The 72,089-nt window shown below is 43.6% G+C and overlaps 1 protein-coding gene across 1 annotated transcript; it reads right to left on the bottom strand.

The window, feature by feature from the left end:
• Window positions 1–20,249: 20,249 nt before the first annotated feature.
• On the bottom strand, window positions 20,250–50,042 carry LOC138801806 (uromodulin-like). The gene is made up of 14 exons (XM_069984904.1): window positions 49,895–50,042; window positions 47,429–47,667; window positions 45,662–45,784; window positions 44,639–44,816; window positions 44,423–44,560; window positions 43,662–43,676; window positions 42,775–43,566; window positions 39,207–39,308; window positions 36,578–36,786; window positions 34,556–34,713; window positions 33,455–33,700; window positions 28,834–28,996; window positions 28,645–28,723; window positions 20,250–20,317 (listed from the first exon to the last, which is right to left on the bottom strand). The coding sequence occupies exons 1-14, from the start codon at window positions 50,007–50,009 to the stop codon at window positions 20,250–20,252; spliced, it is 2,625 nt and encodes an 874-aa protein (XP_069841005.1). The 5' UTR covers window positions 50,010–50,042.
• Between the last annotated feature and the right edge of the window lie 22,047 nt (window positions 50,043–72,089).

Here is a 72,089-nt window from a genome sequence, read left to right as displayed (position 1 = left end):
TGAGAAAGTTTCTAAAGATACAAGAGGGGGAGACTGGCAGCGTAAGCTACTTAATAGAGAGGCATTTTGGATCCTTAATTTGGGCTCTCGTTTCCCCAAGGGGTTAAATTATAAGACGGATTTGATGTACTTGTATTGATTTCCCCACTATGTATTATTCCTCCGAACCACTAGATGGAGTTGTTACTCACCAGTCATGTGTCTAGCTGAATACCTGTGATTCCTCCCATTGTTGGTTGTAGATTCTCTCTATGATGTTTGCTAGACACTAACACAGGTTAGCTACTTGTTGTGTTTTATGTTAATTGTTTTGAGCACTATTTATATGTTTCATACACACCATGTATCTATGCAATGATTAAGACGTTTATGTCGAAACATGTCGCATTGTCCATCTGTTGGACTTTTTATCTTTGTCTGAATTAAATAAAAGTGGATTTTATTAAGGACGGCTGTCTCGCTGGATCACTTTTGGACATTTCATTTGACCAGCCCTGTGAGTTCCTGGGCACTAGCGACGCCTCCTACACTTTCCACCTTATCTATCTAGGAGAAGGTTCACACCCAATGTTACAGGCATGCATATGGTTGCAGCATTTTTTTTGCTTTTTATATATGAAATTAATGCTTTGTATTAACAAATAAAAAGCTTATAAATCTGGAGACCCAGATAATAGTGATGTCGCATTAATGCTAGAGATAAAGCTAAACAAACTGCAGAACCAGCTAAGGTTTTTAGAGGACATGTGAAATCATGAGACATTAAATAGAAATATCCATGTAACAGTATTCCTAAACATTGTCAGACTTGTCAAGCAATCCGACCTCACAACAGTAACAAAACCAAAAGAGTTGGACAGAGGGGGAAGGGCGCAGGAAGCTCCAGCTTACTGCATACAGATCATTGGATTCTGCTGCAGTCTCACAAAGCCCAATTTCGTGGTACAGTCTCGGAGCAGACAATTTATCATATATTCCTCCAAAACACACCCAAAAAAAGCCTTGATCACGGATTAGCGTTGTGGCAGAAGATGCTTGGAAAAGCATCACACTATGCCATCATGAACACACATCCATCAACTACACTATGCGCCAAGCCAAACAATCATCAGCATAAAAATCGACTAACAAATGTGACGTCTCTAACAAAATGTGAAAATATCCTTCATGTATAATTGTAAAGGGTTTAGGCATGTCCATATTGCAAATGGCCACTTTATTGCATAGCCAACATTGAGTCTGGTCTAGTTTTCTTGTGCGTTGAGGAAATGCACTACATTCCACAACCCAATAGAGAGAGAATAACGCTGATGTGTGTTGAAGAATGTGAATGTTTCCGAACTCAAAGACAATGTATCTGTGTTTTTTAGCCAAAAAAGATACAAGCGATTTTCTTCTGGATTATGAATGTAGTTATGATGTGCTGAAAAATATAAGTGATATAGAAAATTAGTTACAATAAATATATCATGTTCTCCATCAAATCACAGCTGCAAGGGATTACAGTAGAGACTCCACACAAATTATGGCCCTTTTACACACAAAGATTATAAGACAGATTATGTGTCAAAGATCTGAATCCAAACCCAGGAATGGATTAGAAACATCAAAGAGACATCTCAGGCTTTCATTTATGACCTGATCTCAGTTTAGAGTCCATTCCAGGCCTTGGCGTAAAAGCTTTGTCAGATAAAGTTTCAGTGCAAAAGGTCCCTTACACACAAGAAACACCCGCCCTGGAGATATTACAAGCCAATATTTAGGATTGTACATCTTTCTAACTTTGTTTGTAAAATGAGGATCTTAGCAAACTGATGAAACAGAGTATACCATGTCACCACGGTAAGGTGTCCTCAGGGACATGGACCCTACTCTAACACTTATAAAATAAAATGACCTCTCTGGGCCTGAAGAAGCCGACAACTTGGCTTCAAAATGTTTTGCAAAATAAAAAATTAAATGAAGGATAAAATAAAATAAGATGATGTATTGCCTCATACATCACGACAAGAAATCATAAACGTCGTAGGTGACCTGAAGCCCGAGAGCGCCGTCCACGCCGTGGCTGGCGCCTAGGCACGGCCCTAGTAGCCTCAGATGGAGGTGGCATGGCACCAGGTGGCTCAGGGTTGTATGGGAACTGGTGTATATCGTCCGGGATATGTGGCCTCGGAAAATGGACCCCATACACAGTCTGAATGATGTGAGCCACGTAGGAAGGGTCGGGGAGAGTATCAGGCTCAGCCCTCTCGTGGCACATTATCACGAAGTCAATGACGACCCGTGCACTCCGTGCCTGAATGTGAGGCACATCCCGTAAGCGTGCTCCCAGATAGTGTGCAAAAAAATCATTCTGAGTGATCAACCTCAGACAAGGCGGACTGAGGATCATCATCTTGTCGGCGCCGGCTGGTGGTGGTGGTGGACCGCGTCAGTGGCTGACGTGGCCTAGCTGCCGGGGGAACAGCACTGGGAGCTGCAGCCGATGTGGACGGTGCTGATGCTTCTGCCTCCTCCTCTTCGGGCATGTCACTGGAGCCAGAAGGTCCTGGCAGCTGCTCTGAGCCCTCGGAATGAGTCGGGCTGCCTGGCTCCTGTGATGGCGGTGGCGTGGCACTCTCCTCCTCCTGCTGGGGTGCTTCAACTTCAGCACCACCGGCATCCTCTGTGCCAGCTGGCTCAGAATAATTGCCACTGGTTCTGTGGACAGACAGAAAGGTTAGAGAATCTCTACACATTCACAAAGTCACATTTGTAAGTAATTTTTGTGTTTCATTACTTTTCAAACATACAGTATGGTTATATTTCCAGATTTTTAACAGGAATACATTATGTTGTGCTATCAGCATCCTAGGGCAGGACATAAAACTGTTTATTCCTAGTCTTTCAGATTAGTGTGTTTGAATATAAACTAAGACACATTTTGAGGGAATATTTGCCCCTTTCTCACCATGGCATGTTGTGGCCATGGAAGCATTTTTGTGACCACAGAATAACAAGTGTATTCTCATGTCGGCCATCATGGAGAGGGGAGTCAGTTAGTCATGTCAGCAGATACACAACAATCCAGTAACAGGGCTCTGTACTTGTCATTGATCCCCGCAGGGCACACTGACAGTGACAGAGCAGGAGGCCGCACAGCATTGAGTATTCAGGAAGTGACTAGTGTGGCCCGACCAACAGCTCTCTGACTGGTTTTGACAGTAGGAGACATAAGATTTACCATTATCCGCTGGATGGAAAACAAAATTTCATTCACCATGCTTACTGGCTCTGCCACCCACAGCACACGCTGAACAACTGAGGGAGTGACCGTGATCTGAGAAATTCACAATAATTGTATATTTTCTTGTAGCTCCATGACAGCAAGTCATATATTTTTAATTCATTAGAGGATGCTGAAGCATGAGTGAGAGTGGTGTGTAAGCATTTGGTTGACTGTGTGAGCAAAGGGGCCAATTGGGATTGATCAGCATAGATGAACCCTCTCAGGACAGTCACATACACCATCATGAAGGCTAAACATTACACAACTAGGGCCTTTGAAATAATGGAAATTGTGTATGTTTCGAAAAAAAATATACATTTCTGATATAGTATTGTCATTAATAAAAAATCTAAACATAAAAAAGAATGTGATGGTGAGTGGCCACACAGAGTATGGAGCAGGCTCAGCTCAAGATCCAAAGCCATACTTTGTAGAGGATAGGGACATCAAAGCTTTACAATCATCAATGAGATATTGGAGACTATATGATACTATATACATTAGCAAATAAGCCAAATATCCTTACTGCCGTTGACTCCGGCTAGGGAGAAACTCCAGCAGCGGCGCATAGCGCATAGAGGGAGCCTCCTCACCCCTCTCATGCACGCGCACCGCCCGGTGGTACTGGTCCCGGACGCTTTGCCAGCGGGTCTCCACTGCTCGAACTGAAAAAGGAGAACAAAAAGGACAAGGTTAAACACAAAAAATAATTAATAAAAATTCTAAGGCTTATTCTGAATATCGTGCATTCTTCAAAATAATTTCATTCATACATGATGTCACAATAAGACATACCCATTCTCATCTGCTCAGCGTCCGTCACCTCTCCCCACTGTGGGACTACAAGGGCCGCGATTTGGTCCCACGTCTCTCGGCGCAGAATGCGGTTTTGGTAGCCATGCACAGTCAAATCCCACATATGGGGACGGGAACGCACCTGAAATAAAAATATATCAACACATTAATCAGTACACATCTCCATCTGACTTCACCTTTCTATGTGTCTAGATCTATTTGAAGAATAACAACACAAAAGACATTATTTCCATAATGAAAATACATAGAGTGGTGTTGGGATTCGAACAGACGACCTGTGTAATCTAATGCACACAGCCTAACCACTGAGCCAAGACGCACAACCCAGAGGAATGCTGGAACTCTTGCATCACACTTTGTAAAAGATCCTAACATTTGTCATTAATTATTTCATTTAGGAATGGATTGTTGTCTTAACTCGCACTAATTTGGAGTCCACAATACCAGCTCAATTAGAGCATTTCATTGAGACCTAATGACAAAGAAAATCTACATTCCTTGTAAAACGCTTCAACATATGTGCAAACCAGTCAAGCTAACAATGACACTACTGTGGTTGTTGTTCTGGGGGGTGTGGTGTGTTGCCAACAGTAGTGTGCCAAACTAACATTGCCCAACGGCTATGGTGACACACATTGCAATTTGGTCCGAAGTATGGTCCAGATTGATAAATAAAAAATAAAAATAAAAAAATGTCTGGCCCAAAAAAGACAGAGAAGGTTATGTATTGTATTATCTAAAGATTCAATGAGGGACAGACACTAACAGTCCACAACGTGGAACCTAAAGCTACATGAAAAACGCATCTAAAACGCAACATTTTTAACAAAACATGAAAAACGCATCAAAACCAAAACATTTATAACACAACATGAAAAACACATCTAAAACGCTACCTTTATAAGACAACATGAAAAACGCATCAGAAAACATACATTTATAAGATAACATGAAAAACGCATCTAAAACGCAACATTTTTAACAAAACATGAAAAACGCATCGAAAACACAACATTTATAACAAAACATGAAAAACGCATAAAATACGCAAATTTATTAAATTTACAACAACACTACAAGAAAAAGGGAACAAGAACAACGCTACTATAACAACGCATCAAAAATTTAACAAAAATAACAATAAAATATAACATTAACCCTTTGAGGACCAGGCCCAAAATGACCCAGTGGACCGCGCAAATTTTGATCTTAATGTTTCCGTTTTTCCCTCCCCTCCCTTCTAAGAGCTCTAGCACTCTCAGTTTTCTATCTACAAGCCATGTAAGTGCTTGTTTGTTACAGGAATAGTTGTACTTTGTAATGGCGTCATTCATTTTACCATAACATGTATGATGGAATTCCAAATATATTATTTATGAAGATATAAATAGGTGAAATCGCAAAAAAGAATGCAATATGGTAACGTTTGGGGGGTTCCTGTGTCTACATAATGCACTATATGGTAACAGCGACATGATACTATTATTCTTTAGGTCAGCCCGAACACAACTATATGCAGGTTACACAGATTCTCTAATGTTATATATTTTTTTTAAATGAAATCCTTTTTTTTGGCAATTAATTATAAATAAAATGGGCCTATTGTGACGCTTATAACGGTTTTATTTTTTCACCTACGGGGCTGTATGGGGTGTCATTTTTTCCGCCATGATCTCTAGTTTTTATTAATACCATATGTGTGAAGATCGGACGTTTTGATCACTTTTTATTAATTTTTTTTAATATATAATGTAACATAAAATCGGTAATCCGCGCACTTTTTTCCCTCTTTTCGTGTACGCCGTTTACCGTTCGCAATGACGCTTGTTATATTTTCATAGATCGGACAATTACGCACGCTACGGTATATTATATGTTTATTTGTTTATTTATTTTTATATGTTTTATTTATATAATGGGAAAGGGGGGTGATTTCAACTTTTATTGGGGGAGGGGTTTTGGGGTAGTGTGTTAGTGTTTATGACTTTTTTTTTTTTTACACATTTGAAGTCCCTTTGGACTAAGGCTATGTTCACACTACGTATCTGTGCGGCTGTATTGTGTCTGCAAATAATCGGCCGTATTTTTGCGGTTCATGCGTATGCTTGGAAGTATACGATATGCGGCTGCACAGTGCACACTACGTATGAGGCTACGGCCTGATTGGATACTGCGCCGTAAAAAAATGAACCAGACCATCATTTCCAGCCCGAAATGGTCCAACTCCAGCCGTACGATCTCCAATTGTTTACAGACGGAACCCTGATTACAGCCGGATCAAAGCGGATTCTGATTACAATAATTGAATGCGTAACGCCCCATGAGTGTTAAAAGTGGCGAGTTAATGGGCTTCAATGGCACACGTCCTTGGATGTACCGATCCAGAGCAATGTCACGGTGAGGAGCGGAGCGTGGTGGTGCCCATCGTGGCAAATGTAGGTCCTGGCAGAGGGACATTGATGTCCCAAGGCTGATAGCAGAGGTAAAAAAAAAATTTTTTGTTATTTTTTTATCTACCTATATATATGTTAAAATAAAATGTCTTACAAGTAATTACAAACCTGATTTCTTACTCTTAAAACAATCATGATATTCTTGCCTTATGTTTTTCCTTATATACTATTGTATTTTATTATTAAAAATGTTTATTGCTTGGGTCACAAACGCTATACTTACATCTATTATGTTTAGCTTCACACGTACCTTATCGCAGCAGTAATAACACAGCATAAAAAACGCAGCAACTACGCTGCCGATCTGCAGCATATTTAATGCAGCATATTTGATGCAGCATATTTGATGCTGTGTCCATTTACTTCGATGTAATTTTTTTTTTTGTCTGTTTAATTTTTACTGCAGCGTTTAATTTTTAATAATTTTTGACTAGCCTTTTATTGTGGTTGCGTATTTGTCGGGTTTTGTGTGCTGCGTATGTGTATTGTTCTATTTATTTCATTTTCATGTAAATTTCCATTTTATTGTGAGCGTTATTTTTTTTATTTGTGTTTAGCGTTTTAGCATTGTAAGAATTTATAATGTTATATTTTTTTTTATTAGTTTTTCATTTTCGATGCGTTGTTATAGTAGCGTTGTTATTGTTGCCTTTTTATTGTAGCATTGTTGATTATTTTCTATGTTTGCGTTTTTAATATAGCGCTTTTGATGCGTTTTTCATGTTGTGTTTTGAATGTAGCGTTTTTGATGCGTTTTTCATGTTGTGTTTTGAATGTTGCGTTTTTTATGTGTTTTTCATGTAGCTTTAGGTTCCACGCTGTGGACTGTTAGTGTCTGTCCCTCATTAAATCTTTAGATAATACAATACATAACCTTGTCTGTCTTTCTTTTTTTGGCCAGACAGTATGTTGGTTTTTTTTTATCAATCTGGAGCATACTTCGGACCAAATCGAACTGTGTGTGAACATAGCCGTTGGGCAATGTTAGTTTGGCACACTACTGGTGTCAACACACCACACCCCCCAGAACAACACCCGCAGTAGTGTCATTGTTAGCGTGACTGGTTTGCACATGTGTTGACGCGTTTTCAAAGAAATGTAGAATTTCTTTGTCATTAGGTCTCAACAAAATGTTATAATTTGGCTGGTATTGTGGACTCCAAATGAGTGCGAGTTAACACAACAATCCATTCCTAAATGAAATAATGAATCACAAATGTTAGGATCTTTTCCTAAGTCTCTTCCAAGAGTTCCAGCATTCCTTTGTGTTGTGCGTCTTGGCTCAGTGGTTAGGCTGTGTGCATTAGATTACACAGGTCGTCTGTTCGAATCCCAACACCACTCTATGTATTTTCATTATGGAAATAATGTCTTTTGTGTTGTTATTCTTCAAATAGATCTAGACACATAGAAAGGTGAAGTCAGATGGAGATGTGTACTGATTAATGTGTTGATATATTTTTATTTCAGGTGCGTTCCCGTCCCCATATGTGGGATTTGACTGTGCATGGCTACCAAGACCGCATTCTGCGCAGAGAGACGTGGGACCAAATCGCGGGCCTGGTAGTCCCACAGTGGGGAGAGGTGACGGACGCTGAGCAGATGAGAATGGGTATGTCTTATTGTGACATCATGTATGAATTAAATTATTTCGAAGAATGCACGATATTCAGAATAAGCCTTATATATATTTTATTTTTTTTTACTTTGTGTTTAACCTTGTCCTTTTTTTTCTCTTTTGTCAGTCCGAGCAGTGGAGACCCGCTGGCAAAGCGTCAGGGACCAGTACCACCGGGCGGTGCGCCTGCAGGAGAGGGGTGAGGAGGCTCCCTCTATGCGCTATGCGCCGCTGCTGGAGTTTCTCCCTAGCCGGAGTCAACGGGAGTAAGGATATTTGGCTTATTTGCTAATGTATATAGTATCATATAGTCTCCAAAATCTCCTTGATGATTGAAAACCTTTGATGTCCCTATTCTCGACAAAGAATGGCTTGGTATCTTGAGCTGAGCCTGCTCCATACAATTACAATTAATTATACAATTGCATAATATTCATATGTGACCACACACCAGCGTCCAGGCACCGCACACACACTGAGATCTTACCCCCGTCCGGCGCACAAGCCCGACGCACGTTTCGCTCTCTTCATCAGGAGCTACATCACTGCCTGTACTTTATTATTAGTGACCACCAGATGGCAGCGTTGTAATTGGCACATATTACGCTATAGCACTTTAGCATAGATTATATATATATAATATATATATATATATATATATATATATATATATATATATATATATATATATATATTCGGTTGGTTTACCGCACTGAGATATTTCCCCCCCTCTGGCCTTAGTGTTATCTGTGTCATTCCCCATGATAATTTTGAGTTTTTAATATTATGTATATGATGTATATGAAAATAAAGGATTTGTTATACTTCTAGATTATTTGTGCAATTTCTTTAGATGTGTACATTTATGGAATACTTTGGGGAGCAAGGACACTTGCTCGCCAAAGTATTCCATAAATGTATTCAATCAAAAACACTGTATACTGTATTACATGTACATACACATCCATTGTAATTTCAATGGAGTGTCCAGCAGGGGCGCACTATATATAGAAGTCAATGGTACTCATTGACTTCTATATATAGTGCGCCCCTGCTGGCGATCCATTGTAATTACACCCCCGGTTCGTGACATCATCTCTTTTTAGAGAATCTGAAGTCTCCCTGATCTACTAAATTAAGGGAAATAGCCATATATGTGCATTTCCCATAATTAATGTACATTAGAAATTTGTCTAACTTTCCGTAAGTAATAACATATTAAAAAATAGTTTTGGCAGGACTTCTCCTTTAACCGCTAGACGACCCTGGACGTAGGGTTACGTCATGGAAGTCTGTCCCCAGACGACCCATGACGTAACTGTACGTCCTGGGTGTTTCTCCCGCTATGAAGCGCACTCCGGAGCGAAGCGAGCTTCATAGGAGGTGGGGGCCAGCTACAGTGAGCAGCCGGGACCTCACCGGTAATGACACGCTGCAGCGATCGCGCTGCCGAGTGTCCTTAACCCCTTAAACGCCGCGAACGCGGCGCGACTGCGGCATTTAAGTGTAAGTGACAGGGGGAGTCCCCTGTCACTTACCGATCGGGAGCCCCGCAGTGTGACTGCGGGGGTCCCGATCGTTGAAACGGACCGCCGGAGGTCTCTCACCTGCCTCCGTGCGGTCCGATCGGCGATCTGCTGCACTAAGCCTGCACAGGCAGGCTCAATGAGCAGATCAGCGATAACACTGATCAATGCTATGCCTATGGCATAGCATTCATCAGTGTAGAAATCCAAGTAGTGTATGTAAAAGTCCCCCAAAGAGACTTCAAGTGTGTAAAAAAAAAAAAAGTTCAAAACAGTATTACACTACCCCAAAACCCCTCCCCCAATAAAAGTTGAAATCACCCCCCTTTCCCATTATATAATTAAAACATATAAAAATAAATAAATAGATAAACATATAATATACCGTAGCGTGCGTAATTGTCCGATCTATTAAAATATAACAAGCGTCATTGTGATCGGTGAACGGCGTACACGAAAAGAGGGAAAAAAAGTGAGCGGATTACCGATTTTATGTTACATTATATATTAAAAAAAATCAATAAAAAGTGATCAAAACGTCCGATCTTCACAAATATAGTGTTTATAAAAACTAGAGATCATGGCGGAAAATGACACCCCACACAGCCCCGTAGGTGAAAAAATAAAACCGTTATAAGCGTCACAATAGGCCTATTTTATTAATATTTAATTGCCAAAAAAAAGCATTTCATAAAAAAAATATATATTGTGGGAGGATTTGCTCAGTAGAGTGCAGGATTGCAGTGTGAACAGCAGTCAACAGGCTGAAACGAATGAAGTCCAAGTACAGGCTTTGCCTGCGTTTATTCTCCAATACAAGAAAACAAATAAACAGCCTTGGCTTTAGGCATAACACAAAATAAACTCTGCTTGTCCAGCACTAACTAAACAGAAGACGGCCCTGTCTATACGCTACGACTAGCTGCAGTCGCACGAACATAACATTGTATACAGTCCAATGTTTTACCTTGGTCAGGTATATGGCTTCTCCTGAGGCTGCAGCCTTCCAGCACACTCAGCACACTCAGCTGCACCCAGCCTCACTCTGTCCATGGCTCTGCAACACTTTATGAAGCTGCTGATGATCCAGCCTCAGCACCTGTGGCGTCTGACACCAAAACAATATCTGGAGTGGAGGAAGTGGAATGGACAGCCCCACTACCAAGCCTGCCATTCATTCCTAAAAACCAGGCCCAAACACACTTTATCAATACATCCCCAGCAACTACCTTTGCTGGAGATCACATCACATCCCTGGTTTTTCCATGTCTCAGATAGTGAGACATGAACTTCCCTCAGTCCTAGTAGGTGTAATAGCTGAACACAGGCGAAACATAGCGACCATCCAGGATTAACCCCTTCAGTGTCTCACAATATATAACATTAGAGAATCTGTGTAACCTGCATATGGTTGTGTTCGGTCTGACCTATAGAATAATAGTGGGGGCGTGGCGAGCCGTCCATGAGAGCAGACGTGCACTAACTGAGCTCCCGCTCCTCACAGCTCCATAAGCGGCCCCAGCTACATTAGCACACCCTATCGATGGGCATACGACCCAGGAGAACCACCCGATCTACCCCTCAACACCCCGGACCCGGTACCCGCCCGCGGACGCTCCTCCGGTACCTTACAAGGAGCTGTGATCCCGCTGCGGTACGACCTCCCATCCGGCAGCCCGGGACCGGGACCGGCCCATCCCTCGGTGCGGGGAACGACCTTCCGGACACCCCGCTGTGCCCTGTGCCTCAGTCCTCCTCCCGTCACCTGCTGCCTGCGCTCCTCGGCGGATCGGGTGAGTCGCGGCCTTTCGCCCGGACGCCACGTGGTGAGGCGCCATCTTGCCTCCCTCACACAGAGCAGCCACAGGCAGGAACAGCGGCCAGTCCGGCACCCGGAGTGGGCGAGCACCTTCTTCAACCCACGCTGTGCCCCGAGTTTCGCTCTTCCTCCCAGCACCTCTCTTCAGTGCCCTCGGACGGACCGGGTAAGCCGCAGTCCCCTGCACAGACATCACGTGACGAGGTACCATCTTGCCTCCCTGACACGGCACAGCCACTAGCAGGGAGAACGGCAGCTGAACAATTAACCCCTCGGTCTCTGGCCTACACTGTTACTCCTGCCCCATCCTCACTTCACCATACCTTGATTGCTGACTGTCCCCTGGGAAACGCACCCTCTGCAGTGGGGACAGATATTGCAACCTCAACGGGTGTCTTAAAGGGCCAGAGTCTGTACAGTATGGCGTCCTCCACAAAATCTCGCCGCGCTAACAAAGCCCTCATGGCTACGCATACCATGGACCCAGATTGTGCTAGGGCAGTTCCTGCCTCTGCCCGGCAGTCCCTTCACAGAGACAAAACATTGCTGCACCATGTTGACTCAGACTCTGATACTTCTTGTGCGGGCCTCCGCTCCCAAAATGATGTCCGGGACCTGATCTCTCAGCTTCCCACTAAACGAGACTTCCAATCCCTGATATCGGAGGTCAAAGAGGCCTTCCGAAAAGAGCTATCGGAGGTCAGGAAAGACATTCGCCATGTTTCAACATGAGTGGAGTCCCTGGAAGACGAGCATGATTCCACCCGCGACTACATCTGCCATCTACAATCTACCATTTGCTCCCAGACTGCCGTCTTAGACAATATGCAGAGGCACCTGGAAGATTTGAATAACAGGGGCAGGAGATGTAACATAAGAGTAAGGGGTTTGCCGGAGGCCAGACAGGACGATGATCTGGCTTCGACACTAGAGGGCTTATTTAACACCATCCTGGGGGAACCACCGTCCCATAAAATCAAGCTGGACAGAGCTCACCGGGCCCTTAGGCCGAAGCCTGCTTCAGGACCCCCCAGAGACGTCATCTGCTGCTTGCACGATTACTCGGTGAAGGAGCGCATCATGACTAAAGCCCGTATGCTTCGCAATTTTGATTTTGATGGGGCCCCCATTCAACTTTTTCCTGATTTGTCCTGGGTCACCCTGCAAAAAAGGCGTCTCCTGCGCCCCTTGCTAACTGCCATGAAGGATCACGATGTACTGTATCGCTGGAATTTCCCCTTTGCCCTGTCAGCTAGGAAGAACGGACGCTCTGCAGTCCTACGTGATCTGTCGGACCTCCCTGGCTTCTGTGACACCCTAGGAATCCCGGTCCCTCAGATTTCAGACTGGACTGTTGCCCCCCCACCTCCACCACCTCCACCGGTGTGGCAAACGGTCCGTCAGAAGAGGAGACGTAGACACTCAGAGGGATCTCCACCACTACCCAACATGGAGGGTAGTCGCCCTGCCTGAGATGCCGCTTTGCAGCAAGTGGGGTCCCCATGATGATTCCCCCTCCTGGTTTCTAATGTCCTTTCAGTAGTTTCTGATCTGCTATCTGGGCCTTCCAAGTTATTAATGTAGTTAATTCACATAGCTGTGGGAAATAGGGTAGCACTTGTGCTGTTTCCCTGCCGTCATGCTCTGGTGGAGTCTCCTTCCCCCCGCATGGAGCTTTCTTTATGCAACCCCACCTCTAAGTTTACATTCCCTCATTGGGGAGTATCCCTCCCATAGTTGCTTTTGCTCCTGTCCGAGTACTGTTACTCAGGATGTTGGGCCGTGTGCCCTGTCCCATCTTAGGATGCTGTTCTGTGTTAATTTTGTTTACGTCTCGTATCTGTCTTCTCCCCTGTCCTCCCTTTTGTGTGTTCCCCGGTGTTTTCTCCCTAGGTCGAGGGGTACTGACTTTATCCTGGACTCAATTGGATCCTCCTTCAAGGGTTCCTGGCCTGGCTATCGGGGTGCGGTGAGTTTCATTACACTTTGGTCCACCCTCTCTCTCTGTCCCAATGATTAATTGTGTATCTTTGAATGTAAAGGGCCTCAATTCCAACTTTAAGAGGCGCTTAGCTCTGAGGGAACTACGTAATTTACAGGCTGATGTGGCTTTTTTGCAGGAGACCCACTTTGATAATACAGCCAATTTTCGCTTTGCCAGGCACTCCTATCCAACGGTGGTGTCGGCCTCTAAAGGTAACAAAACAGCTGGGGTTGCTGTCCTGTTCTCCCGCTCTTGTCCCATTCAGATCTCCTCATCCTACTCTGACCCTGGCGGGAGATTTGTAATAGTAGAGGGCATACTGCAGGGTAAAAGTATCCTTTTCTGTAACATCTATGCCCCTAATAGATCTCAGATACCCTTCCTCCGTAGGGTCCTCTCCCGCCTTTCCAAGTATCCTCCTGGTCCCAGGATCGTGGGAGGTGACTTTAATCTCTCCTTTTCCGAGACCATGGACAGACATTTGGTTTCAGGCCGGCCTATACCGATCGAACAAGCAAAACTCTCCCTAGAGTTCCGCAAACTGATTCGTAGGCACCAATTTTATGACCTTTGGCGACTAGACCACCCTACGGAGCGAACCTATACATTCTTTTCCTCCCCTCACAACACCCACTCACGTATCGATTACTTTTTTGGCAACGTCCCTACAGTCCGCCTACTGCGTGGTGCCCATATTGAGCCTATTTCTTGGTCGGATCATGGCCCAGTTATGCTTAAGTTAGCCTCCTTTCTTGCCCCGACTCGCCACTGCCACTGGAGGCTAAATGAGAGCCTCTTAAAGAACCAAATCACCAGAGACTCTATCAAGGCCGCCATCATTGACTATTTTCGCACTAATGACGGCTCTGTGTCCTCGGAAGCCATCCTCTGGGAAGCCCATAAGGCAGTGGTTCGGGGTCACTGCATAGCCCTAAGCTCGCGCCAAAAAAAAGACACCCGTGCACTTATGGACACCACCAAAGCGGAAATACAGACCTTGGAACGCCTTCTTAACCAACGCCCCTCCCTTGGGGTCCTGCGACGGTTGACGGCAACCCGAGCTAAATTGAAAGACCTTTCCCTTCATAAGGTCGAGAGGCTTCTCCTTTACTCTAAACAAAGATTTTACGAAAAAGGAAACAAAGCCCATACCCTCCTCGCTCGTATGCTCAATAATCGCTCTGCTGCTCAGTCCCCGCAGGTCCTCAGGAACGGACAAGGTAATCTTACTTATAACCCAAAGGAAATTTCTAATATCTTCTCTGACTTCTATTCTAAATTGTACTCCTTGCCCTCCACTCTACCCTCAGACCCGGGTTTGCGCTCCCAACGCATTAAGGAATTCCTAGCAGGTTGTAATTTACCTTCTCTTTCGAGTGAGGCTCTGGAGGAGCTGAATGCTCCGGTTACGACAGAGGAACTCGCAGAAATTCTTAAATCCCTTCCGTCGGGGCGCTCCCCGGGGCCTGATGGCTTCACATATCTCTACTATAAGACTTTTCCCGCTGAACTAACACCATGCCTTCTTACTCTCTTTAACTCTTTTCTACAAGGATCCTCTATACCCTCCTCTATGTCCCACTCTTATATTACTCTTATCCCTAAACCTGGAAAAGATCCCCTAGATTGTGCTAACTATAGACCCATCTCCCTCTTGAACTCCGACTTTAAGCTATTTACCAAACTGCTGGCCACCCGTTTGGGTAATTGGCTGCCTTCCCTGATACATGCAGATCGGGTGGGATTTGTCCCTGGTCGACAGGGAGGGGACAACACTAGGCGTGTGATTGATGTCATAGATGCAGTGAACCAGCAATCCAGTGAGGCCCTTATTTTAAGTCTGGACGCAGAAAAGGCGTTTGATCGCCTGGGCTGGCCCTTTTTGTTCGAGACACTTGGCTGTTTTGGCTTCACCGGACCCTTCTTAACGGCAGTGCGTGGTCTTTATTCACGCCCCACTGCAGCCCTTAAATTCCCTCATATGGTGTCCAACTCATTTCCACTTTCGAATGGCACCCGGCAGGGCTGTCCTTTATCACCCCTACTTTTCGTTCTATGTATTGAGCCCCTGGCGGCTGCCATTCGGAACTGCCCGGACATCAGGGGAGCCTCCATTAGAGGTAAAGAATTCAAAATCATGCTGTTTGCTGACGATGTTCTCCTCTCCCTGTCTGACCCTGTGACTACGCTGCCTAACCTCCATGCTCTGCTGACTAAATATGGCACATTATCGGGATACAAAGTGAATACCTCTAAATCAGAGGCTATGCCACTTAACATACCTGAAATGAAAAGAAGGGAGACAGGGGGCGCTTCCTCGTGTAGTGAAGAATGACCAGGTGGATGGACAAAAGATCTGACAGGGATCCACTCACCTGGGTAGGTTGTGCGAATATTAGGCACAACTCTAAATGCAGCATGTAAGGGTGTACTCCGCAGCTGTACTGGGGGACATCACCACCGACGGTGGGAACGACAAATGTAGATATGTAGTCAACCGACTACAGGACCAAAGACCAAATCCACACCAGAATACGAAGAGCGCTGGAGTATACGCAATTTGCACACACCGGTGCAACCAGAAGTATCCAAAAGTAGATGGCGTAGTAAATCAATGTTCCTTTATTGCAACGCGTTTTCGGCCCTATATTTTTTATTTTCAGAACTTTTAACTTTTACTTTTATCTCCTCTTTAATTCCACACTCAGCCACTTAGTAGCAAGCCACCTACTAGGTGGCTTGCTACTAAGTGGCTGAGTGTGGAATTAAAGAGGAGATAAAAGTAAAAGTTAAAAGTTCTGAAAATAAAAAATATAGGGCCGAAAACGCGTTGCAATAAAGGAACATTGATTTACTACGCCATCTACTTTTGGATACTTCTGGTTGCACCGGTGTGTGCAAATTGCGTATACTCCAGCGCTCTTCGTATTCTGGTGTGGATTTGGTCTTTGGTCCTGTAGTCGGTTGACTACATATCTACACTTAACATACCTAGCTCTATAGTCTCTCTTCTGTCCTCTACCTTCCACTTCCGCTGGACCTCCTCCTCTATTAAATATCTCGGGATCCGCCTGACACCCACATATTCCTCCCTATATTCAGCTAATTTTCCCGGTTTGTTTAAGGACATTAGATCCCTACTTGCCAAATGGTCCTCACATTACATCTCCCTTCTGGGGAGAATTTCGGCAGTCAAAATGACCATCCTTCCTAAGGATCTCTACTATTTTGAGACCTTGCCGGTACGTGTCCCTCTCCAGGAGCTCAGAAAGTTACAGAAGGACTTACTTAAATTTATTTGGGCCTCTAGGAGGCATCGTATACCTAAGTCTGTAATGTTGCGAAGTAAATCGCTTGGGGGACTTGGAGTCCCGGATCTTGTCCTGTACTACTGGGCGTCCCACCTGAGACATGTGCCGGCGTGGTCCTCCTGTTTGGCATTTAGGAAGTGGGTTGAGATTGAGAAGATTTGGTTGGCCCCGTCCCACCCCAACTCCTTCCTTTGGCACGTCTCCCCCCCCTAGCTCGTCCCACCTTCTCCTACTTGGCCCTATTAGATTCACGATGCACATTTGGAATACCTGTGCTACTAAATTTGGCCTCTTCTCTCGCTCCTCCCCGCTTGTTTCCTTCCTACTATTTCCAGCCTTTTCTTCAGGTTTACAATCTCAAACTGTTCGAACCTGGGGTTCATTACGACTTTTTCAGTTTGCAGACGTTGTTGACCCTCTCACTCGCACCATACTGCTCTTTGAAAAGCTAGTGGACAGGTTCCATCTTCCCGGCATCCGAACATTTCACTTACCTTAAACTGAGACATTTTATGCCCTCCCACCTAGGATCTCTTACAGTATCTAAACCCACAGCCTTTGAACAACTGGCTAGATCTGGCACATCTACCAAGGGATTGATATCTGATATCTACCGTATTCTAATGTCCCCGGTGGGCGATGAACAGGGTAGACATACCTATATGGATAGGTGGGAGACTATCCTTCAGAGACAATTACCTCCGGAGTCCTGGAGTGTGGTTTGGAGCAGGGCAGCAACCTCATCTATATGTACAACGTATAAAGAAGTGCATTACAAAGTACTTATGTTCTGGTACCACACACCGGAGCTACTCCATAAAATACATAGTAGTATTTCCCCACAATGTTGGAGATGCCTGGGAGCTGTCGGTACTCAGTTTCATATTTTTTGGGACTGCCCCCTGATTCGGGGATTCTGGGGAGAGGTTTGTGCTCTCTCTACTACGGTTCTGCAGGCGGAAGTACCTAAAGACCCAGCGGTGTGTCTTCTCAATCTTTTCCCTAAGAGACTGGGTAAGAGATCTGCCAAATTGTTATTGACGATCCTCACCGCGGCAAAAACCCTGATTGCCAGGAACTGGAAACGCACCTCCCCTCCCTCTATGGATTGCCTACACGCTAAAATCAAGGAATTGAGATCCTTAGAGAAGTTGACTGCAATGATCAATAATAACATCTCAAAATTTGAATCTATATGGTCTCCATGGGACTCCTACTGTGGCCCAGACCCTACTTGACGTAATCCTCGGTTCACCCCCCATCCCCCCCCCCCCTTTTTTTTTTTTTTTTTTTTTTCACACCTATTAGTTTTTTCTGTTGTGTCCGTTGTCTTCCCTCCCTGTTATTGTGTTCATTGTTTCATGTTATGTGTCGCATTATAATCAGTTGGGATAATGTCCCGTTTCTCTCTTCATTTTATACATAGTTATTCAATGTATATTACATTATTTTACGACTAGATTCCACTGTTATCCTGGGATACTCTGTTTCTGGCTTCTTTTTGTTTCTGTGTATTACTTTTGGTGTACAAATGTAAAATCTCAATAAAAATACAGTTAAAAAAAAAAAAGAATAATAGTATCATGTCGCTGTTACCATATAGTGTATTACGTAGACACAGGAACCCCCCAAACGTTACCATATTGCATTCTTTTTTCACCTATTTATAGCTTCATAAATAATGTATTTGGAATTCCATCATACATGTTATGGTAAAATGAATGACGCCATTACACAGTACAACTATTCCTGTAAAAAACAAGCACTTACATGGCCTGTAGATAGAAAACTGAGAGTGCTAGAGCTCTTAGAAGGGGAGGAGGGAAAAACGAAAACACTAAGATCAAAATTTGCGCGGTCCACTGGGTCATTTTGGGCCTGGTCCTCAAAGGGTTAACTGTTTTAAATGAAATTCGTTTATATGTAATTCTCAAATTCGTACAAATATTCGCAAACTTCGCAAAACAAATTTCCGAGTGATTCGTTCATCTCTTAAATAAACCCATGAGTATATTGCTTTAGTGGTGAGTGGTCCCAGGGATATTCGGGTTCGCCTGAACTGAACTGAACAAGACCCCAACTCCAAATTGGGACCGTATTGAAATCAATTGGGACCCAGATTTTTATGCCCAAAAAGTTACATTCTGGCAGCCTGTGCTTTTGGGTAGACTTACATCCCTGGGCATCTTCTTTCTTTAAAACCCAAAGCACACAGCACTTTCTTAAATCTCCACTGAGCGGAGATTACAGGAGAAGCTGGCCCGGCACAAATGTGCGTGGCATCTAAAGAAAGGCGACCAGCAATGTAAGTATAACACCGTTCCTACCATCCTAAAAAGTGCACTGAAGCTAGGTTCATATTCACCACCATCCGACGTCTTCTTTTTTCATCATAACCAGCACATTGAACTTTTTGTGTGCTGCATTGGCCCTCTTGCAGCCAATCAGTGGCAGAGACAGTGTCCTTGACACTTCAGGAGCCAGAGATTGAGCCTAGGCCGAAGAAAGAAGACATTGTATAGCGAGTATGGATATTACAAAAAAGGTAACATACATATACAGTACTTTTGATAAGTGATTGTATGACCCGTTATCCAAGGGCTATTCCTTTAGGAGCCTTTCCCTTGCACATGTTATTGCTGTTTTCTTTTTCTCTTTCTTTTAGTTTGCTTAGTAATGCAAGAGTAGTCTATTAATGGTATTTACTGGTTCCCTTGTGATAGGGCTCTTATGGATTTCTGTCCTACTGTTATGGCTACTCCACCTAATCTCTGGCCATGGCGTAACATTAGGATTGCATCTCTTAATGTTAAGGAATTTAACATTCCAGAGAAGAGATCGCAGATTTTATACAACCTGCACAAAGCACCCAGATCGTCCACCTCTATTTCAGAGTGGGTTTTTTGCTGAAATACCCCTTTAAGCTGCTGTATGTTCACACAACATCTTTTTTTTGGCCAGACATCATTTTGGTGCCAAAGCGCAGCCGTGTTATCCAAATTACGGCCGTCATTTGAATTAATCTGATGTGTTTTGGCGCCAAAATGACAGCTGTCAAAAAAAAAATTTGTCATAAAAAGACCAAAAAAAGATGTTGTGTGAACATAGCCTCAGATTGTATTCACACATGACGGTTCTGAACATAACCTTAGCAGCTGTAACAAATTGCTAAACATTCTGATCATTGTTTTGTTATTTTGCTCAAAAAAGAATGACACTTCAACAAAACCCACATCATAACAGTCACATAAATTCATTTTTCAGGCTAAAATTTATTGACATTTTGAAAATGACAACATAACATGAACCCAATCAGAACCCAACAATTTCCTGCACAGCTATTATTTCTATTAACAAGATAGGATTAAAAGTAGTAGACACCACAGTCACTGATTCAGAATATCCGAGTATTTGTAACATACATATTCACATGAGAATATCCGTAATGATCAGTCTAAAGAAACATAACTTGGGTCATTAGAAGAAGAACAAAGCCAAGGAAGACAAATGATGGACCTGTGCCTGAAAAAGAAGATACATCTTGTAAGAAGAATTTCCAAATTTTCTTATTTAAAGAAGACACAACTTCCTGCAGGACATACAGCAGCTGATAAGTACTGGAAGACTTGAGTTTTTGTAAACCAAAGCAATTAGCAAATCTGTATAATTTTCTGCCTCTGCCATCAGTTGATTTGAAAACATCTTACCACTCTGTGTATACAGCTCCTATTCTGATCTGCAGTACATGTCTCCATGGTTACAGACTGCAAACAAACCAGGTATGTAGTCTTCCATCTGGGCTTCTTCCTCATATTTTAACCCCTAGACGACCAAGGATGTACCTGTACTCCCTGAAAGTCTGTCCCCAGACGACCCTGGGCGTGCAGGTACGTCCTGAGCCATGAAGCACGCTCCGGAGCGGAGCGCACTGCATTGGAGGTGGGGGCCGGCTGCAGTGAGCAGCCCGGCCCTCACCGTTAAAGACAGGCTGCATTAACTGCATTAACCAATCATGGCCGAAATTTAAAATTTTTTTTTTTTTATAATTAGCTGTAAATTAATATTTTATTAATATTTGTAATTGGAATTATTTAATTTTACGGCCGCGTTTTTAAAATATACACATTCTCTTTTCCTGTCTCGCGTTGGCTCTTTTGAAAAGAGCCGGCGCGAGACAGGAAGCTCCTGGCATGCCGAGCGGCGGGAAGGGCTCCCATGAGCCTTTGCCGCCGCTCTGTAAATACACAGTGATCCCGTGCTATACAGTGCGAGATCGCTGTGTATGTCTATTCTAACTGGGCCTTATAGTCTGTCCCTGAAGATACAGACTGCCTGTGCAGTCTGCATCTTATGCGTTTACCTAATCCTGTATAGCGGAGCGGTAAGGGCGGGGGGCGGCCATCTTGATGATGTCACTGGTATGTTCCAGCGCTGGAACGTAAGGGACGTAATCAAGATGGCGCCCGGCTTTACTGCACCGCTACAGAGGACTGGGTAAAGTATAAGATACAGACTGCACAGGCAGTCTGTATCTTCAGAAATAAACTTCATGAAGATACAGACTGCCTTTTCAGTCTGTATCTTATACTTTACCCAGTCCTCTGTAGCGGTGCAGAAAAGCCGGGCGCCATCTTGATTACGTCCCTTGCGTTCCAGCGCCGGAACGCACCACTGTGACGTCATCAAGATGGCCGCCCCCGCCCTTATTGCTCCGCTATACAGGATTAGGTAAAAGCATAAGATACAGACTGCACAGGCAGTCTGTATCTTCAGGAATAGATTTAGGGAGAGATAATCTTTTATTATAGGGACAGTTAATTTGAGGTGATTGGTTCTCTTTAAGTATAAGTGACAGGGGCAGTCCTCTGTCACTTACCGATCGGGACCCCCGCAGTGTGCATTTTAACGGACCGCCGGAGGTCTCTTACCTTCCTCAGTGTGGTCAGATCGACACTCTGCTGGTTTAGTCTGCCACAGGCAGGCTTAATCAGCAGAGCGCCTATCACACTGATCAATGCGATGCCTATGTACAATCTAATAATTGTATGTGAAAGTCCCCCAAGGGGACTTAAAATGTGTAAAGTAAAAAAGTAAAAAATAATAATTTTGGGGTTCCATCATACATGTTATGGTAGAATAAAAGATGCCATTACAAAGTACAACTACTCCTGTAAAAAACTTTTAAATGCAGGATCAGATTTTAAAACAGTGTGGTTTACACAAAATTTTTACAAATGATTGAAGGGCGTGACATCTGTGACGGCTAATTAACAATTGAAATGCTGCTGTCAAAATTGAGAGTGTCATTTAAATGCTGCTAAAAAACCTTCTGTGGTAGTATAGTGGGGAGAACAGCTTTTAAGTTCAATTCAACATAGCCTATAAGTTCAAGTACAAATGGTATAGAAAAAACTAAGACCCGACCCCATAAGGGACTGAAGGTGACTTTTAAAGCGTAACTGTCATTTCAGGGTCATTTTTCTGAAAACATTAAATATCAACAGTACAAGCGAGTTTAAGAAACTGTAATAGGTTTTATGTACTAAAAAAGTTTCCTTCTGTACTGAAAAAGCAATCTCTCAGCCTCCCCCCCACACATCAAAGGAAGCAGGATTTCTGTCTCCATTATGTGGCTATGGAGAGGGGAGGGGCTGTTAGGAGTGACTGAGCACGGCGCAGTCCTGCACAGCACAACACCCTGCAATCTTCTCTCAGTAAGTTCATAGATAAGCACTGACCTTTCTGACCCCAGAATCCTGCGTTTTAGGTGCCCAGAGAGTCTACAAACAGCTGACCTTCATGTCACCTCTTCCTGCTCCCTCATCTCCCTCAGCCCCTCCCCCCTTCATAGGCTTACAATGGAGAGAGCAGAACCCACTGTCTTCACTGGCTTCTTTGTAATGAAGACGTGTTTGCCTGATAATGCACAGATAAGAAGTCGGGGGGGGAGGCTGGGAGATTGCTTCTTGAGTACAGAAGGAGGCTTTTTTGGCTGATAAAACCTATTACAGAGTTTCTTAAAATCGCTTATACTACTGATTTCTGCAATAACAAAAAACATGACAGTTACGCTTTAAACACGAGGAGGAAAAAATAGAAGTGCAAAAAACGAAAATTGGCTCAGTCCTTATGGGGTTAAATGGCATACAGTACTTACCAATACAGCCTGAAGATGGAGTTACTGTATCTGTGAAAAAATACATATGCGGATTACACTGAGCAAAAAAGTTACCACACAGATGACAAAAATTGCCTTCTGACTACCAGAGCAAAACATTTCTCATCTGGTCTATGATTTCAGAAACCTTTGTATCTAAAAAGACTAATCTTCGGAGCAGGACGGCTAGTCTATGAAGACCCTTTTTTAATCACTAACATAATTTACCATAGCAAACTATTTACCTGTTTCTAACAGCGCACTTTTTCTAATTCCATGTGAATTCCCTATCTGGACACATCTATAAGGCACGCCTACTTAAAAGCTATTAACTTTGGCCCTGGTGCCCAATGGGAGCCTAAAGGCCCTTTGTCACATAAGAAGACACCAGTATATCACTACGAGACATATATAATATTCTAAAACAACACACCCAAACGAATATTAAGCTCAAACTTTTTAAATCATGGGAAGCTGATTTTTCTATCGCTCATTTACAAAGCAAACTCTTAAAGCGTAACTATAATTTCAGTAGCCAAAAAATGAAATTACCCTTTAAAAAGAGCCCTAAACTGCGTTGATAGCGTGTGCGCTCGCTGAGATATCCCCAGTTGTTTGGCTCAGAGGAATAAATGAATTTTTCTTCTGGCTGAGAGAAAGTGGGTGTGGCCTATCCCTCATCTCCCTGGCTGGGTCCCTCCATTCACTGACCAGCACCTTAGCAGATGTATCACACATAGCAGGATCAGATACAGCCCCAGCATACAGTATCACAATGTAAGATTAGATACAGAGCTCCAGCAGATGGTATCACACAGAGTGGGATTAGATACAGTCATCTGCTCCCATAACACTGTAGGACAATGTCAGCCATGGAGGTGTGGGCACCTGCTGGACATCTGATAGTGAGTGTTATATGTACTATGGAAGGACTACAGCTGTGTTGTGCTGGGACTTGTAGTCCTCCCCTCAGTGACTCACCCACTCTCCCTCATGCAGTACATTTGAGTCATGGTAGCATGTGCCTCCTGGGTGAAGCACTGAGTACTTGTCCCTCCATCCAGCTCCTCCCCTGCGCTGCTCCTCACACACAACACCCTCAGCTCTGCTTAGTCACCTCTGTGAGGGGAGGGGGGAGAACGTGCTGCTAGGAGGGGGGGAGGAGGTTTTGTTTCTCTCTGTGTCAGGGCTGTTAACTGATTCTCCTGTCAGAGTCCGTACACTCAGGACGGATCTCCAGGGAGGGGGCGTGTCCAGCAGGAATGCAGAAATAAGTCAGAGCCAGAGAGGGCTGTAAGGGCATAGTCAGCCTTATGTATTTAAAAAACTGTTCATTTTAGGTTATTAATGTTTATTGCAAAAATTCTTATCATGACCTAAGCTAACTAATACTGAATGGTCAAAATATTTTATAGTTACGCTTTAAGTGGTCTGAAAGCGGTTAGAACATCTATGATAAACGAACAGTAGACAGAAATGCATTTGAAAATCCTTCATAAAGCCACTTATGCATTTAATATCATGTGGAAAAATGCTGCCGAATATTTATGGAAACAATGCCCTAAATGTAACCTCCACAAGGCTGATCTCCTTCACGGGCTTTGGCATAGCCCTAAACTACATAAATATTGGAACGAGATCAGGGAATTAATAGACTCCATTTGGAATATTGCACTGCCGGATGATCCAATTCCATGTAAATTTCACTATTACTCTACGGATTCCAATGACATGAATACCCGCATATATTTGCCACATAGGTGCTTATGTCATTTTACTAGTTGCGGTCAAGTGTATTTTACGCCACTGGATAGTGGAATCTCTCTGAAGTCAAAGACACGGTTCTGCATTTACTACGCATGGAGAAAATCAATGCATTAAACTGTCCGAACTCATCTTTGAATAGTTTTTTTCAATAAATGGAGACTGATTATTACAGAGTTAATGTCTTTATCTGAAATCCAATCCTTTATGCACTGTTTCAGGAACACGACTTGGTATCTAAAGGCAGATGCAGCTAACACTCTGGGTCCACTTAAATTTTCTGAGATCAATACTTAATTATTTCTAGGTTTCTGAGCTCTAATGCAGTCAATGTGTGTAGCCGGCTCAGCACCTAGAGACTTGCTGCTCCGCACGAGCCCCCACTCCAACAGCGTGTAGAGATCAATAGAAGTGAATCACCTGGGCTCAGAGATGCAGTGCTCAATATTAGCTTTATTCAGTGATCCTTGAAAAACAACGGAGACAATACATCGGCTCTCACAGTCTCACGCCAACATGTTTCTGGTACGTCACATACCCTTAATCATGGCTAAGGTTAAGACCATACAGGTGAGTATAAATAGGTGACTCCGCCCAGAAGCGTGATGGCGTCAGGACTTTACATATGCACACACCCATAATAAACAAAGTACAGACTAAAACCAATTTTGCAATTTTTCATGAGTTGTCTCATTTGCTCCTATTCATGCATATTCATTGTGTTTTGACTAACTTTGCCACAGTTCACACTCTGCAACATGAATGCAAAATTGGTTTTAGTCTGTACTTTGTTTATTATGGGTGTGTGCATATGTAAAGTCCTGACGCCATCACGCTTCTGGGCGGAGTCGGATCACCTTTTTATACTCACCTGTATGGCCTTAACCTTAGCCATGATTAAGGGTATGTGATGTACCAGAAACATGTTGGCGTGAGACTGTGAGAGACGATGTATTGTCTCCGTTGTTTTTCAAGGATCACTGAATAAAGCTAACATTGAGCACTGCATCGCTGAGCCCAGGTGATTCACTCCTCTGAGCTCTAATATCCGACTTCAGTTGGGAGTGGCGGGATGGTCGCGTGTTATTTGTTCCGTGTCGCGTTATGTTATATGCTCTATGTATTTTTCTCTTTTTATTTCTCTTGGTTTTTATTTGTTTTTTTTTATTTCATTAGTATAGTTTTTTTTGTTTGTTTTTTTTAATTTTTTTTTTTTATTATATCCACTGTTATATATAGGTTATTGATCTATTATATACTATGATTTGCTCAACATCATTACGGCATATTATCCTCACATCTTCGATGTTTTAACAGTATTCCCTGTATGCGGATACTATTCGGTCATTTACCACCATCTACGACTTTCTCTCAGGGGACATATGCTATAACCATTATGTCATATTTTTTGACTACTCTATCTTACTGTTAATATCCCATGTCATTCCTGGCTTGGGCCAGCTTATTGTTTAATGTACCACTGTGTAAGATGTCTTATTGACCAAATTTTTTGTCAATATGCCGAAATTTCAATAAAATATTTTGAAAGAAAAAAAAAAAAAGAAGACACCAGTATTACTAATGGCATATAGTAGGTGATGGCTTGCTTCAAAATATGCAAAAAGAAAGCCTCTTTTACATGTATAAGGGGAAATATATACACTGCAGCTTTGCTTCTATGGGACGTTCAGAGAATTGGTTGAGCTGGTAAGTATTTTTAGTAAGTATGCTTTATCACTTTGTTTGGCAGTGTCATATCTCTATTGGAAGCAGACCAGGTGGCTGCAATGGGGACAAACAGCCTCACCCCTTTCCCAATAATTTCTCTTGGTCAACACTGTTTCTAACTGTATCTATGTCCTCAAGGAGCAGATCTAGTTGAAAAGTGTGCGCTATTGGCTCTCTGCCCTGTCACTTGCACCTGTAGGCCTCTGCTTTCCCTAGGCCTGTGGCCTTCACGAGGTTAGAAACAGCTTAGACTATTGTACATTTCTTAGCGCAAAAAGTTTAAAGCAGTGTTGCTACATGTGGCGCTGGTCCCAGAAGTTGCTGCAGGTGCCCAGCTACCAATTTTGCATCTGCGCCCATTTCATCCAAAGATAGAAATGAATGTCCATCAATAGGAATGCACCGCAAAAAATGGAAGTAAAGTTAAAACCCTGGTCCTGAATGGATTAAGGCACAGGAGGCACTAATAAAATGAGATAGGTGCCTAATTACTGTGTGGGGGACATGGAAAGGGGTCTAACTATTCTTTGGGGGCAAAACTTAGAACAAGTATGGGGGCGCAACTGGAGGATATGAATGGGAGCACAAATGGGCCTCGATATTGTGTGGAGAGCACAAAGAGGGCCTATCTTGTGTGGGTCACAACTGGGAGGACATGTTTATTTATCTGGGAACAAAAAAGAGCATTTTTACTATGTAAGGGGAAAAAGCAGGCCATATTACTGTATGGGGCTCACAAGGGGACATATTTACTTTGTCGGGTGTAACAGGGGTCACTATTATTGTTCAAAGACTGTAACTGTGTGGAAAACAGTCAGCACAGTCTCATTTAAAGGTCTCGAACATGGGACTTTGAGTTAGACTCCCTAGGTTTTCACTGTGTTGAGCACTTTTACTAGCAGCCTACAGTGTTTTCCTTAGCTGGTGTATCAGAGATCAGTTATTGCTTTGCTGCAGTGGTCTACTAGGTATTGTTCCCATATAGCCAAAATCAGACTCTATGCTGATGAGGGCAACATCCCAAACCAGCTGTCTGTGGATACCTGTCTTTGGTATTTTCCTTGTTCTATTCTATTAGACTTTTAGGCTGGGTTCACACTACATATATTTCAGTCAGTATTGTGGTCCTCATATTGCAACCAAAACCAGGAGTGGATTAAAAACACAGAAAGGCTCTGTCCACACAATGTTGAAATTGAGTGGATGGCCGCCATATAACAGTAAATAATGGCCATTATTTCAATACAACAGCCGTTGTTTTAAAATAACAGCAAATACTTGCCATTAGATGCCGGCCATCCACTCAATTACAACATTGTGTGAACAGAGCCTTTCTGTGTTTTTAATCCACTCCTGGTTTTGGTTGCAATATGAGGACCACAATACTGACTGAAATATATGTAGTGTGAACCCAGCCTAAATTAAGTTGGATACTGACTGAAAGGGCCATTTATAATTATGTTTTTGATGGTCTCTGGTGGAGGGATATCTAGCTAGTCCCATGATTCGAGACTCATAAATGGGACTCCGTGGACTCTTTTGCATATTTGTATTTCCAAAGGGGCAGTGCACCTAGATTTTCACATGTTAATCTCTTTAACTAGCAGCATACAGTGTCCTTCTCATTGTGTCATTTTCTATGTTTTGCACAACTTTATATAAGGCCTTATAAGGCACTTGCAAAGAAGTATAGTATGGTGGATGTGTGCAAGGGAAATATGACACGGGCTCATAGCTTGCCCCACATGCAGCAGATGCCGACTCTTGCAGCATATTCTTTCCATTCCATCACATCATAAACCTTTCAAAATCTTCTCAATACATTAAATTGTTACATTTAATGGTATCATTAAAAGGTATATGTCATGATGTTGCCTCACCCAATCAGCATGTAGTCGATTCTGCCACCAAAAATTCAGGTATCTATGGACCATGCTGGGTTGGATCCATGCACAAGCCTTATTGGATAGAATAAGGCTTGTGTACACCAATCAAGTAAGGAAACACTGTATCCATTAAAATACAAGTCATACTGCAATGTCAACAGTAAAAAAATCCTCTTGTTGGTTTCTACCATGTTTGGTTTCATATATTTTCGTAAACCCCATATTTGGGGTTTTTTAGTAGTATTGTGCTATTAATTGTTACCTAGAACTAAAAATACTCCCGACTTATATATCATCACTGTTAGGATACTCACCTTGACGAATGATTGGACCCACTTTTAGCTGATAACTTTGCTCAGCTGCTGCACTTCGGGACCCAATTCCAGAACATGACTGCAATGATGGAATATAATGTCATTATATGGGGATTGTACAAGTTCAGGCAAAATGCACGCTGTGCTAAGAAACAAAATGATGCAGATTATTGCACAGTTTATACTTACAGGGGAGCATGATCCAGCAGTGACGTCACACAGACTAATAGCACAGTGAATGTAGACAGAGCTATAGTTTCCAACAAACTTAAACACTTGCAGTGACATTCGGCCTTGTCTTGAGACGGCATTTTCCAATACGCTAATGGTTGTGTCCTGCTTATTAGGACAACTAAAGGGAAATATAATACAAACACCAGTAACAATAATATAGTTTATACCTCTACAAAGGTCTGTGTGATTTAAGAGAAGGGACCTGAATACCAAACCTAAAATGGGTTACCCATTATGGGGCCCTGTTTTGGCACCCAGCCCATAATGGTTGTTGTGGTTGACAATCCCAACCCCTACCAGTATGACCTTTGTCCTACACCAAATGGTCATTTTATTAGAGCTTTTTGATCTCTCACAACTGCAGCTTCCCTGTATGAAAATTAGACCTGACCCTGGAGTGCAGCATAATATGAAGTAAGCACGTTTTCTGTGGATCAGTTTCTGGGACTATCCACAATAGTATGGGAAAATCCAGTGATCCGAGCAACTTCCAATGAGGGCTGCTGTTTGGTGCTGTGAGGGAAAACATTAGGTGAAAAGGTATGGAAACAACTTATCGACAATACAGGTCAGAGGTGAATGTGAAGACTCATTCTAAAGAAAAAAAAAACATATTGCCTGGTCAGATCAACTGATTTCCGTTGCACTGATGGAAGGATCAGAATTCAGCACAAGCAGCATATATCAATAAATAGAGATAAGTGAGTAGTACTCAATGGAGTAGCTATTTGATGGAATACTACACTATTCGATACTCGTTCGATCGAGCTTACGAACAGAAACACAGTAAAAATTTGTTTCTCCTCCCACCTTGGTCACATGAGTAAGCCAGCCAATAAATGTAGACCCTGTTCTCGCGATGCCAGCGGGCTCCTGGAGCCTGTCACACCCTCCTGCATAGTTATTGGCTAGAAAAAGGCACCAAGTATGGTGGGAGGAAAAACAAATTTTTACTGCGTTTCCGGTCGTATGCTCGATCAAAAACGAGTATCGAAAAGTGTAGTATTTGATCAAATAGCTACTCAAGTACTACTCACTTATCTCTATCAATTAACCCTTTATAATAGTGTGAGGAATGTTTTCTTAGCACACTCTGGGTCTTCTGTGGATGTGGATGTTATCTAAATGTGGTTGACCAAGGAGGAGACCCCTAAAAGCACAGTGCACTATTCCAAAAGAGTTTTATATGCATAAACCAATTCCATGAAACATGACAGTAAGTTTCCCTTGCTTTCCTGGCTTAACATCCCCAATATCTTAAAGGGAAACTAACAGCAGGTTAGAAGTCTACCCTGCTGTTATGTCCCTATTGTGCACAGGGACATTCTCCTAGCTTGATATTCAGCTCAGTTTCTGGTAAATGTCTAGTTTATTTCCTATGCAAATTAGGTGGTTTGGTGCACTGGGGGTGGGATCTGCAGTGATAAGCACTGAAGAAGCACTTGAATACTGTAAGACTCTTCCTCCTCCTTCATTAGAAGTAGCAGGTCATCCGGGGCAGATCAGGTCTGTAGCCAAGGGCACAAACTGCCTCATTTGCATAGGAAATAAGGTAGAAATTTTCCAAACACTGCACTGAGGACCAAGGTGGGAAAAATATCTTCACCCACAGCACCCTGTGCACTATAGGGACAGCAGGGTAAATGCTTCTAACCTGCTGTTAGTTTCTCTTTAATACTACAAAGCATTCTATTCAGAGGATGTCAGTACCTCCTTGTAATGTACAGTGACCATAAGAACCTATCCTGTCTGCATGGGGCAAAGTTCCTGCAGAGCAAATTCAACAGCTAGTGAAAGCTATGCCACAATGAACTGCTATGAAAGCAGATGCAGGAGGTCCAATACACTACAAGATGGATCTCTCTAAAAATGCGGCCATGATATCCATAGATTTGTATTACTGTTGAAGAATTCTATCACAACTCAAAAACATGTTATTTTTTATACAAATATCCTTGCAGATCATTGTTGATGTGACAGATGCCCACTGACGGGCCTATTCTCAGCACAGATGCACATTGTTTTCAATGTATGTAAAGGATGTCAATAAACATCCCAGTAAGGACTGATGGTAGAAGCTCCTGTGTGCGTATAGAATTGAAAACTCCTCAGCTGCCACACTGAAGCTCAACACTGATAGTAGAGTGAGAGAGCAGCAATCTCTTTATTCTTATATTCCTTCTTTAGAGAAATCCTGTACATGACACCTTCTTCTCTTTTTATAAGTGACTGGTTGATTTTTTCAATAGGACTTGGCTTCATTCCCTTGTAGTAGGGCAGCAAAGGGGTTTTGGACACTTGAAGACAACAGCTGATCATTGGGGCCTCACCTACAATCAGTTCATATTCTTCTAACAAAAAGAGATCTTCCAAAGCGTAGAATACCTTAAAATCTGTATGCAAAAATTTTTACTGATCTATACCAGAATCATAAAAAAAGTAACCCAATAGCCCAAAAGCCTCTTTGCCTCATAAGAGAAGAACAGTATTATAAATAGCACATGGTAGGTCAAGGCCCTGATCCAGATTTTGTACAAGACAACGAGCTTCATGTTACACCTCTGTGTTCACTATTAGGTTGGGTTCACACAACGTATTTTTTTAATTAATAACAGTCATTGTTGCAGATTGCTAATTGGTGAAAAAATACATTGCACTGTTTTCTATGGAATCCTGGCGGGAGTGTTTACACTTTGTATACACTCCGGCTGGGATACCATGTGGCCGCACAGAAAACTGACATGTCAATTTTGTGCAGAAAGTGCAGACAATGTAAAGTGCAGCTACGGCCACACTTTACATTGTCTGCAATGGCTAATTGGAACGCAGACACACCCGTATGTGCCCGTATTCCAATTCAAAAGAAATTAGGTTCATCTGGCCAGTAATGCAGTACCCGCTGGGTTGAACTTCACAGACAGCAGCTGGCCGCTGTCATACATTGTGTGACTCTGTACCCACAAGCTGCTTTTGATCCAAGATCTGTCCTGGGGTCCGTTTGCAGTTATTGTCCTAGAAAAAAACAACTTTTAAACTTGCAGCTCTGTGTCAAATTGGCATGGCCTAGAGTGTCTATGCCCTAGGCTTGTGACTGCCATCCGTCTCTCCTCCCCATCCTCCTCAGCATTAGTAAAAAGAAAAATCCAAAAAAATGATATCATTAACAGCGCTGTCACTGCCAGAAAATCCAATTCACCAGGCGAATGAAGAAAAACTTGTTTATTTGGTTGCACAACATTGACATGTTTCGGGAGAGTATCCTCCCTTCCTCAGAACCAAAGTGCATAGTCTTTGCACTTTGGTTCTGAGGAAGGGAGGATACTCTCCCGAAACATGTTAACGTTGTGCAACCAAATAAACAAGTTTTTCTTCATTCGCCTGGTGAATTGGATTTTCTGGCAGTGACAGCGCTGGTAATGATACCATTTTTTTGGATTTTTCTTTTTACTCTTGTTTGGGAGCATCCCGTTTAGAGGTACCACCAGCTTTTGCAGCCCTGTGAATCCATCTAGCAAGCGAGAGACCCCGGCTTGGATATATACCCTAATTAGGGTGATACGCTACTAGCCCAAGTAGCTTTAAGGTGAGCACAATACCACCCCTATACTCTCCACGTTTACCTCTGGTATCACACGAGGCGCCTGTGCCTCTTTTTGTCTTTATCTTCACTCCTCAGCATTAGGAATGCCCCCGGCAGGATTTCTCCTACTGCACATACTGCACATGTACCTTAAAGTGTCATTGTTGTTAAAACTTTCAAAACCTAAATCAACAGTAGATGTTATATAAAGCAAGTTTGCAATTTACATTTTTTTTTTCTTTTTTTTTTTTTAGTTATCATGGAGATCACGGAACTTTCTGTTTTCTGACTCTTTTTTTCATAAAAATCAGAAAGCAGTCAGAAAACAGGAGTCCCTGTGTATTCCAGGCCATGTAAGTGCTCACATAAAGAAGGCAGTCATGTGACTCATGTGACTGATGGACACAGTGAGCCATGACTCTCTGTATTGGCCAGAATTCCTGTGTTTAGTCTGTTTTTTTTTTCAGCCAGCACAAGTCAGAAAATCTGCCCTCAGGAGACTGGACCTGGATGTTTGGTAAGTTCAGCTTTGTTCTACAGCATAACAAAAAAAAAAAAAAATGAATGTATATTGCAAACTTGCTTTATTTCACATCTACTGTGGATTTAGATTTTAAAAGTTATATCGACAGTGACACTTTAACAATGCAGCACATGTGCAGTTTTCAGACAAGTGATGATGTGGAGAAATCCTGCCTGGTGCATTCCTAATGGTGAAGAGGGCAGGTAGGAAGGACAGAGAGGCGTTGCATGCCTAGGACACAAACACTCGAGGCCACGCCAATTTGACACAGGGCTGCAAGTTTAAAGGTAGTTTTTTTTGGCAATAACTGTGTCACCTGCCGAATGGACTTCTGGACAGATCTTGCATTAAAAGCAGCTATCTGACGGTACAAGTGATTTGGAAGGGGGTTCACATTATGGGTAAAGAGTCGCTTTAAGTAGTCATTTGCTTGTCTTGAAACAACCAGTAACTGAGAGACTATTAGTCTGTACCTGTCTTTTATGATGTAATACTTCACAGCATCGTCTGAGTTGTTTGTAGGCGTTGCATAGCAGTTCTTCATTACTAAAACATACTGGGAAGTGTCTCCTCCCCGAACGTAGACACCAGCATACAGCATAGACTTCGTTGTGAGCATAACTGCTGATCCCCCATAGGGAGTTGTATAACTGCTGTCTTGATAAAGAGCCATGTATGCTGTGAACTGTCCAGTTCCACCAACACTGATATTTGTGTAGCTGTAGACATGAAAGGGTTAATACATAAGCCACATTCTACAATATATTAGTGCTATACAGCAGAAAATACCAAAAACTATAAATAAAGAGTGTTTTTTTCCCTATGTTTTTTGTGTGTTTCTATTCTCTAAAGGTCTGCACTGTCCATACAAAGAAAATTAAGGCTTCCCTCTGATCTCTGCAGCAACAATTGCAGTGCTTAGTGTAACTCCTTCCTTGCCTTGCTGCTTACACAACACTTGTACAACCAGTGCTTTAGTAACCTTCTCTCCCAGGTGCCATTTATAGCTGTATGCCATGTAAATCATAAACACAGCACCCTATTTAGTCGATAGCATGGCAGAGTGGAATATGTGCTGTGCTATGAATTGACCAACAACTAAGGGAGGAACTATCTGCATATAAACTACAGCTCAGCAATGGTGCCAATCGCCCAGAATGGAGGGAATGAGAAATGAGCTCTGCACCATGGAGGAGCTCTGAGAGGAGAGCAATAAAATCACCTTCTAAACCAAATTGTTAATGTAACCAAGCCAGGCAGGTTTTAAAAAATTCTTCCTAAAGCTTCTACAGCTGGCTATACAGATCTGACAAAAGTCTTTTCCCAATTGTGGTATAAGGGGGCTATAACACTGTACCCAGAACCCAAGAAAGATTGGGCATAATGAATTTTGAGATGCTGGGTATAATTTAATATTAATGTCCTTCTGCCAGAGAGGCCTAAAGTGGCTTTACCAATTGAAGTAAATAGAACTCTGAAGGGTGAGGGATGGGACTGGTTCCCTTTTGGATGTACAATCGCTCATGCAGACTACACCTAAGGTATAAAGGTCAAGGTGTGAATAAATGGATTACCTCAGTATTGGATTGACAGCTGTATCCAGACTGACCATCATGTCCAGGGGGTATGCACAAGACATTGTGACAGCCAGTTCATCTTCCCTTGTGATTACCCCAGTAGATGCCAGGGCCAGATTGAGGGTGTTTTTATAAATTGCATGTGTTCCATTGTTCTAAATAGGTAGAAGATATAAACACTTATATAACAACCATTGTTTTAAAATAACTGTAATTATTTGCCAATATTATGCCGATTATATTTAAATGGCGGCTATCCACTAAAGCAGTGTGTGAACATAGCCTAAGGGTGATATCCGGAGAGCAGAAAGAGTCTTACCTTCCTCCCTTTCTCTGGCTTCCTCAGATGATAACTTCCAGGATGAGATGGGCATGTTGTGTATGTTTAATAGCTGCCCGATGTTACCAATGTTACATTGACAATGGCCATCTAATGGACATTGTGTGTGGGCATGGTTTCACCTTCACACAATGTTTGCAACTCAATCCTGTCCCCTAAGACAGTCAGAGATTGCCAGGGTGTAAGCAGCGCCGGAGAGCAGTCAGAACTAGAAATGAGCGAAGCGCTCATCTAAGCGAAGCAAATCGCTTTGCTGGATTGGTGCTCTGCTGATCACGCCACAGGGTTTCCCGCACTGCTCCGCTCCCTGCCGCGCCACTCCGGGTGCCAGGAAAATGCCGGATCCATTCCTGGGAAACTGGGAGAAGTTTCCCAGGATTGAATCCTGCTTTTTCCAGCATCCTGGGAAGTGTGGCACGGAGCGGAGCAGTACGTGAAGCCCGGCGGCGTGATCAGCAGAGCACAGATCAAATGAAGCGATTTGCTTCGGTGAGCACTGCGGCTCATCTGTAGTCAGAACCTTTTCTGCTTTTCAGATAACCCCTTTTACCTACATGTAACCAAAAGCATTCCTTGAAAGTTAAACACATACGGGGACATTTATTAAGAGCCGCGTACTCGTATTCTGGTCTTAATTTAGGCCCCACCCCCATTCACCTGCTGGGTTTACTAAGAAGCGGTAAATCCAACGGGCACAGAAATCTACACCTGATTAGTAAGGACCCAGGCACCATAAAGGAAGGAAAAGTATAACTTAATATTATCAAACATCCAGTAAAAGAGTTAGCACCAATGCATATACGAATCAGACAAAGACTCCTGAGCTAGGACAGTCTTTATGAGGGTAATTCGGCTTACAGAGAGCAGCTGAGCACAGTCATTCCAATAATAAACAGTAGGGTTAGCTTCACTCGTACTGGGTTCGCAGCGGATTTCACACTGCGAGTTTGTAGCGAAATCCGCTGCAAATCCTGGTAGTATAAAGTTTTATGGGGTTACATATCCGCAGCTGTGTGTGAGGCTCCCGACTCCCCTCAGTCCCCATCAGTCAGTGCACAGCAGCACTGATTGGCTGATGTGGAGCGAGGGAGCCTCACTGCAGCCGCGACGCTGTGCAGGTAATGTATGCTCTGGGCTGGGAGCAGCGAGATGCTAAAGGGGCCAGGCTACATATCCGCAGTGGAAGGGAAGTTCTGCTGCGGATATGTAACCGATTGACCTTTACACTACATGGATTCGCAGCCGATTTTGCTGCAAACTTGCAGCGTTAAATCCGCTGCGAATCTGGTAAGTGTGAAGGTACCCTAAAGAAAAAGAGCTTGCATTCACCAAAATTGCTGCAACTCAAGTCCGTTTATTGAAAATCACATCAGCTTGTGTGGAGAAGGGAGAAGAGCGCAAGTGCGGCCTAGGCTAGGACGCACCTGTGCTCACCTCCCTTCCCCACACAAGCTGATGTGATTTTCAATAAACGGACTTGAGTTGCAGCAATATCGGTGAGTGCAAGCTCTTTTTCCTTACTGTTTATAACTTATTATACTGCTGTCTCTTTTACACAAGATGGGAACAATAGGGAATTTAAGCTGGATTTACATTTGACATACAGAAAAACACCAAAAGTACCATCATTGCCATAGGGCATTTTTTCATACAAAAAAGCCAGAAAGATTAACACCTACAGTTATCTGAAGTCCACATCTTCCTGCTTGAAGGGGCGCTCTTATAGTAAATGTGTTTGTGCTCGGATCTTGATACAATGTAAAGCAGCTGGTGTCCTCCAGAGCAACAGTATCGGCGTTGAAATTCACACTCTTCAGCTGGCACTTATGAAAAGTAGCTTTCATGTCTATTTCATTGCAGGTCAGCTCGGGCCGTATGTCTGTGACAGCTGCAATAGGAAATACAGAACTGATAATTACTTTCAGTTCAGCCATGAAAAAAATTCTAGTCAAGGCCACAATGCATTTTGGAAAGGTTTTTAGAGTAAACCTTGATATGTTTTATCTTTTCTTTGTGTTGGCGCAGAAAAAAAGTACTTGTATGCACTCTAATGCCTCCTTCACGTGTCATCTGTGAGCCACCTGCCATCACAGACCGTGCACATGTGAAAGAGGGCAAAAGCCTATGAGCTTGGAGCACAATCTGAACCATATAAGTGCATGTCCTTATACAGTATTTTTGGTCTGTGCTTTGGGCAAATGCAGATGTGGACTTGTGGATAGTAAACAGACTGTATTCTATGGCTGTGTGGAGAAGGTCCTATGAAGTCATGATTTTGCAGACCATAAGGGCCAGTTCACACTGAGTAAAAATAGCGGAATTCCACGGTGGAACTCTCGGCTGCGGAATCCCGCCAACCTTTGTGTTATACAGGCAGTCTATGGGAGGGCTAATGCGCCTCCTCTCTCCGCGCTTCTCTGCTCGGAAGAAATTCACTTAAATTCTTCCGTGTGGAGAGAGGAGGCGCAAGTCCTCCCATAGACTGTCTGTATAACACGGAGGCTGGCGGGATTCCTCGGCGAAGAAAAAATCCATATAGAAATATTTCCATAAGAACATACAACAGGGATGGACTGGAATATGAATGAGAGCTAAGGAACTAAGGTAGGAGTTTTTATACAGGACTGAATTATTATGCAAGTATTATGTAGGCCACCAATGGTTTTTGGTCATAAAGTATACATATAGTCAGGTTTATATGGTTTGTTTAGTTACCTGGTATAGAAATGTAATTTATTTGTAACTTTAAAGGAAACTAATAGGAGTTTAGAACACAGAATGAATATTCGTGTAGAGAGTAGACGGGCAATTGGGCGCACCAATGGCTATAGTCCCAGCCCCAGTGCACCAAACAACCTAATTTACTTATTATTTCATTTTACATAAAAATTTTTGTTTTTGTCTTTTAAAGGCTACAACTATTTTATAAATCTCCACACCCATATAAGATCTTGTATTTTGCAAGACTGATTTTACTTTGTAATGACATCCTTAATTTTTCCATGACATATGCTGCGAAAATAAAAGAATAGTTTATAAAAATCTATATTTTAAAAGTGTACTTGTCATGATTGAAAAAAAAATTGACATGTCAGAGAAACATCTCAAAAGTTTTGATCGGCACGGGTCTGAGTGTTAAGACCCATGCGATCGGGAGAACGAGCCAGGAGAAGACTGGTTCAGCGTGGTCCTCTCCTGGTTCTGTGTCACGTCATAGAGCCGACTGATAGTCTATGTAAGTATATGGAGCCCGAATGATTTCACTGACACAAAGTGTGGAGCGAGCCTCTGCCTCTCCCCGTTTGTTCTCATAGTCACTACAGCTCTGAACACTCAGTCCCAGACCAATCAAAACCTTTGGCATGTCAAAAGTTTTATGTGATGACAGGGACACTTTAATGTATGACTACAACAATCGTCAATTCATGAAGCTTTTACTTTATTTTAGTACTGAAAAATAAAAAAGTACATAAAATTACCCAATAACCTATTTTATGTTTCTGTCTCTGAGGCTAATTGCAGGCCATCTATTTTTTTACACTGTAATCTATAGTCTTAATTGATACCATTGTCTATATATGGCTTTTTGATCACTTCATATTCCATTTTTTCCAGGATGTAATAAAAAATAAGGATTTTGGAAGTTTTTGAGCACTTGCGCATTGACTGAGCGGGATCAGGAACATAATTCAATAGCTCAGACAGTTCCACATGCAGCAATACCAAAAATTTTAATGTTTTTATTAGAAAAATGGGGGTAATTTGAAGTTTGAAAAAAAGGTAGTGATTTGATTTTTTTTACTATGGGATGAATTTATATATTTTTTTAAAATATTTTTTATTCACTTTTTTTCACATCCCCCTATTGATCATTTCATTAATCCTACAGATCAAGGCAGTAGATGTGTACTACAATGATCCATTAGATCTGTTCTGTATTGCTACAGCCTGCTGTACTACCAATGATGTGCTCTTGTACCGTCAGAATTATCAGCAACATTTCAACTAAAATAGCTAACAATGGAAATTACTTTTTGTTGGCTAATAGTCATAACTGTTTTCTTCTGGGAGCTGCCAGGTATAGAAAAACCCTGAAGCTTCCCCCCCCCTCCCCTTCACCCCACCCCAAACTACACCATGATGTAACTTCCACTGTCCAGAAGGATTAGGTAAGTAGGTATCTGGGAGGGCTTTAGGCATTGTGTCCTTGGCTCAGTGGTTCGTCATCATATGCAGGGGCCCACTACTTTTCAAGAGTAAATGTTTCCCAAGGGGGCACATGTAGCATATTCTCAATGATGGACTTACCAGCTACTTTATATTTGTCTGTGCAGTAACATCCATAGCTGCCATCTCTTAGCTGCCATTGTTCATCTGTTGGGCATGTCAGTGTGTCATTTGTTGTAGGATCTGAAAAAGGAAAGTGAAATTGTACGTCAACAATGTCAGGGTGGACATGACAGGAAGACATGGGAGTAGTAACCCTAGTACCCTATAGTACCCCTTTAAGACACCACACCTCTACACAGGTTGCATCTGGTACTGTAGTTTAGCATTTTTTTAAGTGAATAGCGGTTTAAGTGCCCATACACCTTCAATAACTGTCAGTTATTTATCTCCTGTCCTCTCCGTACACATGAACGTATGACAAGGACCAATTTTCATGTGCTCCCTATAGGGAGGGGAGCAGTAAGCCAAATTGGTGGAAAACATGTTGGAAAACTGTTGGTGGAGACTCAAATATGACAGCTGCATTTAAAAGTCCTCCATAGGCCTTTCCCTGGGGTCTTGTGGCTGGATCCACACTTCCCCCAACCCCCACTCCTGCGCGTGAGGGGGGATCCCTTCTGCTGTGAAAAAAGGAGAATAAGCTCACCCTTGTGCAAGCAGTGAATTCTGTGCTGTGCAGTTCTCTGGCATAGGAGCATGTGAAGAAATGTTGCGGGCGGTCACCCGTATGGAATATTCCGAGCAAGGAAAGGTTCCATAGCTCCTTAAAAGGTTCAATGCTTTATTTCAGTACATCTAAAATCAGTCACTTCATTAAAATTATGGCCATGATTAAGGAGGGTTGCCTCCACAACGTGTCAGCGTTGAAGGTAAGGGACGTAAGCGCCAAAACCCGCCAAAATGCAAAATTGCGCATTTTTGGTTGCATAAAATCCAGAAAAATTGTAATAAAAGCAATCAAAAAGTCGCATATATGCAATCAAGGTACTGATAGAGAGTACAGATTATGGCACAAAAAACAACACCTAAAACACAGCCCCATAGACCAAAGGATAAAAGCGCTATAATGATGATAAAAGAGCAATGTTAAGGAACATTTATTTTCTTTAAAAGGTTTTAATTTTTAAAAGCCATCAAATAATATAAAAGTTATGCAATTTTTTTCAATTTCCTTGCGCATATAATTTTTTTCTGGTTTGCAGGGTATTTTATGCAAAATTTAAGTCTGCCATTATAAAGTAAAATTAGTGGCGCAAAAAATAAGGGCTCATGTGGGTCTGTAGGTAAAAAAACGAGTGCTATGGCCTTTTAAACACGAAGAGGAAAAAATTAAAACGCAAAAATGAAAATTGGCTCCAATATTAAGGGCTTAAAGTACAACTCCGGCGTAACAAAAAAAAAGACACACACACCTTTATCTTTTTGCACCATCTTATCGGTAACGATCGCCGCTTGAATCTCCTGCCAGCCGTGTCCCCATCATCTTTGGCTGGTGTCTTCAGATCTCCCTTACTTCCAGTGAAGTGAAGTGGTTGCAGTGAAGTGAATGGAAGACAAAAGGCTGCTGGTGGTCATGCGTGCCGGCAGTCTTTGCATTGGCCAGAGCGCATGGGATACACTCCAGTCAATAAAAAGGCTGCCGGTGTGCATGCCAGCAGCCTTTTGTCTTCCATTCACTTTAGTGGAAGACACCGAGGAGGAAGAAGACCAGACTTGCCGCCCGCTCTGACGGCATCGACACAAGATGACACCGGGAGAAGAGGAGGTGGTTAACAGTTATTAAGTATGTATGCTTTCTTTCGCTTTGTGGGGGGGGGGGCTGAAGGGGGCCAGCTAGAATATTAACAAACATTACAAGGTTATATAACTTTGTACTGGATGTTAATTAAGCTAAAAAAAAATTTGCCGGAATTGTCGTTTAACCCCTTAAGGACTGAGCCTGAAATGACCTTAAGGAACGGGACAATTGTCACTTTTGCGTTTTCGTTTTTTTCCTCCTCGCCTTCTAAGACCCATAACACTTTTATTTTTCCACCTACAGGACCATGCGAGGGCTTGTATTTTTTAGGAACAAGTGTACTTTGTAATGGCATATTTCAATCTGCCATAAAATGAATGAACCCCCAAAATATCATTTATGGGGTGAATTTGGGTCAAAAAATGTGATTCCGCAAATTTTGCGGGGGTTCCATGTTTCCGTATACTTTATGGTAAAACTGACATTTTTTTTTATTGTATAAGTCAGTCTGAACACACCGATATGCATGGTTACTAGGTTTTCTTATGTTTTACTATTTTTATTAGTAGTAAAACTTTTTTTTTTTTGCAAATAGGTGTATTTAAAATGGCCCTATTGTAACTCTTAGGGTAGAAACACACACGGCATATACGCTGCGTATTTACTGCTGCGATACGCAGCAGATACGCAGCAGATTAGATCTAAATAACTGAACACAGTATCAAATCTGCTGCATATCTGCTGCGTATCTGCTGTGTGTGTTTGTACCCTAATAGCCATTTATTTTTTCACCCATGGGATTGTATGGGGCATCATTTTTTGCGCCATGATCTCTAATTTTTATTAGTAACATTTTTTTCTAGATCAGACATATGATCACTTTTTATAAATTTTTTATACATAAAATGTAATTTAAAAAAGCAATCTCTGCATTTTTAAGCCCTTTTTGTTCACTTTGTTCGCCAAGCAGGAACAATATTGCTTTATTTTAATAGATCAGAAGATTAGGCACACTACGGTATATTTTATGTTAATTAGCTTTTTTATTTTTATGTGTTTTATGTATAAAATGGGAAGGGGGGGTGATTTTCACTTTTATTGGGGGAAGGGTTTTGGGTAGGGATGGTCCGAAACTGCCGAGGTTCGGGTTCGTATGAAGCCGAACGCTTGTCATCAGATTCCTGCTGTCTGCCCGCTCCGTGCAGCGGGTGGATACAGCGGGAGGACCGACTTGAAAACTGGGATACAGCCTATGGGTATGGCTGTATCCCAGTTTTCCAGACGGTCGTCCCGCTGTATCCACCTTCTCCACGGAGAGGGCAGACAGCGGGAATCATTGCCGAGAGTTCGGGTTCGTACGAACCCGAACCAAACTCGGTTCGGACCATCCCTAGCTTTGGGACATTTTTTAAAATGTTTATTTTTGTTTTCTTAAAATTTTATAGTCCCCTTAGGGGACTTTTACATACATACCATAGCATAGCATACCAGGGATCAGTGTTATCGGCAATCTTCTGAGAGAGCCTGCCTGTGGCAGACTCTATCAAAAGATTGAAGACCTGACTGCACGGAGGAAGGTAAAGGGACCTCCGGCAGTCAGGCCATCCGATCGGTAAGTGACCAGAGATGCTCTGATCACTTACACTTAAACGCTGCGATCGCGGTGTTTAAGGGCGTTTAAGGGGTTAATGGCGCCATTGAGGGTGAGGGCCTGGCTGCAGATAGCAGTCAGTACTCACCCGCTATGGGGCGAGCTCCCTAGCCCAGTACCCCAGCGGGGCATACATTTATGTCCGTTTGTGCCAAGGCCCAGGCTGCGGGGGCGTAAATGTACGCCCTATGTTGTTAAGGGGTTAAAAGGAGGCTTTAACATACATATTAGTCTGTAATAAAGAAGCTATTACTTACCTGTGCAATAGGTCAAAGAGCAAGCTGGCGTTCCATTCAGTCTATACACATGATATCCTCCAGGACAGGCTTTTATCTGGACGGTAGTTGACCATTCACAGCAGCCCCAAAACCAGCTGGCACAAACTGTCCGATTCACAATTCCATTCCTTACAATTGGATGTGTGCCCAACAACCACATGGAGGCATCTGTACCACAACCATATGCTGGTGTGCAACTTTCTGGCATGCGAACACCCCCACTGCCAATAAAGCGATACCATCCATTTTTGTAATAGTCACAATTATATCGGTAATCATACATATTGGATGTACTTCTCCAGGGTTCATTGAGAACAGTGTGGTTTGAACATGGATCAGAACAGTTGTAATACCCAAGTGATTTTATACACTCAACCGCTGGGTCACAGAATCCGTATAAACATTCATTAATTTCACAATGGAAACCATCACCATAATAACCAGAGGGGCAGTAACAGGAGTAGTTGCCATAGGTATTGATACATAATGTCCATAAATAGCACCGGTTTAGTTCAGGGCGGGCACATTCATCTATATCAATACAGGTGCCTGCTGAGCTGGTAAAGCCACTTGGACAGTCACAGGTGAAGGAGCCAAAAGTATTACGGCAAATGCCATAGGAGCAATTATTTGACCAAGAGTAGGCACATTCATCTATATCAGAACAGGTGAAGCCATCGCCAATGAACCCTTCTTTGCAGTTGCATTTTACATAGCCAACATATTGTTCACAGGTAGCATTTGGATGACATTGTGAGCAATTTCTTGCAGCTGTAAAAAAATAAATAAATAAATAAATTTAATTACTCTTTATTCCTCCAACTTCAGAATATGTTAATCAAAAATGTGATTAATGTGATACTTACATGAAGTATTCACAGCTGAAAAACAAAACAAAAAGAACAATGTAAAGTAAGTAACATGATTCATGTATATTATTACAGTAAATACTCAAGAAAACCAGGCGCTTCCATGTGGAGAGGCGCAAAGCTGTTTTTTGAAGTTAGAAAAAAAATGTGTTTTTCCCCCATAAATAGCCCCATCTTTGTCCATGGTCTGTGTCTGGTATTGCAGTATTAATTTAAATAAGGCGGAAATGAAAATTAATAATCTGAGACAACCAGTCGACGGTACACAATGCTTACAGCATGAAAGAGCATCATCTTTTTCAAGGAAAGATGATAGATAGATAGATAGATAGATAGATAGATAGATAGATAGATAGATAGATAGATAGATAGATAGGAGAGAGAGAGAGAGAGAGAGAGAGAGAGATAGGCTCCACCTTTGTCCATGTGCTGTGTATTGTTTTGCAGTATTGATTTGAATGAGGCTCATATGCAGTACCAAAATGATGGTGTTCTTTTCTTCATACACAGCAAACAAGGTAAGTGATACACAACGTTTTTCAAGGTACGCCGAAACATCGTGTATCACTTACCTTGTTTGTTGTGTATCGTTTGGATGGAATAATGACACTACACGTTTTTTTAACTTGTCTGGAGTGCTGCAGAGTATTTGCATCTAGCTGACTTGTGATCCTGGGTCTGGGATTCGTCTGCGGGCACCATTTTGTGCTGCTGCTCACATCATTGATTATAGATAGATATTGTCAGCAGTAAAGTACCTGTAAACCCTTCAACTCGTAGAGAGTATTTTCCTCCTGCATTTATGGCTATAGTCCACATTCCTTTTTTAGGGTCTGTCAGCTGATACATGGATCCCCACACTTCTGAAATAATCTGTTTTAGTGGAAGTTCAGTAGCTGCACATAAGAGAAATAGACATGTAACTATATAACAAGCAAACAGGTTATCATTATATCAGGAGTAAAGAGACTTACAGTTAGGCCCCAATACTCGTATAGAATAGATCACTCCATCTGTGGTTATGATTAGGGATGTAAAATTGTCTGCAATAGTAAAGTTCCCAGAATTATATCCAGCATTATACTCCCCGGAGAAGAGGCGCACAGAGCTGTTTGAAGGTCTCGAAAGTGTGAAGTCCAAATAATTAAAGACCTGGGAATAAGGTATATTATAGGGTCAAGTCAGGTGTATATTACAGGCATTTTATCCATACCCAGCTGGTTATGATTCTAGTAAGATTTTATTAAAAGAGAACTCAAACTGATTTGTACTTCTGCCTGGTCCAGCATGTTACAAAAAAAAGAAAAAGAAAAAAGCTAAACAGCAGTGACATAAAGAATCCTGGGATTAGAGGTGTAACACATATACAGTGCACCAGTGCCCGGTAGTGTAGCAGTAGAGTAACCTCTGTCAGTATGATCCTGTATACACTGTAAGATCAAATATGCCTAATTTGTACTGTATTCCACTGCTTAACACTTGCATACACTGGGATATACCGGTGCAATAGATAAAATTATCTGTGCTGCCACCGCTGGTGGATACTCTATAATGTGTATGAGAGGTAGGTCACATGACCTTTCCACACAGGCTTCTGCTAGAATCTGGCCTACACTACAACTCTGGCTATCACACATATACCCACCAACAAGAAGGTCCTGGAGTGAAGACAATGGGAATGGAAAATTGGATTAATTCTTGTTTCTTCATAACTGATTGTTAATTTGTTGTTATTTCAACATAAATACAGTGTGGATGAGATAGCATCGTGGTGTTACTACATGGTTTTTGCTGTATTTAAAGATCTAAGTTTAAATGAAAAATAATGTATCTAACTAACTCACCCCACCACCACCTAGTACCCACCGAAATCCATGACCAATTTAGCTGCCCATGATCCAAACTACACAGGGCACCCCTATAAATCTTCCATCAATACACAGCTGAATAATATTACCTCTATAGAATATAATTTATAAGCTGGTAAATTACTGTACTTTATTGAGATCTGAAACAGAAACTTGAAAGACGTGTCCAAAACTGGCAGCAGCGATATCTCGATAGATAAGGAAATCTGCATCATAAATGCTTCCACAGAGCCCGGTAAGAAGGAAGAAAACCTGAGGAAGAAACGAAAGGGGAAATAATTTAAGAGTTTATAACAGTTACATTTTTTATTTTATTAATTTTATATCATTACTCTTTATTATTGAACCCTTAAGGTCAAAGCCAATTTTTGTTTTTGTGCTTTTGCTTTTTCCACTATAAGTTTAAAAGGCCATAGCGCCTGCATTTTTTCACCTAGAGACCCATATGAGCCCTATTTTTTGCAACACCAATTGTACTTTGCAATGACAGACTTTATTTTCCCATAAAATATGCTGCGAAGCCGGAAAAAAATCATTTGCGCTGTCAAATTGAAAAAAAAGGAATTTATTTTCATTTCAGGGTGTTTCGTGTTTACGCTGTTAGCCCTATGGTAAAACTGACATGTTATCTATGTTCCTCATTTCAGTATGATTACAATGATATATACTTTAATGATATGACTTTTATTTTATTTGATGGCTAAAAAATTAAAACCTTTTAAAAAAAACTAAATGTGTTTAAAATTGCTCTATTCCCATTCTTATAATGCTTTTATTTTTTTGGTCTATGGGGCTGTGTCAGGTGTAATTTTTTGTGCCATGATCTGTACTTTCTATCGGTACCTTGATTGCACATATGCAAATTTTTGATCACTTTATTACACTTTTTCTGGATTTGATGCGACCAAAAATGCGCAAAAATTTTGCTATTTACCGTGCAAGATCAGGAATGAGATAATTTAATAGTTCAGGTGATTACGCATGCGGCGATACCAAACATGTTTGTTCATTTATTTATTTATATTTATAATATGGGAAAAGAGGGGTAATTTGGATTTTTATTAAAGGAGGGGATTTTTTATTAATAGAAAAAAAATTTACTTTTTCTTTAACTAGAACACAGGAACACAGCATTTTAATGTTGTCAGGTTTTACGGCTGCATTTAGATGCTTAATTAGCTGGCACTGCCACGGGACCCGTGTCGGCTAATGGAGGTGCTTCCCGGCTGCAAATACCAGCCAGAAGTGGCACAGTTCAGAGCGGGGTCCCGACAAGATACGTGGTGTGATCAGGAAATGTGAATGCACCATTTACAGTAAAAATGATAGACATGAGACCCCCACTGATTATAAAGTGATAGCACAGACTAGTGATGTTTTATTACCAGAAGTGATCGAATCTTCCAAAATTGAATTTCAATAGATTTGCTTGAATCCGTTGAATTTTATTGAAATTCGGCAGCTAATTACCATTCTGGGTGGAGTACAGTGTGCCGTTCCCAGGGAATCTGATAATAGGTATAAGCAGCGATACACAAGGCAATAGCACACATGCACTACCTCGCTGCCCAGTGTACCCGAGTTGACACTTCTGACCTTTACATGAATTAGCCAATAACAATCCGAGAAAATTTGGATTCAGACAAAACCAAGTTTTGGGGGGAGATTCTGAGCTCTATTTGTTTAAAGTCTGTTTGTTCAACTCTTACTATTGCTTTGAAAGATGGAAACACTGGTTAAAGACATGTAGGCTATGCCCAATATTCCTGACTGCACTGCATTTACTACCTGTCTAGACCACTAATAAGGGACTGTAGGTTTATTATTATCAACCACCAATACCTATATTATTATTATTATTATTATTATTATTATTATTATTAATAATTATTTTACCTGGGATTTGGTGATATTGATCAGTGAATAGATGTGGTTAACCAGGGTTGAGTTCCTGTAGTCTAAAGCAGATGCATCTGTTAATACCAGGATGAAAGAATTGGGTGGGGAGTTTCCCAAAGCCAGTTCCAGTCCATGCATTGCCAGCTCTGGACAATCTCCACCTCCGCTGGCCACCAGGCTGTTAAAGAAATCTGCAAACTGTTCTTTTGATTTGGTTATTCTAACAGGTCCATAAGCTGTGAAAGCAATGAGGAAAATAATTACAATTCTGCTAGTGTGTGTTCAATACAAAGCCAGAAGCAGAACGTAAATGGAGACTTCTGATTTTTTAAAAATCTTTTCCTGACTTTTCATTCAATAATTGCAATAAAAAAAAAAAAACCTGACTGTCGAACCATAAAGAGGGCTTTCCACCTGTCACAAATGTTTGTGATTCATTTGAAGATAATTTGTCTCTTCATATGCTCAGTACTTTTATAGCAACCTCCTGTCTTTTGCACAATTTTATTGCATTTCTGGTTAAAGCGACTCTGTACCCCCCACCCACCCCCAAAAAAACAACAAAAAAAAACGATTGTATCTTTGGATAGCTGCTTTTAATCCAAGATCTGTCCTGGGGTGCATTCGGTGATGCAGTTATTGTCCTAAAAAACAACTTTTAAACTTGCAGCCCTGTGTCAAATTGGTGTGGCCTAGGGTGTCTTTGCCCTAGGATTGCACCATCTCTCCGTCCTTCCTTCCCACCCTCTTCACCATAAGGGATACCCCAGGCAGGATTTCTCCTATTTATCACCTGTGTGAACACTACACATTGGATCGTTAAAGGGGTTATCCAGCGAAGAAAATTTCTTTCAGATTAACTGATGTCAGAAAGTTATATAGATTTGTAATTTACTTATATTAAAAATCTCAAGTCTTCCCATACTTATTAGCGGCTGTTTGTCATGCAGGAAATGTTGTTTTATTTTCAGTTTGACACAGTGCTCTCTGCTGACATCTCTGGCCGAGACAGTGGAACAGTAGAGGTTTTCAATGGGGATTCATAGAAAACTGAGACAGAGTTCCTGTCTCAGCCAGAGATGTCAGCAGAGAGCACTGTGTCAGACTGAAAGTAAAACAACATTTCCTGCATGACATACAGCAGCTAATAAGTATGGGAAGACTTGAGATTTTTTAACAAAAGTAAATTACAAATCTCTATAACTTTCTGACACCAGTTGATCTGAAAGAAAGATTTTCACTGGCTAATCCCTTTAAGGCACCTGTGCAGTGTTCAGACAGGGGATGAATAAGGAACAGGGCAGGGAGGAGGGACGGAGAGGCAATACAAGCCAAGGGCATAGACACTTTAGGCCACGCCAGTTTGGCACAGGACTGCAAGTTTAAAAGTAGCTTTTCAGGATTATAACTGCATCACCTGCCAAACGGACCCCAGGACAGATCTTGGAATAAAAGCAGCTATCTGAAGGTCCAAGCGGTTTGGGGGGGGGGGGCAGATTGTGGGTACAGAGTCGCTTTAAGGGCTAGACGGAATGTAGGCATGTTACTTTCTTCCAATGGCATTACTTTCTTACTTCCCCTTTTATTGTGTCCTATTACCATTTCCTTATCTTTAGGGATTCAGAAAGAATCTACTGTGATTGTGTTTGCCATTGTACCATCATTCTACATCCTGTTGTTCTTTATTCACAGGCTTGATAGTAAACCCAGGACGTCTTTCATATTTATATTACATGTGTAGTATCAATGGGAAAACCACAAAGGAAAATGCAGAGTCTAGAGGAGATCTTAATATCTCTGAAATATTAAGTTTTAAAGGGCTACATACACAATAAATGAAAGTTGTCTCAATCAAACAATATTGGCAGGACAGATCATCTGATGTGTATGTGGGTGTCCCTAACTGCAGATGTTTAGGAGTAGGAGGATTGGCTACTTTTTGATGTACTGATCACTTGTTCCTGTAAGAGTTAAGCAGCTGCCAGAATAGCTTTTCCCCTTTTCTATTGAAACCAAAAATGCACTTTTATAGGATAGTCAGGGGGGCTAGATGTCACCTAAATTAATGTTTGTTCAATATTTGACTGCCTTTAAGCTTTTTGTCAGACCCCTTAGGTTCCTTCTCTGTCTTCTCTTCTTTTCTTTCCTTAGGTTCCTTCTCTGTCTTTTCTTTCAGATTTCTCCTTCCTGTTTACACGTTGTTCTTGACCCTGTTCTTTCATTGTTCGTAGTTTTTATGTTTTTTTTATCCATTTAGAGGAATTTTATGGACTTTTATATCTTATAGGTAAATGTATTTTGGTACTTTGCAGATTTCCTCGTCTTGCTTTGATTATATTTTTGAGCATGTCCCTAAAAGTTTGTTTTTAACTTTTTCAGCAACAAAACTGGCAACATTTAATAAAACAGGAATGTAAAATCCATCAGTGCAATGTAAACCAAGAGACAGTCAAAGTAACATACTTGGGTCATTGAACTCCACCATGGTATATTGCCGAACACCACAAGGGAACCTGGCGGTCACACGGTCCAATAGCCAACTATTTACACTCTTCAGCTGAATAAAATCATCAGACATTGATCCTGTAGTGTCCACCAGGTAAGTGAGGGAGGAAGACTCTAGAGGAGATAAGGGAATGTTATTCAGTTCATGCTATGATATTCATAATAGAGATGTCAATCTCTTAGTTACCTCTTAAAAGTAACAATTTCAATATTATTATTATTTTCATTCATAATGTGATGTTATTTTTTCATATTTGCCGAGAGTGCACTAGATAACTCAGAGTTTAAAGACACTTATCTGGTAGCAGGAGTGGATAGCAGCTACTATGAGCGTCTAGTACGCTGGAGGACCCAACAAATCCATCCATTACATGCCAGCCCAATGTTTGGATTGGCACAATGTAATGCCTATTTCCCCCGTGATGGCCCTACAGGGTAATTTGAACACTTGCTGTTGAGTTCCCCTCTAACTGGCCCCAACTTATCCTAGGGACATTTCTAAGAAAAAGAAATTACAAACAGCAGACAACTCCATTCTTGTCACCAGAAAATCAGCCTTATTCTGTTCCTATCTTGTATAATCAGCACAGAAACTAGGGTTAATACACAGTCATGAAAGCATACAGTATACCTCTATATACTTTATCATGATTTCATATTTTGTGAATATATAAGAAAAACATTCTAGTAATTGTGAACTTGTCTTACCTGTGTACACACTACAATTCCTCCCAGCAGCAGTGGTGCCGTTACCTGTAGAGGTGGGAATAAAGTAGTGATTAATAATTGACATAAACACAAAATTAAATGCATATAATGTCACAGAGGTGGTGGAAAAATATTCTATATGGAATAGAGTGATATTGGTAAAATACATACACATAATTGCACCATATGTCCAGGGATTTATCCACAAAAGTCAACCCTTGGCTACATAAGAAGATACTGGTTTTATAAAAGCCACAACTCTCTATCCATCTCTTTCTATTAATTTGATAGGTGCCAACATGTACAGTACAGGTTGCCTATCCATCTGTTATACATTGTACACTTACCACTGTTGTATCCGGTTGTTGTATTGTATCCCCCTATTGTTACAGTATAGAATGGAAAAAAAGGTGAAATATAGCAGATGCACTTTAAGGTGCTAATAAATTACAATAGGTTCCACATTTTGCACTTACATATTGTTCTTGCTACAAAGATTTGAAACATGAGGCTCAAATATAGATACATGGTTCTATTACTTGTTAACTGTCATGGAGAACTGGGTTCCTTGGTGCGTAAAGCAAAGACTACTCAATGTAAGACGTCTCTTGTCCTAGTCTCTGTGAAGACTGGAGCTCAGTATAAGCAGCTTTTATAGTTTAGACAGGGAACCACTATTCAACGGACATGTATTGTAATCATATTATTATTAATGCATTTCCTTGTCCCCGGATTTCCCTACAAAAGTACAGCCCTCTGAATGGGTTTCTACCCAACTGGTTAAATGCAGAGACAATAGCACTAAGATAATTATTACCTACATTGTTTTGTTAAAATATTATACATAATTTGTTGTATCTATGTCTATGCCGAGAGGACAAACAGAATTCTCTGAATGCTTTCTTAGCCAAGTCAAGTGCTGCTAATGACCTTTTGCTATGAAGGTTATCCTATCTTATAAAGTTATGTCATCGCTCTATTGTTTGCTTATGTTCTACTCGGTTGTATCTAACAGAAAACAGACTAAATTGCTTGCAACACGGTACAATGATTCTTGTAGCTGTACTACAAGTGCTCGTACAACCAACAGAAGTGATCCGTACAGTAATGGATAACATGGCTGACAGGTAGCAGAGTGCAGTAACCGCACTAGTGTAGTTGTGTAGGTAGATCTTATTTGTGAAGAAACATGGTATAAGAAGTTTGGTTTTAATTTAGAGAAACGATACGTAAAAGCAGCGGTCAGAAAGGTTAGAAAAAGATGGGAGAGTGTGGAATTCCTAAGACCAATGGAGCATAGTAAGGAAGAGTTGGAGATCTAGTGTCAAAGTTGATATGTTTGAGGGACCTAATAAGAAAATTGAGACTTACAGTTGTAGTCAGGGTTTACTTGATCCCTGGCGCAACAATTGTGTCAGGGAGCTATGTTAAGTCAAATAGAGAATCAACTTAAACACGTTTTTTTGTGATCCCCGGCTACACATCATGTTAGGCCTGCCACCATGAAGTGAGGTCCATAAATACAGCTTGTGTAGGTGGATGCATGCTAGAAAGCTGACATTCCCAAACTCAGTAGATAGATATGAACAAATGATGGAATCCAACACCATCCAGTTTTGAAGCATGAGGTTTTTAATGCAAATCCATGGTACAACATTTGAATCAAAACTGGATGCTGTTAGATTCCATAAACTCCATAAAGTCCAAGAGAGATGTCAAAAGTTTTTATTAGTCAAGGTTTAAATTTTTAGACCCAAACACAGTGTTTGGAGTGTATTGCATGTATACCAGCTTCAATTCTATGAAGATTTTCTAATAGATTTTGAAGGGTTTCTGTGAGAATTTTCACCCATTTATCCGGAAGAGCATTTTAAGGTCAGACACTGATGTTGGGAAAGAGGGCTTGACTCTTATTCAGCCTTTATGTTCATCCCAAAATTGCTCAGTGAGGTCAAGGTGAAGGCTTTGTGCAGCCAGCCAAATTCTTCCACATCAAACTCACCTAACCATGCATTTGTGCTTTGTGCAATGGGGCAGAGTCTAGTTGGAACAGAAAATAAAAAGAAACCCAAGCTATTCTCAAAAAGTTGGAAATATGCAATTCTATGAAATTGTATACCATCTTATCATTATACAAATGTACTAGAGATAAGCAAACTTTTCAAAAGTTCAGTTTGGCAGCTTTGCCAAACTTTTGTATAAAGTTCCGGTTCCTCCAAACCAAACTTTAAATTAACTGCACTAAAACAGCTAACCGATTGCAGCTATAATCGTGAGACTATTCGGCACTCTATTACTACAAAAAACATTTACAAAAACATGTTTCTTTTTTTACAGCACAAAGACGAGTTTTTGTGGCCTATTTCCTTTAATGGGAGAATCCTCAACAACACAACTTTTAAAGCTGTAAACATGTAAAGATGTAAACAGAGCGGGAGGTGGGCGGGAGCTGAAGGGGTTAAGCGGCTGGCAGATTTACATACACGCAGCAGTCGTTCAGAGCACTGCGTGTATGTAATGACAGTGATCTGCCAAGACCTAGCTGACTTGCAGCGTTATTAACGCTGCGAGTCGGTAGGTGTGAAGGCACCCTCAAGGTGTGTCGTTAATTGAAAAGACCATTGAAGTTAATAGTAAAAACGGTAAAAGGATGGTGAAAAAAGAAAAACTGTTTATGAACAACAAAAAAATAACGTCCGCTGTTTGCAATAGACGTCTGAAAATAAATAACATGATCATTATTTTGACATCCGCACAGGCAACTTCCATCATTTTATACACTGTGTGCATTGGCCGGCCGTCATTCCATTCCCTTCAGTTCATTGCATTAAAGGGGTTATCCAGGGCTACAAAAACATGGCCACTTTTCCCCCTACTGTTGTCTCCAGTTCAGGTGCAGTTTGCAATTAAGCTCCATTTACTTCAGTGGAACAGAGTTTCAAAACCCCACCCAAACTGGAGACAACAGTAGGGGGAAAGTGGCCATGTTTTTGTAGCGCTGGATAACCCCTTTAAAATCAAGGGACATGTGACTTAGTAGGATTGTTGCTGCTTGTTCCAGACATTAAAAAGCACTTTTGTCCAATTATGGTTATTATGTGGGAGGCAAGGACTAAAAATGTAACCTGACAGGTAATTCACAAGGTTATAGTGTCACTGTTTTAAAAAGTCCAGGTCCAAGTGTTCAGAAGCGTACCGATTGGGAGAATGAGATGGGAGAAGATCACACTAAGCTGTATAGTCAGCTTGAGTAGGTTAATATTAAGAAAAAAAATGTCGAGAAAGAAAATTCCTCGCCAGACAGATTCCTCGCCACACAACAACTCTAGTGTACAGCAAGTGGGACATGGGTGTCGAGTTTAAAAATAAAAAAAACAGAAAGGGTTCAAAGAGAGGCTAAAAAAATGGTGTCAGGAAAGACTTAAAGAAATAAAGAATTAGATCTCTATACTCTCAAGGAAAAAAAAAAAATACTACTCTACATTCACACTCCAGTGTATTGACATACAGGTATAGAGCAGGGATTTGAATCTTTGCTCAGGTAAAAGTAAGTTAAGTTTTACCTTGCTTGACCTTCCTCTACCCCAGAGGGCTGGTATGGGGAAATGACAGCAATAGATCTCTGGGACTACACAGCATTTTTTAACTGCTCTCTTCGTCCACAAACTTAACATAAAGTTGTATGTTTACTTCATGGATGCTAGCAGAAACAGCAACACATAAGATCTGCTGCCGGGAGCAAATAAGTGCAGAACCCTATGAAAAGTAATTAGGAACAGTAATAACTGTAAGAAGCTTTACCTATTTCTTATTTTCCTGCATTACATATCACAAAAACAACCCAATGCATAATAAAAAAAAATACATTTTATTTATTACAACCTAGAATAAACAATACAAGATATTTTTATATAAAAATATGAAAGGTAAGGCCCTCATACACCTTAATTTGGCTGCAGAACAAGCGGCAAGTGGCTAAAGTTTTAGGTGAATGGAAACTTTAGGGAACCTCGTCATTCCTAACCTTAGTCGGCCCGGTAACATGGGGAGTTTAACAGCTGAACAGGCTGATATCGTTGGCCTAAGAGAGTAGTTTGAAGTTGACAAACAATCAGCGGTGCAGAGCATGAGGTCAAAAACGGGAACAGAATAACATTCCCAGCAAATGATCCAAAGGGGGCAATCCAGAGACAGAATTAAATTATCAAATGTTTATGTTGTCTATCTCAAGTGTTGTTGTCAGACTAACACAGACACAACCAGACAGTGGGCCCTATCTGAACCACCCACTGTCCCTGCCTAATTGCCTCAGCCGACCCTAGGCGGTCGCGGACAACCACGGAGACGTTCCCTGCGCTATATACGTGATACACAAAACAATACGGACAGACAAACACAATAAGGAATAGTAAACCAGGCTGGGTCAAACCACACGGGCAACGCAGTACAAAATCAGCAATCCAAAAGAGTAGTCACAAGTCAGGCGGGAGGTCAGAATAACGAGTCGAGCAGTAGGAGGGATAGGACGGGGAACGCAGGAATATACAAGGGAGAGCTGGGACCAGGAATACACCTAATAGCCAGCGATCAGTGAATGACCGCTGGCTCTTTAAATACAGGACCAGGAGCCCAGACCAGGATGTGATTGGTCCGGACTCCTGAGTCCTGATCAATTCACATGTGTAGGCTGCAAGCCGGGTGGCAGAGGCGTCTGCCACTCAGCTTGAGCTAGGGCTGGGCGATATTGACATAAATCAATATCGCGGTTTATCGCACATGTAGCCGCGGTAACGATAATTCAACGATAATTATGACACGCCCCTTTTAGCAAACCACACCCACTAGCCCTGCCAAACTGGCGATATTTTGATTAGAAAAAGTAAAAAAGAACTGAACAGCAACCCATGGTTAGTCTATTATCATTATTACTATTTGTCATTATTAGGAGTCTCAGCAGAGACCTAGATGTGTATATACAGGTATACAGCCTCTACAGGATGTGTATACACAGGGGGTCATATAGGAATGCATGTGTATAACTATATGGGGTGGATAGGTGTATATGACTAGAGGGGGGGGGATGGATTGGGGTGCATTACTATACAGGAGGTACATAGGGATAGAAGTGTATGACTATATGGGGGTGGATCGGGGTGTATTACTATACAGGAGGTACATAGGGAGGTACATAGGGATGGGGGTACAGAACTATACATGGGAGTACATAGGGATGGGGGTACAGAACTATACATGGGAGTACATAGGGATGGGGGTACAGAACTATACATGGGAGTACACAGGGATGGGGGTACAGAACTATACATGGGAGTACATAGGGATAGGGGTGTATGACTATACAGGGGGCACATAGGGATAGGGGTGTATGACTATACAGGGGGCATATAGGGATAGGGGTGTATGACTATACAGGGGGCATATAGGGATAGGGGTGTATGACTATACAGGGGGCACATAGGGGGAGGGGCAGATAGGGGTGTATGACTATACAGGGGGCACATAGGGATAGGGGTGTATGACTATACAGGGGGCAGGGCAGATAGGGGTGTATGACTATACAGGAGGGCGGACAGGGGTGTATGACTATACAGGGGAGGGTGGACAGGGGTGTATGACTATACTGGGGGGAATAGGGGTGTATGACTATACAGGGACGGCGGACAGGGGTGTATGACTATACCAGGGGGGGCAAGATAGGGGTGTGTTACTATACAGGGGTGTATGACTATACGGGGGGACAGGGGTGTATGACCATACGGGGGGGACAGGGGTGTATGACTATACAGGGGGGACAGGGGTGTATGACTATACAGGGGGCACATAGGGGTAGGGGCGGATAGGGGTGTATGACTATATAGGGGGGATAGGGGTGTATGACTATACAGGGGCGGACAGGGGTGTATGACTATACGGGGGGGACAGGGGTGTATGACTATACGGGGGGGACAGGGGTGTACGACTATACGGGGGGGACAGGGGTGTACGACTATACGGGGGGGACAGGGGTGTATGACTATACAGATGGGATAGGGGTGTATGACTGTACAGGGGGGGCGGACAGGGGTGTATGACTATACAGGGGGGGATAGGGGTGTATGACTGTACAGGGGGGGCGGACAGGGGTGTATGACTGTATGGGGAGGAGGACAGGGGTGTATGACTGTATGGGGAGGAGGACAGGGGTGTATGACTGTATGGGGAGGAGGACAGGGGTGTGTGACTGTATGGGGAGGAGGACAGGGGTGTGTGACTGTATGGGAAGGAGGACAGGGGTGTATGACTGTATGGGGAGGAGCACAGGGGTGTATGACTGTATGGGGAGGAGGACAGGGGTGTATGACTGTATGGGGAGGAGGACAGGGGTGTGTGACTGTATGGGGAGGAGGACAGGGGTGTATGACTCTATGGGGAGGAGGACAGGGGTGTATGACTGTATGGGGAGGAGGACAGGGGTGTATGACTGTATGAGGAGGAGGACAGGGGTGTATGACTGTATGGGGAGGAGGACAGGGGTTTATGACTGTATGGGGAGGAGGACAGGGGTGTATGACTGTATGGGGAGGAGGACAGGGGTGTATGACTGTATGGGGAGGAGGACAGGGGTGTATGACTGTATGGGGGGGGCAGAGGTGTATGACTGTATGGGGAGGAGGACAGGGGTGTATGACTGTATGGGGAGGAGGACAGGGGTGTATGACTGTATGGGGAGGAGGACAGGGGTGTATGACTGTAGGGGGGGGCAGGGGTGTGTGACTGTATGGGGAGGAGGACAGGGGTGTATGACTGTATGGGGAGGAGGACAGGGGTGTATGACTGTAGGGGGGGGAGGCAGGGGTGTGTGACTGTATGGGGAGGAGGACAGGGGTGTATGACTGTATGGGGAGGAGGACAGGGGTGTATGACTGTAGGGGGGGGCAGGGGTGTGTGACTGTATGGGGAGGAGGACAGGGGTGTATGACTGTATGGGGAGGAGGACAGGGGTGTATGACTGTATGGGGGGGCAGAGGTGTATGACTGTATGGGGAGGAGGACAGGGGTGTATGACTGTATGGGGAGGAGGACAGGGGTGTATGACTGTAGGGGGGGCAGGGGTGTGTGACTGTATGGGGAGGAGGACAGGGGTGTGTGACTGTATGGGGAGGAGGACAGGGGTGTATGACTGTATGGGGAGGAGGACAGGGGTGTATGACTGTATGGGGGGGGCAGAGGTGTATGACTGTATGGGGAGGAGGACAGGGGTGTATGACTGTAGGGGGGGGCAGGGGTGTGTGACTGTATGGGGAGGAGGACAGGGGTGTATGACTGTATGGGGAGGAGGACAGGGGTGTATGACTGTAGGGGGGGGAGGCAGGGGTGTGTGACTGTATGGGGAGGAGGACAGGGGTGTATGACTGTATGGGGAGGAGGACAGGGGTGTATGACTGCAGTCTCCTCAGTAACAGTACAGGACTGTAACATAGGAGGAATGGATGGGCTGCAGCTGGCAGGATACCACACACAGCTGTAAGTTATCCTGCCCGCTGCAGCCCATTATTCCTCCTATGTTACACTCCTGTACTGTTACTGAGGGGATGAGATGACAGGTCAGCTGCTCCCAAGTGCTGCTCCTCCACCTTCAGCTCTGACATGGCCGCGTCCCTGCACACACAGGACAACGTGTGCAGCGCTCGCCGTCCGGGAGTGGGGGGCGCTCGGACAGGACTGGAGGGGGGACCAGCACAGTTCCGTCCGAGCACCCCCCCCACACCCGGCCGGCGAGCTCTGCACACGTTGTCCTGTGTGTGCAGGGACGCGGCCATGTCAGAGCTGGAGGAGCAGCAGCACGTGAGGGCGGCTGTCCTGTACTCCCCTCAGTGAGCAGGGACGGCGGCCCGGACGGGTGGTGGGCGCATGGACATTGCGGCAGGACGGGGCCTCAGAGAGGGCGGACAGGTGCGCGCACGGGGGGGTGGGGGGAAGGTCGCTTGGACCAGACGGGGGCGGTGCGGGCGGTCACCTGGGCCCTGCTGCTCCTTCAGCTCCCGCACCGCTACCGGCGTCCCTGCACATGACGTGCAGCGCTCGTGCCGGGCCGCGCGTGTGTGTGTGTGTATGTGTGTGCGTGTGCGCGAGCGCGTGAGGCTTTGACAGGACGGGCGCAGGGACATAAAAGTACAAAAATACCGCAATTACCGTCTTGGCTAAGTTGAAGTCGGTTAACCGACGCCAGTGACGGTATCGGTATTTTTGCGGTATACAGCCCAGCCCTGGCTTGAGCCTAATACTACTCAGCTGAGCATACAACGCTCAGCTGAGCCGCCGCGCGTCATCGGAGCCCGCGGCGTCCCTGGTAACCAAGGACGCCGTCGGGTCTCCGTGACGTCACCCGGCCCCGGAGAGGAAGGCGGCGCTGCGCTCCGGCCGGAGCAGACGTCGCTGGAGCGCGGTTGGGTAAGTTCCTGACAGTTGTCATCTCCTTGCCTGATCCAAAACATATTGTATGCCCCCAGAGGTCACAGTTGGAGATATTGTGGTCAAACAGCAACATCAATGCAACTAATGTTACCTGTTTTTAAAGGTCTCTATGGGGAAGTTTTATTTTGTTGTTTTTTTTTGTATGTTTGTTTGTTTTTTAAGTTTTTTAACAGGCCAAATCTACTAAAGAGAAGTGTTCTTTGCCATGTGATAAGGTCTGTTTGTTTTTCATTTTCTGAAAACAAACTGCTGGCAAAATGTCAGGAACCATCTGAAGTTTTGAGTCAAATTGGTCCAGTAAATTATGAGATTTTTATACCTGGCAGAATTCAGGAAAAGAAAATTCTTCATGCCAATCTACTTAAAAAAAAAAAAAAAAAAAAAGTTAGTGGTAGTGATGAGCGAGCATGCTCGCCCAAGCTTGGTACTTGATCGAGTATTAGGGTACTCGATGGTACTCGTTACTCGGACGAGCATCTTGCGATACTCGAGAAAATCTCATTGTCCATTTCCTGTAAGTTTGGGCGCTATTTCTCAGCCAATAAACATGCAGGAGAATCTTTGGTACATCCTGCGATCACGTGGGACCCATAGATGTCGAGAGCAGCGATTGGTTGGCCAGATCAGATGACCCTGCCATATCAAAAGCGCAGGTGGTAGTGCTCACTTTAGACGTATGGGCACTACGTATGGGCACTACGTATTGGCACTACGTATGGGCTTCAAATCATTTTTTAATAGTATTACTACAGACTGCTGGCTGGGACTTGCAGTGCTGCTACCACGATTTCAGCAGCACACTGTGGTGACCGGCTGCTGGCAGAAAGGGGGCATTAGGTGTTGCATACAGACCCCTAAGAAGTGCTCAGTGTACTCTTTTTTGATTTTGGGGCTGGTGGTGCTGCTGTACTACATTGTATTGCTGGTATTTGTAGTACACCTGCATAGAACTTCACTGCTCATTGGAAGGGGGTGTCAGAGAGTGTGTATAGGTGCAGCCACTACAAGATTGTATCACACAGCCCCCCAAAACTAGTGGGTACTACATTGTATTGCTGAGATTTGTAGTACACCTGCATAGAACTTCACTGCTCATTGTAAGGGGGTATCACAGAGTGTGTATAGGTGCAGCCACTACTAGATTGTATCCCACAGACCCCCAAAACTAGTGGGACCCCGAGTATTTTTCCTGATTTCTGGATTTCATACGCAAGGTCTATCTGAGTTCACAACTGCTTGCACAGAGTAAAGGTGGTTTCACAGAGTGTGTATACAGTAGGTGCAGCCTAAACTGGATTTTATCCCACAGACCCCCAAAACTAGGGGGACCCCCGAATATTTTTCCTGATTTCTGTATTTCATATGCAAGGTCTATCTGAGTTCACAACTGCTTGCACAGAGTAGGGGTGGTTTCACAGAGTGTGTGTATAGGTGCAGCCACTACTGGATTGTATCCCACAAAACCACCAAAACTAGGGGGACCACAAGTATTTTTCCTGATTTCTGTATTTCATATGCAAGGTCTATCTGAGTGCACAACTGCTTGCACAGAGTAGAAGTGGTTTCACAGAGTGTGTATAGGTGCAGCCTAAACTGGATTTTATCCCACAGACCCCCAAAACTAGGGGGACCCCGAGTATTTTTCCTGATTTCTGTATTTCATATGCAAGGTCTATCTGAGTTCACAACTGCTTGCACAGAGTAAAGGTGGTTTCACAGAGTGTGTATAGGTGCAGCCACTACTGGATTGTATCCCATAGACCCCCAAAACTAGTGGGACCCCAAGTATTTTTCCTGATTTCTGTATTTCATACGCAAGGTCTATCTGAGTTCACAACTGCTTGCACAGAGTAAAGGTGGTTTCACAGAGTGTGTATAGGTGCAGCCACTACTAGATTGTATCCCACAGACCCCCAAAGCTAGGGGGACCCCAAGTATTTTTTCTGATTTCTGTATTTCACACGCAAGGTCTATCTGAGTTCCATACTGTACAGTGTCCATAAAATGGTGAACCCCAGGGGTATGGGTCGAGGACAAGGACAAATGCATGGGTGTGGTGTACGTGGGTGATGCAGTTGGAAGAGGGCGTGATTCAGGGCAGGTGACACAGCAGCACCTGTTGAGGAGGTAGCAGTGGCACACCGCAGACGTGCACTCCCTAGCTTCTTTTCCCAACTCATGGGGTCTCATGGTAGACCGATATTGAAACCGCAGCAGTGTGAACAGGTGATCACGTGGATAGCGGATAATGTTTCCAGTAACTTATCCACCACCCAGTCTTCCAAGCAGTCCACCCACGCTACCCAAGGGAGTAGAAACCTTGCTCCAGTAGCTCAGCCTCCTTCCCCACAGCCTGGCCCCTCCAGGGAAAAAAAGGGATTCAGATACACCACCATGCTCCCAGGAACTCTTTTCTGGACCCTTCCCTGAGTCTGAGCAACTGGAGCAGTCAATCTGTCCTGATGCCCAAACTATGCAGCTCAAGCTGTCAGTGGGTGATAAGAGTGGGGACTTGCAATTGGGGTTGGAAGAGGTGTCTGACGATGACGATGAGACCCGGTTGTCAGACAGTGAGGTTGTTGTCATGGATGTAAGTCAAAGTGAGGAGGAGAGTGAGGAATTGGAGGAAGAGCTGATGGATGAGGACAAGGTGACTGACCCGAGCTGGGTGGATAAGCCTAGTGAAGACCGTGCTTCTGAGGGGGAGGCAAGTTCACCTGCAGGAACGGTTGGAAGAGAAAGAGGGGTGGGCAGAGGGAGAAGCAGGGCCAAAGCGAGTAGATCAGCAACTGTTTCACGGAGTCAAACTCCCATGGCCAGGGCTAGATGTTCCCAAATCTTGAGGTTTTTTAAAGAAAGTGCGGATGACCGACGGACTGTAGTGTGCAATGTGTGACACGCCAGGATCAGCAGGGGAGCCACCACTACCAGCTTAACCACTACCAGCATGCGCAGGCATATGAGTGCTAAACACCCCACTCAGTGGAACCAAGGCAGTTCAGTGACTGCAAGTCGCACCCCTGCTCCTTCCCCTGTGCCACGTGCTGGCTCTGTCAGTCCCCCCGCCCAGGCCCTAGGCACGAGCGCCTCCCACCCTACACGCACTTCTTCACCTCCACGATGCTCCACACCCTCCAGCAAGGTGTCCAAGCGAAGCGTTCAACTGTCCTTGCAGCAGACCTTTGAACGAAAGCGCAAAAACACTGCCACTCACCCGCATGCACAAGCCCTAAATGTACACATAGGCAAACTGCTGAGCTTAGAGATGCTGCCGTGTCGGATGGTAGAGACAGAGGCTTTTAGGAACCTCATGGCGGTAGCTGTCCCTCGGTACTCTGTCCCCAGCCGCCACTACTTTTCACGGTCTGCCGTCCCAGCCCTACACCAGCACATGTCGGATATCATCATCAGTGCCCTGACCAATGCGGTCATCGACAAGGTCCACCTAACCACAGACACGTGGACAAGTGCTGGCGGGCAGGGACACTATATCTCCCTGATGGCACATTGGGTCAACTTAGTGGAGGCTGGGACAGAGTCTGACCCTGGTTCCGCTCATGTGCTGCCCACACCAAGGATTGCGGGGCCTACCTCGGTTGCGGCCTCTCATGAGTTGTACATCTCTTTCTCCTCTTCTTCCTCCTCCTCCTCTCTATTTCCCTCCACGAGCATGTCGCCTCCATTTCGTAGCATAAGCAGTGTGGTGGGTAAGCGCCAACAGGCGGTGTTGAAACTGCTGAGCTTAGGCAACAAGAGACACACGGCCCAGGAGCTGTTGCATGGCATCACGGTGCAGTCAGATTTCTGGCTTGCGCCACGGAGCCTCAAACCAGGCATGGTTGTGTGTGACAACGGGTGGAACCTGGTGGCGGCTTTGCAACTTGGCAGCCTCACACATGTACCATGCCTGGCCCATGTGTTCAACCTAGTGGTGCAGCGGTTCCTTAAGACCTACCCCAATTTGGCTGACTTGCTCACCAAGGTGCGGCGCATCTGTGCGCATTTCCGCAAGTCAACCACGGATGCGCTTGCAACTGCCAGCTCACAGACTGCTGTGCGACGTGCCCACAAGGTAGAATTCCACCTTTCAGATGGTAGCCAGGGTTTACTAGCAACGCAGAGCCATTGTGGAATGCCAGATGTCAACCTCTGTTCAAAGCGGTAGTCACGTCAGTCAGCTACCTCAAATCTACAATGAGGAGTGGACGTGGATGTCTGCTATCTGTCAGGTACTGGGCCCCTTTGATGATTCAACACAGATGGTCATCAGTGATGCCGCCATCATCAGCCTCACCATACCGCTCCTGTGTCTGCTTAAATCCTCCCTTATCAGCCTGAAGTCTGACACTTTGCCTTCATCTCAGGAGACAGGTGAAGAACAGCCTCTGCTAGATAGCCAGACCACCCTGTCCCTGACGTCAGTTTCTCACCAAGGAGTAAAGGATGAGAAGGAGGATGAAGAAGAGGAGGAAGAGGAGCAGACTGCTGCCACCACTGAAGAGGGTACCCATGCTCAAACCTTAGTTGTTGAGCGTGTATGGCCTGAAGAGGAGGATTTGGTGGCAGAGGAGGAGGAGAAAATTGAGGCTAGTGAGGAGAGGGAGTTCTTGCGTGTTGGAACCTAGCGCACATGGCTGACTTTATGTTAGGCTGTCTTTCCCGTGACCCTTGGGTTAAAAAATTTTTTGACAACACAGATTACTGGGTGTTCACCCTCCTGGACCCTCGGTACAAACAGAATTTTTCAACTCTCATTCCTGCCAAGGAACGCAGTATGAGAGTGAATCAATATCAACAGGCCCTGGTGCAGAAGCTGAAAATATACTTCCCATCTGACACCACTAGCGCCAGAGGATGTAGTTCTGTGGGCCAAAGAGCGGGGGAGAGAAGCGGTATAGAAGGCAGCTTGTCAAGGGGCAAAGGAACACTCTCCAAGGCCTTTGACAGTTTCATGGCACCCCAGAAAAATTATGTCAACCGTACCCAGTCTAGACAGAGTAGGGGGGAAGCCTTCAGGAAGATGGTAAGGGAGTAACTTGCTGACCATACCAACGTCCTTCCCGATCACTCTGCTACCTACAACTACTGGGTTTCAAAGCTGGATACGTGGCCCAAACTGGCGCTTTACGCCTTGGAGGTGCTGGCCTGCCCTGCCGCTAGCGTGTTGTCAGAGCGGGTCTTCAGTGCAGCTGGGGCCATCATCACTGATAAGCGCACCGGACTGTCAACTGACAGCGCTGACAGGCTGACGTTTATAAAAATGAACAAAGCCTGGATTTCACCTGAATTCAACTGTCCACCCAGGGAAAGCAGCTCAACATTAGGATTCTTGGTATCTCCTCTTCTCCTCCTCCTCTTTCTCCTCTTCCTTCAATTCTCAGCCAACAGCCAAGTCTTTTTCTGCCATGCTGTGTCTGGCCTAATTATTGCGAAGATCAATTGCTTCCTCACTCACTTCTAATGGTTCCCTGTTTCCTTACTGCCATGCTCTCTAGTCATACTACGTCTGCGGAGGAGCTGGACTGGTTGCCGGGGGCCCGCCGATCGCACACCCGCCAACCAGCCAGCTGTTTTATTTTATTTTTTTTGGTCTAGCCGTGGCCGGGGCCTCACCACCCCCGGTCGAGGGGCATCAGGTGTACCCTTGATGGTGACTGACATCTGGCCTAGTCAGTTATCTGTCAGCACCCGGGTTCGTGTGTAATTAGCAGTGAGCTGCTACAGACAAAATTAAAGTCAAATTCAAACTCAAAACAACATGGGGGGGAGAAGTGGGGAGTCACATACTGCAGGAAATGTTACCCCAACTGCTACAGTCAAATTGACAGTCAAATTCATAGTCAAATTTAATTTACCTTCCTTGTCTTGTCTATTTCGAACCATATTATTTGTGGATGTCATCTTATCTTACGGGTGTCCTCTGCCATTCTTTCAACAGTACCTTCTACCTTTTTTCGATGTTGTAGCCGTTTTTAATACAGGATTGACCAGAGCAGTAATGGACTTCCATGTTGACTACTGGTGTGGCTGCCCTTGCCTCCATGTTGGCTACTGCTGGGCCTTAACTGGCATCCATGTTGGCTACTGCTGGGCCTTTACTGGCATCCATGTTGACTACTGCTGTGCCTGCCCTTGCCTCCATGTTGACTACTGTTGGGCCTTCACTGGCATCCATGTTGACTACTGCTGGGCCTTAACTGGCATCCATGTTGACTACTGCTGACTACTGCTGTGCCTGCCCTTGCCTCCATGTTGGCTACTGCTGGGCCTTAACTGTCATCCATGTTGACTACTGCTGGGCCTTAACTGGCATCCATGATGACTACTGCTGACTACTGCTGTGCCTGCCCCTGCCTGCATGTTGGCTACTGCTGAGCCTTAACTGGCATCCATGTTGACTACTGCTGGGCCTTAACTGGCATCCATGTTGACTATTGCTGTGCCTGCCCTTGCCTCCATGTTGGCTACTGCTGGGCCTTAACTGGCATCCATGTTGGCTACTGCTGGGCCTTAACTGGCATCCATGTTGACTTCTGCTGACTACTTATGTGCCTGCCCTTGCCTCCATGTTGGCTACTGCTGGGCCTTAACTGGCATCCATGTTGGCTACTGCTGGGCCTTAACTGGCATCCATGTTGACTACTGCTGGGCCTTCACTGGCATCCATGTTGACTACTGCTGGGCCTTAACAGGTATCCATGTTGACTACTGCTGACAACTGCTGTGCCTGCCCTTGCCTCCATGTTGGCTACTGCTGGGCCTTAACTGTCATCCATGTTGACTACTGCTGGGCCTTAACTGGCATCCATGTTGACTACTGCTGACTACTGCTGTGCCTGCCTTTGCCTCCATGTTAGCTACTGCTGGGCCTTAACTGGCATCTATGTTGACTACTACTGGGCCTTTACTGGCATCCATGTTGACTACTGCTGGGCCTGCCCTTGCCTCCATGTTGGCTACTGCTGGGCCTTAACTGGCATCCATGTTGGCTACTGCTGGGCCTTAACTGGCATCTATGTTGACTACTGCTGGGCCTTTACTGGCATCCATGTTGACTACTGCTGTGCCTGTCCTTGCCTCCATGTTGGCTACTGCTGGGCCTTAACTGGCATCCATGTTGATTACTGCTGGGCCTTCACTGGCATCCATGTTGGCTACTGCTGCTCCAGTTCTCTGTGTGCTTAATGCCATGCAGTGTCTGGCCTAATTTTGGGGAGGCTCACTTGCTTCCTCACTCACTTTTAATGGTTCTCTGTGTGCTCACTGCCATGCTAGGTCTGGTATAAATTTTGGAAGGCTGACTGGCTACCGCTTCTATCTTGTTCACTCTGTCCTCACCGCCATGCTGTGTCAGGCTGAATTTTTGGCTGGTTCATGATATGCTACCTCTGTTTTAATGGTTCCCTGTGTTCTCGCTGCCATGCTGTGTCAGGCTGAGGTTTTAACCAGGCTGTTGCACAGAATTAGGCATAGTGGTGCCATTAGGCATCCTCAGAGGCATGCATACATGATGCCCCTGCTGTTTCCTGTCCATTTCCGTTGGTGTTTCCATCATTTTCTGAGGTTGACAGATTTCCACTTGACTTTCCCCCTAACGAACTTGGGTTCCCTGCAAAAATGCTCGAGTCTCCCATTGACTTCAATGGGGTTCGTTACTCGAAACGAGCACTCGAGTATCGGGAGATATTCGTCTCGAGTAACGAGCACCCAAGCATTTTAGTACTCATCACTCATCACTAGTTAGTAGACCAAATGTTGCTTATACCATTTTATCAGACAGTCACCCAAATGTTCTTGAGCAGTCTTACTCAATATTGTCACCCAATTGTACACCCATCCCATATATTAGCAGATGTAGTGAGATACAAACAAAGCAAATCACTTTGTTTGGTTGTCAGACAGCTTTTACGCCTGCTGCCTTTGATCTCCGTACCGCTCCACCCCGGGTACCTGGAAAAGCTGGATCTAGTCCTGGAAAACTGAGAGAAGTTTACCAGGACTAGATCCAGCTTTTTCAGGCACCTGAGGTGGAGTTGCACAGAGATCAAAGTCAGCCGGCGTATAAGCCAACTTCCGAGCAAACAAAGGGCTTCACTTCATTGCTAATGTAAATTCACTTATCTCTAGCTGTGAGCTTTCACAAGAGCAAAACAAAGATGTAAACCTTATGCTTCAGAAACTCAAACCTACCTTGTTTCTGCTCGTGGTTGCACAGATTTGACCTAGCATGTAATCGACACTGGTGATGCAAAACCAATATGTCAGAAAAACCTGAGATAGAAGGTGAAATCCAAAATTTGCAACAATTAGGTGTCACTGAGCCATCTTGAGGTCCCTGGTGTTCCCCTATTGTCCTGGTACCAAAGACAACTGGGGGTATGAGAATCTTTACTGATTTTAGAAAACAATCAGGTTTTCCATTTCCAATATACAGTCATGGCCAAAAGGTTTGAGAATTATACAAATATAATTTTTATAAAGTGTACTGCTTCAGTTTTTAAAATGGCAATTTGCATATACTCCAGAATGTTATAAAGAGTGATCAGCTTAACAGCAATTCTTACAAAGTCAATATTTGCCTAGAAAATGAACTTCATCCCCCAAAACACATTTCAACATCGTTGCAGCCCTGCCTTAAAAGGACCAGCTTACATCGTTTCAGTGACTGCTCCATTAACACAGGTGTGGGTGTTGATGAGGACAGGGCTGAAGATCAATCTGTCATGATTAAGTAAGAATGACACCACTGGACACTTTAAAAGGAAGCTGGTGCTTGGCATCATTGTTTCTCTTCTGTTTACCATGGTTATCTCTAAAGAAACACTTGCAGTAATCATTGCATTGCACAAAAATGGCCTAACAGGGAAGAGTATCGCAGCTAGAAAGATTTCACCTCAGGAACTTCAAGGAGAGAGGTTTCATTGTTGCCAAAAAGGCTCCAAGGAGCCCAAGAAAGACCAGCAAGCGCCAGGACCGTCTCTTAAAAGTGTTTCAGCTGCGGGGTCGGGCTACCAGCAGTGTAGAGCTTGCTCAGGAATGGCAGCAGGCAGGTGTGAGTGCATCTGCACGCACTGTGAGGCTGAGACTCTTGGAGCAAGGCCTGGTCTCAAGGAGGGCAGCAAAGAAGCCACTTCTCTCCAGAAAAAACATCAGGGACAGACTGATATTCTGCAAAAGGTACAGGGAGTGGACTGCTGAGGACTAGGGTAAAGTCATTTTCTCTGATGAATCCCCTTTCCAATTGTTTGGGACATCTGGAAAACAGCTTATTCGGAGAAGACGAGGTGAGCGCTACCCCCAGTCTTGTCTCATGCCAACTGTAAAGCATCCTGAAACCATTCATGTGTGCGGTTGCTTCTCAGCCAAGGTAATCGGCTCTCTCACAGTCTTGCTTAAAAACACAGCCATGAATAAAGAATGGTACCAGAATGTCCTCCAAGAGCAACTTCTCCCAACCGTCCAAGAGCAGTTTGGCGATCAACAATGCCTTTTCCAGCATGATGGAGCACCTTGCCATAAAGCAAAGGCGATAACTAAATGGCTCAGGGAACAAAACATAGAGATTTTAGGTCCATAGCCTGGAAACTCCCTAGATCTTGATCCCATTGAGAACTTGTGGTCAATCATCAAGAGACGGGTGGACAAACAAAAACCAACAAATTCTGACAAAATGCAAGCATTGTGTTAGGAACCGGACAGCAGGACAAGACAACACAGTGAGCCCTAAGCTCAGCCCCGCCCACTGTCCTCTACCTACTTGCCACAATCCGCCCTAAAATGGGGGCGAGCAACTGGGCGGCAGTCCCTGCACTGGCTAGGTGGGACACAAAGACAAGACAGACAGACAAAACACAATGAAGAATGGTCAGCAATCCGGGTCACAACAGTCTGGCAGCAAAGGTACAAAATCAGGATCCAAAAGAGTAGTCGAATAACAGGCAATATGGTCAGGGGCAGGCAGCAAGCAAGGGTAGTCAGAAAACAAGGCAAGGGACAGAAAACCAGAGGTAATGCAGATAGATGCAGGCAGAGCTGGAAAGCAGGACAGGGAAGCTATACTGAATAACCAGCAATGATCTGGGATACTGAGAACAACTTATAGTGAACCAGAGCCCGGTCCAGAATCCCATTGGAGCAGCCTCCTGACTGCAGAGCATGCACAGCTGATAACAAGGAAACTGACTGGCTATGAGATCCCTCAATTACAGAAACCAGAGCAAGAAAGCTTAACTCTGAACCTGCCAGAGAGCTACACAGGTGGACACGGGTGTGGTGGAAGCCTGCTAATCACCACCCAGCAAGGGCTGGAATAAGACAGTGTTCAGACCAGGTTCAGACATAAATGAAATACAAACATAAAAGTGCAGAATCATGGCCAAAAGCGCAGTCTCGGTCGTATCTTACGAACTGAGGACTGCGCCAAGGTTCCAACAGGAACATTCATGACACAATGCTTGTGCAAGAATGGCCTGCTGTCAGTCAGGATTTGGTCCAGAAGTTGATTGAGAGCATGCCAGGGAGAATTGCAGATGTCCTGAAGAAGAAGGGTCAACACTGCAAATATTGACTTGCTGCATTAACTCATTCTAACTGTCAATATAAGCTTTTGTTACTCATAATATGATTGCCATTATATTTCTGTATGTGATAAAAAACATCTGACAAACACACATAAAAACCAGAGAGCAGCAGATCATGTGAAAATATAATATTTGTGTAATTCTCAAAACTTTGGGCCATGACTGTAGTTGACTTGATTACTAGGATGTGTGAAGCCCAATACATTTCCACATACAGTATATGGACCAAAGGCTATTCGCAGATGCCGCTTGAAAAAGAATCAGAGTGGACCATAGCAGAACAAGTGGGGTTGAGGTCCATATGCCAGGCTGGGTTTGTTTGTGTCCATGCGTTATATTTTTGTGCTTAATATTGATACTTCACTGATACTCATGTAAGATTGTTAGCCTTGATATTACATGATGACCCAATTTGCACTTCAACTTTTTGTGCTGCCTAGTGTATTTAGTGAGCTCAGTTACCTATGTGTCTCACAGGAACTCATTTGGGCCTTGTATGGTCCTTTTAAATGTTTTTAAAGGGCAACTCCAGCGGTTTTTTTTCCCCCTTAACTAACACACATTGCAAAGTTATATAACTTTGTAATGTATGCTAGTCACCTGCCTGGAGCCGTTCCGCCTCTTCCGGAAGTAAAAAAAAAACCATACTTACGAATTTACTGTCGACCCTGTCCTCTTCTCCCGCCGCCATTTTGTGATGACGTCGGCACAAGTGGGGGGCGGGCCTGTTCATCCTCTTCTTCCCCGTCTTCCTTTAGAATGAATAGGAGCGAAAAGGCTGCTGATGCTCGTGCGCACCAGCAGCCTTTTCATTGGCTGGAATGCATCACATGGCTTTCAGCTTGCTCAGCTCTGATTGGCTGAGCAAGCGGGAAGCCATGTGATGTGATCCAGCCAATGAAAAGGCTGCTGGTGCGCACGCGCATCAGCAGCGTTTTCGCTCTTATTCATGCCATGGGACCCCGGAAGGGCCCTTGCACACTGAGCAATTCTCGAGGAATTGTAGCTGAAAGTTTTCAGGCAGAATTCAAGCAGAATTTAAGCCCCCCATTGACTACTATAGGATTCCTCTAGCAGATCTACAGCAGAAAATTCTGCTCGGAAATTCTGCAGTGTGAACAACAGAGCAGAAAACCCATTGAACACAATGGGACTTTGCTCTGCACATTTTTTACGGGAGGAATTTCAAGCTGAATTTTGAGCTGAATTTCAAGCTGAATTCCTCGCCTTTTCCTCAGTGTGCACATACCCGAAGTGAGGAAGAAGATGAAGACGCGGACGGGGTTGGCGGGGATCGCGGCCGGCAGGATTTTTTTAATGGCGATCGACTTAGGAGGGATGGTGAGTATAAGGTCTGTGCCTGTTATCGTTTTTTTTTTTTTTTTTTCTGATGCCGGAGTTGTGCTTTTAAGTTTTTTTGGTGTTCAATTAAGAATTTTTTTCCAGATTTCTAATCATAGCAGATGTCCCATCATATGATCATGTTCTCTGTTGTTTTTATATTATATAGAGTACCCTTGATTGCTGTCAGAATGAGGCTGAACTGGAGCTGTGCAGCTAAAGTTTATTTTGACGGTATGTATTATGATTGTACACTCTATAGGAAAAGCATACGTTTATAACACTTTTATGTTTAAATGTGAACCCATGTGTATTTTGCTTTAGGAGGTTTGCATTTTGAGTACATCTATAAACTAAGTGGGAACTCAAGCCCATGTATCCTAAATAAGGGTGCAATCAAGTGTACCGATACACACATTAACCAAACAAACAGAAGAAGGAAGGACACATGCAAAATGGCGCACACACCTCAATAGAACAAATCCTTCAGTGAAAATATTGATGTTAATTCTCCAAATAGATGTTTAAAAACAATTAAAATAACCAACTAAGGTTCAAGCAAATCTACCACTAGGTACATTGTTTTGTGTTCCTTACTTGAACAGACCAGCTCTGGCGCGGGGATGCAGGTGTCACAGTCCTTTTTTTTAACCATTGCCCGGTTCCTGTGCATGCTGATGGCCTATTTCTCGGGACCAGACGGGCATGAAGCACTGGAGACTGTCCTGTCAGCTTCCAGTGTGACAAGCTCCCATCTGTGACGTGGCTCTAGTGATTCTAATGGAGAGGCGCCACAGAGGGGAGGGGGTTTTGTCACACTGGGCACCAGTGGCCTTCTCTCCAGTGCTTCATGCCCGGCCGGTGCTCGGGAATGGATCAGCGCCGTACATGGGAGCCAGGCGGCGGTTTAAAAAAAGGACTGTGCCATTGCATCTCCATGCCAGTGCCGATCTATTCATGTAAAAACCACAAAGCAATGTACCTAGAGTACATTTGGGGAAAGCCCTTGAGGCAGTCCCCATCCACAGTAAGCCCAAATCAATAAACTATAT

Source organism: Dendropsophus ebraccatus, chromosome 9, assembly GCF_027789765.1.
Source record: "Dendropsophus ebraccatus isolate aDenEbr1 chromosome 9, aDenEbr1.pat, whole genome shotgun sequence".
NCBI classification, from domain to species: domain Eukaryota; kingdom Metazoa; phylum Chordata; class Amphibia; order Anura; family Hylidae; genus Dendropsophus; species Dendropsophus ebraccatus.
The sequence above is the reverse complement of the archived record's forward strand: the minus strand, read 5'-3'. Positions and strand labels throughout refer to the sequence as shown.

Excerpts from the sequence above, each read along its gene's own strand:
- LOC138801806 (XM_069984904.1), bottom strand. The coding sequence starts at position 50,009 with ATGTCTGATGATTTTATTCAGCTGAAGAGTGTAAATAGTTGGCTATTG. Across the intron at positions 36,787-39,206 it reads AGACAAATATAAAGTAGCTG|CTGTCACAGACATACGGCCC; the intron begins GTAAGTCCATCA and ends TTCCTATTGCAG. Across the intron at positions 34,714-36,577 it reads GATGTGGACTTCAGATAACT|AACAATGGAACACATGCAAT; the intron begins GTAGGTGTTAAT and ends CTACCTATTTAG.